The following is a 69,700-nucleotide window of genomic DNA, read 5'->3' on the forward strand; positions in this document are numbered from 1 at the left end:
GAGATTTGAACTAGTCCCACACGAAAATGTTAACGTATACACGAGATGCTTAAATGATAAAACCTCATGCGTAGGTACAGGTCCATTTAGTTATTTAGCCCAGGAACCTGACAACTGTAGTATGGCAGAATATGTAGGAACTTTTAATCTTACTAAAATTAGAGATTATGGTGTAGATGTCACAATATGTGCTGATAAAAAGGATACGAACTCAGGATCTCACGGCCTCAATTCTCTCATGCAAATTTGCAAGCTACAAAAAGGATTATATTGGCTATGTGGAGATGGGCGTGCTAGGAAAAGCTTACCCTTAAATTGGAAGGGTCATTGTATCGGGGGCTATCTTAGCCCTCGAGGGGGTATACTCACTAAACCACCTCCGGGAATAGTCCGGACCTTATGGAGACAAATACGTACTGTTCCGAATAACCCCCTCGTGATGAGACCCATGGGATTCCATAGTTTTGTAAGGTGGTTGATTCCATCCCTGGGAATAAGTGAAACAGAAAAAGCTATAATATCTCAGCCACATTAGAAATTATTGAAAATACCACAGCTGATGTTCTTTTGGCATTACAGGAAGAAATTTCCTCCCTACACAAAGTAGTACTTCAGAATAGGATGGGATTAGATATGCTTTTAGCCAAGGAGGGAGGACTGTGTACAGTCATAAACCAAACTTGCTGTGTATATGTTAACAAAAAAAAACAGATTGAGACTGACCTGGAGAAGATTTGGGAAAGGAATAAAATTTTGCATGCAGTAGTTCAGGATGACACGTCCTGGGGATTTACAGACTTGGTAGAAAAATTGACTTCCTGGCTGTCAAACCTAACCTGTCTGAAACAGTTGTTTATCACAATAATCGTGGTCGTGGTTTTGTTCATGGTTCTTTGTGTAGTGATCTGATGTACCTTATGGTGTTTTAAGAGTACAGGAAACTCCTACAGCGAGTGGAAAAAGAACCAACTCAGACGGAAACTGGAGTCTAACAGATACTTTGAAGGAGTGTTAGATAAACACTATATTGAACCTAGAAATAGTAAAAGAATTTACTAACTTTTTAGAAAAGGCGGGACTGAGAGAGGGAGTTAGGGGAATCTTATCAAGTAGAGATAGAGTGCTGACGGCATGAAACTAGGATCCTACTTAGTGTCTTTACTAACTAAGGTGCTTGTGCAAATTAATTCAAGCAAGAAGCCTTGGGCCCCTTTACCAAGGTCAGTCTCTTAATAGGAGTGTGAGCCTATCTTAAGAAACTGGTAGAAACTGGTCCTGTGGATGGACAAGATCCAAGAAGCAACTGAGTCTGCGCAGAGACAAGAGGTCAACTAGTGGTGATGAGGAAGAGTCATCAATCTTCATTCCCACGACCCCCGACGACCACCACCAGAATGCACTGCACAAGCGCAGATGGGAGGAGTTTATGGAAATGACTCTTTGGAACTAATTTTAATACGAAGCGGGGACAGGTTATGAATATGTATAGGCATATTGTGAAACTTCATGCATATGTAACTCTTTACTGCATATAACCAAGACAAGTTGCCGTGTCAGGCGCGCACGACTTTGGTGGGACTACCCCCCGTGCTGCCCAGCGCTGAATAAACATACCTACTTTACAATCTTACTGATTGTGGAGTCCGTTTTCCACAAGTCACTGGGACAAAGGCAGATCCTGATACAGAGCCAAAAGAAAAGGAGGTCATTAGTGAATAAGCTGAACAAGACTGGACCCAGTACTGACCCCTGGGGGTCACCGGTAGCTACAGGCTTCCAACTAGACTTCACACCATTGAGCACAACCCTCCGAGCTCTGCCATCCACGCAACTATCAGTCCACCTCACTGTCCACTCATGTAGGCCATGCTTCCTGAGCTTGTCTATGAGGATGTTATGGGAAACAGTGTCAAAAGCCTTTCTGAAGTCAAGGTAGACCACATTCACTGCTCTCCCCTCATCTACCCAGCTAGTCATCTCATCACAGAAGGCTATCAGGTTGGTTAAGCATGATTTTCCCTTCCCATTCCTAGTATGGTCTGGGGACCAGCTTGCTCCTGACAAATAGAGCCTGAGGCACAGACCCCCACCTGGAGCAGCTTCCAAAGAGCCCGTTTTTCGCTGCCCGTGGAGAATCCCACACAGGACCAGCCCAGGAAGGTCGGCACCCCACGAGAGGGACCCCACACCAGAGCAGGGGGGAGAGCGACAGTGAAGGAACAGTGGAAACAAAGCACCATGGACTGATGGCAGCCCCTGCTCCCAGCCCCCCTGCGCCACTCAGGGCAGGGAAGAGGTGGAAGAGAGTGGATGGGGGAAGGTGCCCCCAGCTTGTTTTTCTGTTCCTCTCTGTTCCCATCAGCAATAGGTAATCAATTTTATTCATCTTCCTATGCCAAGTCTGTTTTGCCCGTAACGATAATTGTAGAGTGATCCCCATTGAGGTACACTTGAGGAACCCTTGAGGTACACATCTTCATTTATCAGGGAACTGGCTTTCTGAGAAGCCCCGACTCCCCTAGTCTGAATTTATATCAGCAATCTCTCCTCCTTCTTCCACTCTGCATACTCCTATTTGAAGTGACTGGGCTGGCCACACTTAAAACATCTTCTCAAAGCCTGTCCCTGCCAGGATTTAGGCTGCAACACAGGCAGCTTTCCTTTCTGCCATTCCTTCGTCTCTCTTCCTCTCCTTGCCATCCTAGGCCCTCTGTCTCCAACCCTCTGCCTCACTACCCAGTATGCTGTTGTCCTGGTTCCAGTTAGGACAGAGTTAATTTTTCCTCATAGTAGCTGGTAGGGTGCTATGTTTTGGATTAGGATGAGAAGAGCGCTGATAACATGCTGATGTTTTAATTGTTGCAGAGCAGTGTTTACACCAGGCCAAGGACTTTTCGGCTTCTCGCTCTGTCCTGCCAGCGAGCAGGCTGGGGGTGCAGCAGGAGCTGGGAGGGGACAGACCCAGGACAGCTGACCCAAACTGGCCAAAGGGGTATTCCATACCATCTGACGTCATGCTAAACAATATATAGGGGTGGCTGGCCGGGGTGGGGGGCCGGCTGCTCGGGGATAGGCTGGGCATCGGTCAGCGGGTGGTGAGCAATTGCATTGTGCATCACTTGTTTCTTACACATTATTATTATTAATACTATTATCATTATCACTATTATCATTATTGTTATTATTATATTCCTGTCTTAATAAACTGTCTTTATCTCAACTCACAGGCTTCACTTTCCCGTTTCTCTCCCCCATCCCAGAGAGGGAGGGGGGAGGGTGAGTGAACGGCTGTGTGGTGTTTAGCTGCCAGCCGGGTTAAACCACAACAAACTGGCAGGCAGTTATTTGGAAGTTCTCTTTAATGACTTCAATTTGATTCTGCCTGAGACTTTCTCTGGGAGCAGAGGACTCCCCTACGGGCAATGGAAGAATCAGTCCTGCATCATAGTCAGAGGTAGTAACATGGTAGGAACATGGGGTAATCTCAAATTCATTTCAGTCCTGGTATCCAAGAGATTTCCAATTTTAGATCAGAGGTGTGGGGATTTATTTATTTATTTATTTAGTATTGCTTTTTCTAGCTGCCGCACCACACCTGAGCAGTGTTTCTAAGGCATAAATCCTGGGCATTCTGCTGCACTCCAAGTGAAAACCTTGTGGATCCTCAGAGGAAATGAGACTGTCCCTTTTAGTGCAGAGGGTCCTTCAGAGATGACGGCCAGTCTGTACATCAAGGCTGGTCTCAGCTGCCCTGTGCTGGCATCTCCTTGAGTTGCAGGACAATTGCACTCAGAGGTTCTCCTGAGAAGAACCTGGAAACTGCTGAGTGCGGAAGAATCCAGGCTCAAAGTGCACATCTCCAGACCCCCTCACCCTGTCCCTGTACTCCCCTTCCCCCAAGCACCCCGAGGGCTCACTCCCTGTGCATGTGAAACCCCCATCCCCAGCCAGCCTGGAAACAAGAACAGCAGCAGCACGGTGAGGTGGAGAAGCCAGCAGGAATGCCAGTGTGCTGCTGCCAGGGGAGGCAAGGCCAGGGAGGGACAGACGGACATTCAGCAGACCCTCCTCTGCTGCAGCTCTGCCTGCAGAGGAGGCAGCTCCTGCTGGGGACACCGGGGGCTTGAGGGCAGAGGCTGTGCTGGTGGGAGAAGAGAGCAGGGGGTGTCCCAGGGAAGGCGCCTGCCCTGCAGGGGATGGCAGGGAGGTGCCTGAGCCCTCCCTCGCACAGCATTTCTGGCAGCAGCTCCCTCCCACTGCTTGCCCGTGTCCCTGCTGCCTGCCCATGTCCCTGCTGGGAGTGCGTTCTCTGTCCCAACATCTCCTCCCTGTCCACACTCACAAACCCCCAACCCCAAAAGCTGTGTGCTCAGCTCTGCCCTGCACAGGACTCCTGAGTCCATGGGCATCACAGGGGCTCCAGCTACTAAAAAGAAGATCTGGTAAGTATTGAGGAGACCACAGACTTCATATTGGTGCAGTCTCCAAGCTAAGGTGGCTGAAGGGACTTTGTCAAGTTCGTTGCTGACACACTGGTCTGTCAGTGCAGTCAGTACTCTAGGAGTCTCAGTCTCCTGTACAATCTTGAAAATCCATTGTCATGAAACCTGCCTCCCCTCCACTGCAGGAATCTGAAAAGCACAGAAATGAAAAAGCCTTCCCCTTCAGATAAACCAAGCCTCGGCCTTCCTCTTGAAATGCCCCCTCATAAATGCCATTCTCTAAAGCATCTTCTACTCCACATTAACTGTAGAATAAGACCAATCCTGACAGATGCTACCAGCCGTTGGATGTGCCAGCTGTAGAATACCCCTTTGGCAACCCCATCTGCATTGCCGTGCTGCCAGAGACTCACAGTGTCAAGAGTCTGCAGATCTATCCTGCCACACGCTGCCCTCTGATCTTGTGCTCCTCATTGCCTCCAAGCACTCTCTCCTTCTCTCCTCTCCCTGTGCCACCTGCAGTCAGAGCCCCCAGCCCTGATACGCTGTGCAGAGGAGCTGCTCCTGGGCAGAGCTGTCTCTCTGCAGTGCTGCCCGCTTGCCAGGAGCTCCCCTTGAGCCCAGGAGCCCGGCCCAGCTCAGCAGTACAGCACCCGACCATGGCATCGCTTGCTCTGTGCCATTGGGCTCCCTCGAGGTGTCCCCAAGGCCTCAGGGCTGACAGCTCCTGAAGGCAGCAGGGTCTCTCCTGGGGTGTGGTGTCTGAAGCAGACTGAAGTCATCACCGACTGATCCTCTCTGAACAAAGGGAAGATGCATTTTAGAAGTGTAATTTTTGCTATTAGAGTGAGGATGTCTACCATGAGTACAAATGATACCCTCCCTTAAAACCCCATTCCTTTTCCTCGGCTATGCTTGAGTCATGCTTGAGGTATGGCTTGGGAGACCACAGAGTCATAGAATGGCTCATGTTGGAAGGGACCTTAAAGGTCATCTAGTTCCAACCCCCCGGCCATAAGCAGAGATGCCCCCCATGAGATCAGGTTGCCCAGGGCCTCATCTAACCTGCTCTTGATGAGCTCCAGGGATGGGGCACATATAAGGTCTCTTGGCAACGTGTTCCAGTGCCTCACCTCCCTCTAAGTGAAGAATTTTCTCCTAACCTCTAATCTAAATCTCATCTTTTTTAGCTTAAAACCATTCTCCCTTGTCCTGTCATTATCTGATTTAGCAAAGAGTCACTCTCCATCTTTTTTAGAAGCCCCCTTTAAGTACTGAAAGGCCACGAAGAGGTTACCCAGGGGCTTTCTCTTCTCCAGGCTGAACAGCCCCATCTCTCTCAGCCTTTCTTCATAGGGGACGCGCTCCAGCCCCTTGATCATCTTCTTGGCCTTCCTCTGGACCCGTTCTAACAGATCCACATCCTTCTTGTGCTGGGGGCTCCAGACCTGGACACAGGACTCCAAGTGGGGCCTCACAAAGGCAGAGCAGAGGAGGACAATTACCTGCCTCCACCTGCTGGCCACTCCTCTTTTGATGCAGCCCAGGATGCAGTTGGCCTTCTAGCCTACAAGTGCATACTGCTGGCTCATGTTGAGATTTTTGTCCAGCAGAACCCCCAAGTCCTTCTCTGCAGGGCTGCTCTCAATGAGTTCTTCTCCCAGCCTATCCTCCTGTCTGGGATTTCCCCAGCACAGGTGCAGCACCTTACACTTGGACTTGTTGAACCTCCTTAGGTTCACAGGGGCCCAAATTTCAAGCTTGTCCAGAACCCTTTGGATGGCATCCCTTCCTCTGTTGCATCAACTAAACAGCTTGGTGTCATCTGCAGTCTTCCTGAGGGTGCATTCCATCCCACTGTCCATGTCATTGATAAAGATACTAAACAGCACTGGTCCCAGGACAGAGCCCTGAGGTACACCACTCATCACCGGCCTCCTCTTGGACATAGAGCCATTGACCACTGCTCTCTGGGTGTGACCTTCAAGCCAACTCCTTATCCACTGAATGGTGCACCCATCAAATGCATCTCTCTCCAATTTGGAGACCAGGATGTCATGTGGGACTATGTCAAAGTCTTACAGAAGTTCAAGTGGATGACATCGGTCAGTCTTCCCTTGTTGTCTGATGTGGTCACTCCATTGTAGAAAGCCATCAGATTGGTCAGGCACAATTTACCCTTTGGTGAAGCCATGCTGGCTGTCTCTAATCACCTCTTTGTCTTGCATGTGCCTTGACATTGATTCCAGGAGGATCTTTTCCATGATCTTGACAGGCACAGAGGTGAGGCTCACCATTCTGTAGTTCCCTGGGTCCTCCTTTCTACCCTTTATAAAAATGCGAATGATATTTTCCTTTTTCCATTCACTAGGGACTTCACCCAACTGCCACCACTTTTCAAATATGATGGAGAGAGGTTTGGCAACTGCATCAGCCAGTTCCCTCAGGACCCTGGGATGCAAGTCATCAGGCCCCATAGATTTGTACGTGTTTAGTTTCATCAGGTGGTCTCAAACCTGCTTTTTACTTACAGCGGGTGGGACTTTGCCCCCCAGCCTCCATCTATGGGTTCAGGGAAATGAAAGACTTGGGAAACCTGACTGGCAGTGAAGACTGAGGAAAAGATGTTGTTGAGTCCCTCAGACTTCTTCATGTCTTTCAGTACCAGTTCACCCTTCTCATCCATCAGAGGGGGTACACTCTCCTTGGCCTTTCTTTTCTGAGCAATGTATCTATAGAATCCCTTCCTGTTATTTTTTGCACCCCTTGCCAAGCTAAGTTCCATCCGTGCCATGGCTTTCCTTCTCCCATCCCTGCACATGCATGGCCGGCAGAAATTAATGATTTCAGAGAGGTAAGAGGGTTCATGTAATGTTGAAGCTGCAGTAATATTGATTTAAAAGAGTCATTTATGGCCCTTACCTTATTTTAACCAGTAATTTAAATCCCTAAAACATAAATGCTACTCCAACACTCTGACAAGAATCCACTACTCTAATGCTTGAATTTAAAGTATGCTTTGAACCAAAACTCAGGCCATAGCCACTTTCCCTTACCTTTACTCTCTTGCTCACCCTAATCCCTTCTCTTAAGACTAGCATTAAAATGCTCTATGTAACCCTAGACTTCTTGGCAGACCTGATACCCACAGAAGAACACCAAACCTTCCCATTAAAACTTTGTTTACTGTCTAACCCAGAAAGTTGAGCTCTAGTCCCGTGGGTATCTGAAAGTGGTCAGCTCCGCCAAGGAATGTGACTGTGGCAGTGACTGTGAGGTCACTTCTGTCTCTGCCGTTGATAGGGCAGCAGCGGGAAAGTGTCACAGAAAGGGACTGTGAGGTCACTTCTGTCTCAGGTAGATGACAGGTCACCCTGGACTTAGACCTGGGATCTGTACTTTCTGGCTGACATCTGCCAGTGGCCCTGCTAGGCCAGCAGAAGGCACCTGGTTGGCATGCCGACTGTGGGATCCCCTCTGCCGACATACCCAGGAGGACCCAGACAGAAAGAAGGCCTGGATATGGGTTGTCCTGTCCCTTCTGCTTGAGTCCATGACTGGACGGCAGGAGGCACAAGGTTTGGTTGTGTCTAGCCAAGAACCTGCAAGGCCAGCAGCAGGCCCATGGCTTGGAAGACGATGGTGAGGTGATTTGTGTCTAGTTGGCTGACAGGCCTCAAGAAGGCTGATGGGTTGGATGACTAATTTAGAGTGGATTCCACCCTGATGAAGCTTTCTTTGGTAGTAGGAAAGAGCAGGAGAGACAAAACTGCCACAGAGTGCACTTTGGAAGGTGGCACTGGCCATGAGGAGGAAGAAATGTCCAGGGGAACAACTGGTCTTTCTCTTAGAGACTGAGACAAAGAAGGTACTAAGTGCCCCTACCTCATCTCTTGTCAACAGGTTTCCCCCCAAAAGCAATAAAAGATGATGATTCTCCTTAATCCTCCTTTATTAAAGTATTTGTACAAACAGTTTTTATTGTCTTTCAAGTAATGGATGGATAGAGCTCCAGTTGGGCTTTGGCCCTTCTAACTTTGACCTGCACAGCCCCATAACATTTAGGACACAGCTCCAGACAAACTGACAGCATGCATGACAAGGAAGCACAGAAGAGGTGGAACCTGGCAGCCTTCCATCCCCTACCCTTCTGGGACTCTGAGCTGCAATTCCATACAACTGGTTACTCCTGTATTATCCAAACTTTCCTGCAAGTCCTGATGCTGCTATCTTGTCATAGATAGCACAGTCACACAAAGGTTGAATTGTCTGCCTGCAGACATTAACAGCTGACAGAATGGAACATCAATGTGGGGGAACCTTGAAATACTCCAGGATTTTGCCTACAGAAACCTCTTGACATTTACAAGGAGAAGAGCCTAGTCCTGCACTAGTGGAAGAGTAACCCCACACATCAGGACAGACTGGGACCCTGCTGAGTGAGCAGTGCCAAGGAGGAAGAGGGCCTGGACACCTCGAGGGATGCCATGTGAGCAGTGGTGCCTGCTCACCAGGAACCAGGCCAGCTTCCTACAGAGCTGCATTACAAGGAGCATGGCCACCAAGAAGATCTGAGTTATCATACTCAGCTCAGATCCAGTGTGCAAACTCACCCACAAGGCTCTGCAGCCAGCAGGGAAAGATGTGGAAGTCTGTGCTTCCCTAATACAGCTTGGCGTGGAGAGGAGCAATGGCTGTGGCAAGGCTGAGAGTCCCAACAGGACCCAGGTCTTTGTGTCCACAGCTATGGCTGTTGTCTCTGCCACTGAGGCCTATGAAGAGACAGCTTATCATTAAAGCACCAGGGCCTCATCGCCTCCTCAGCCCCACCCATGAATCAGGCAGGGGTCGTACCATTCTCCTGCACTTGGCAATGCACATCCCCATCTCCTACTGCACCAGGAAGAGCCCTGAGCAGTGTGTGAAGGGAAAGGATCTCCCTTCCCAGGGACCAAGGGTCAGGGCCTAGCCCTTGTGCTTGGTGAAACACTTTCAGGTTTCCTACACTTCAGTGTCACCTTCACATTGCCTTGGTCTACTTTTCCTCACTGCCTCCAATGTTCTGCTCTAACGAGCTCCAAGGGAAGCTGTCAGTGCTGGCCCTCAGGGGGACACTGCAGGAAACTTGCATCACACTTGGACTTCTTGAGAGATTTCTTCAATTGTCTCTCAGTGACTGAGGTTCACGGGCTCATCACCAAAGCCACCAGAGGGGTGATTACAATGCCTTGGGCTGGGCCTCTGGTGCTGAGCTGGGCCGGGCTTCTGGGACAGAGAGAACTTCTGTCAAGAGGGCCCTGGTGCAGAGAGACAGCTCTACCCAGGAGCAGCTCCTCTGCAGAGTGCAGCAGGGCTGAGGGCTCTGACCACAGGTGGCACAGGGAGAGGAGAGAAGGAGAGAGGGGTTGGAGGCAGTTGGGAGTGGGAGGATGCTGCGACCTGACTAGAGGAGAAATCTGCACAGCCCTTGACAAGGTAAGTCTCTGGCTGTGGGGCCATGCAGCTGCAGGTCCTGGAAGGGTCTCTTCCTGGGTCTTGTTTCTGGAAGGGCAGTGGGCAGTGGAGTAGGCTTTGGGAGTCCTGCTGGATTGCACTGTGAGGTGAGGAAGTCTGTCAGAAGCCCCTTGGAGTGCCATAACCTAGCTGTCCCCGGTCTGCCAAGATCAGAGTTTCCAAGCCTCCTCCAGACACTGCAGGATTTGCAGCTGGGATACTGGGTCACCCCTTCTCTGTCTGTGGGGCATCCTCATGGGCTGCAGGCTGCTCTCCAGCAGGACTCATCCTTCCCATGACATCCTAGTGTTATGCAGGTGCCCCAAGGAGAAGACACCTCCATTCTAATTTCATGTCCGTGCTGCTGGATGGCTGTCTCTGGGCAGCTGGAATGAGGCCTCTGCACCCCTGGCTGGGAGGGAAGAACTGAGATCCTGCTCAGGTACACCAGAGATGAGGTGAGGATTCTGTCCAGCCTCAAGTGGACTGGGGCTTTTCTGATCTCAGCTGTCTCTACATTCTTCCTGGGGAAACACACAAGTGTGGTCATTGTCCTAAGAGTTAAAGGGGTAGCTACTGGAAAATAAAGCAAAGAGTATCTACCTTGCTCTACAGTGTGGTCGTATGAGTTCTTTGCAACAGCACTGCAAAGCTCATTCATCTGGTAAGTGGACTGCACTTGCATTTCCCCAGTGTTACTGCTTTCCTTCTGCTGCACAGCAGGAAGGACTCCTCTGAAGCCCTCAGCACCCCTGCTCCCATTGCCACTCTGAGCCAGCACCAGCCACAGCTCAAGCAAGAGAGCTGCAGAAAGGTTCTCCTGAAAAGACAGAGGCTCAAGCTGCGAGTACTTGAAGGTACTTGAAGAATTGTAATAGGTTTTCCTCAGAGAAGTCTGTTCTAACTTTGTTCTGCCTTCTCCTCCTTAACAGAAAACCGTGTCCAATGTCAGAAAATGCCCAACAGCAGCTCTGTGAGCGAGTTCCTCCTGCTGGCATTCACAGACACGCGCGAGCTGCAACTCCTGCACTTCGCGCTCTTCCTGGGCATCTACCTGGCTGCCCTCCTGGGCAACGGACTCATCCTCACAGCTGTAGCCTGCGACCACCACCTCCACACCCCCATGTACTTCTTCCTGCTCAACCTCGCCCTCCTCGACCTGGGATGCATCTCCACCACTCTCCCCAAAGCCATGGCCAATTCCCTCTGGGACACAAGGGCCATCTCCTATCAAGGATGTGCTGCACAAATCCTCTTTTTAGTCTTCTTCTTTGGCACAGAGTATTCTCTTATCACCATTATGGCCTACGACCGCTACGTTGCCATCTGCAAGCCCCTGCACTATGGGAGCCTCCTGGGCAGCAGAGCTTGTGTCAAGATGGCAGCAGCTGCCTGGGGCAGTGGCTTTCTCAATGCTGTTCTGCATACAGCCAATACATTTTCAGTGCCCCTCTGCCAAGGCAATGCTGTGGACCAGTTCTTCTGTGAAATCCCCCAGATCCTCAAGCTCTCCTGCTCAGATGCCTATCTCAGGGAAGTTGGAGTAGTTGTATTTAGTGTTTCTGTATTATTTGGTTGTTCTATTTTCATTGTTATTTCCTATATTCAGATCCTCAGGGTGGTTCTAAGGATCCCCTCTGAGCACCGTTTGCACAAAGCCTTTTCTACGTGCCTCCCTCACGTGGCAGTGGTCTCCCTGTTTATCAGCACTGTCATGTTTGCCTACCTGAAGCCTCTCTACATTTCTAGTCCATCCCGGGACCTGGTGGTGTCATTTCTGTACTCTGTGGTGCCTCCAGCAGTGAATCCCCTCATCTACAGCATGAGGAACCAGGAACTAAGGGATGCAGTGAGGGCACTGCTGGAATGCACAATTCTCCAACATAGTCACCTATAATAATATGCCCATTATCAGAAATCCTAGTTTTTCTCAGAAATTTTTAAGGTAATTTCTGGTTAATATTTGTCTTTATTATTAATTTTGCTATCTTTTTTTTTTTCCTGATATGTATTATATTATGCTTGTCCTGCTACTTGTTAATGGTTTACCTTCAGAACTCAGCTTGATGTATACATAAAGGCAATAAGGACATCATCATAAATGCATTGGTCTCAGCTGCTGTTTATTCCCATCTGTTCTGGAGCTGGGGAAGCAGCCCCAGCACACATGGGGGGCTCAGGGCAAAGAGCCCAAATGCCACATGGAATCACAGAATGTGGGGATTGGAAGGCACCTTGAAAGATCATCTAATTCGATCCCTCTGCCAGAGCAGGAACACATAGATCACATCACACAGGCATACGTCCAGGCGGGTTTTGAATGTCTCCAGAGAAGGAGACGCCACAATCCCCCTGGGCAGCCTGTTCCAGTGTTCTGTCATCCTCACTGTGAAAAAGTTTTGTCTCATACTTAAGCAGAACCTCCTATGTTCCAGCTTGCACCCACTGCTCCTTGTCCTATCATTAGATGTCACTGAGAAGATCCTGGCTCTGTCCTCCTGACACTCATCCTTTACATATTTATAAACATTAATAAGGTCACCCCTCAGTCTCGTCTTCTCCAAGCTAAAGAGACCCAGATCCCTCAGCCTTTCCTTGTAAGGGAGATGCTTCACTCTCTTAATCATCCTCATGGCTCTGCACTGGACTCTCTCAAGCAGTTCCCTGTCCTTCTTAAACTGAGGGGCCCAGTAATGGACACAATATTCCATATGCGGTCTCACCAGGGCAGAGCAGAGGGGGAGGAGAACCTCTCTCGACCTGCTAACCACACCCCTTCTAATACACTCCAGGATGCCATTGGCCTTCTTGGCCACAAGGGCACAGTGCTAGCTCATGGTCATGCTGCTGTCCACCAGGACCCCCAGGTCACTTTCCCCTTCAATGCTCTCAAGCAGGCCAGTCCCCAACTTACACTGGTGTCTGGGGTTGTTCTTGCCCAGATGCAGGACTCTATATTTGCCCTTGTTATATTTCATTAAATTTCTCCCCACTCAATTCTACAACCTGTCTAGGTCTTGCTGGATGGCAGCACAGTCTTCTGGCTTGTCAGCCACTCCTCCCAGTTTAGTGTCAATAGACTTGCTGACAGCGCACTCCATTCCCTCATCCAAGTCATTAATGAATATATTGAACAACACTGGTCCCAGTACTGACCCTTGAGGGACTCCACTAGATATAGGCCTCTAACTCAAGTCCATCCCATTGACCTCAACCCTCTGGCTTCTTCCCTTGAGCCAGTTCACAGTCCACCTCACTACCCAATCATCCAGACCATGCTTCCTCAGTTTAGCTGCGAGGATGCTCTGGGAGACAGTGTCAGAAGCTTTACTGAAATCAAGATAGACTGTGTCCACTGCTTTTCCATCATCTATCCACCTGGTTATGTCCTCATAAAAGGCTATCAGGTTGGTCAAGCACAACTTCCTCTTGGTGAAGCCATGTTGACTGCCCCTAAAGACCCTTTTATCCTTGATATGACTAGAGTTAACACCAAGAATAAGTTGTTCCATCACCTTACCAGGTATGGAGGTGAGGCTGACCAGTCTATAGTTACCCAGGTCCTCCTTCTTTCCCTTTTTGAAGACTGGAGTGACATTTGCTTTCCTCCAGTCCTCAGGCACCTCTCCTGATGCCCACGACTTTCCAAAGAAAATGGAGTGGCCTAGCAATGACTTCCACCAGCTCCCTCAGCACCCATGGGTACATGCCATCAGGACCCATGCATGCCATCATGGACTTACGGATGTCCAGCTTGCTTAATTGGTCCTTAAGCCAGTCCTCATCAACCAAGGCAAACTTCTCCTTTATTCTGACTTCCTCTGGTGCCTCAGGGGTCCAGGGCTCCTCAGGACAGCCTCCAGCATTATAGACAGAGACAAAGAAGGCATTCAGTAACTCCGCCTTCTCTTTATCTTCTGTCACCAGGGCACATACCTCATTCATTGGTGGGCCTACATTGCCTCTAGTGTTAGTTTTACCTGGAATGTATTTGAAGAAGCCCTTTCTGTTGTCCTTGACCCGTCTTGCAAGGTTTAATCCTAAGGAGGCCTTAGCTTTCCTAGTTGCCTCCCTACATCCTCTGACAATAGCCTTATATTCCTCCCAAGTGGCCAGCCCCTCCTTCCATGATCTGTAGATTCTCCTCTTCCACTTGAGTTTGCCCAGCAGTTCCCTGTTTAAGCATGCAGGTCTCCTGGCTCTCCTTCTGTACTTTCTACCTGTTGGGATGCTCTGATCTTGAGTTCGGAAGAAGCAGTTCTTGAATGCTAACCAATTATTTTGGGCTCCTTTTCCTTCAAGTACCTTGTCCCATGGGATTTCTCCTAGCAAACGCTTGAAAAGGCCAAAGTCGGCCCTACTGAAGTCCAGGGTTGCAATTCTGCTCAGTATTCTCTTCCTGCCACATGAGATCCTGAACTCCACCATTTCATGGTCACTGCAAGCAAGGCTGCCCTCAAGCTTCACTGCTTCAACCAGCCCCTCCTTGTTAGTAAGACAAGATCCAGCAGCGCTCCTCTCCTAGTTGGCACATCCACCATTTGCATTAGGAAGTTATCATCAATACTCTGAAGGAACCTCCTGGACCGCGGATGGCTGGCTGAGTAGGCCTTCCAGCAAATGTCAGGGTATTTGAAATACCCCATGATAACCAGGGCCTATGATCACGAGGCTGCTATCAGGTGCCTGTAGAAGACCTTGTCAACTTCCTCATCCTGATCTGGTGGCCTGTAATAGACACCCACAACGGTATACCCCATGCCAGCCTGCCCCTTAATTCTCACCCACAGACTCTCAACTAGCTCCTCATCCGCCCCTGGACACTACTCAATACAATGTAGTTTCTCTCTCACGGAAAGATCGTCTCTGCCACCTCACCTTTATGGCCTGTCTTTCCTGAGCAGGACATACCAATCCACAACCACATTCCAATCATGTGAGCTGTCCCACCATCTCTCTGTAACTGACATCAGATCATAATCTCCTGACTGAACACAGATTTCTAACTCCTGCTTATTCCCCATGCTACATACATTGGTGTACAGGCACTTCAAGGAGCAAGCTGAACACACCGATTTCACCCTAGGGGGTGGAAGGCCTCCCGGTCCTCATCACTGCTAGAGTGCTGCCCCACCAGTGCAAGCCCAGCTACAACCCCACCCCCCCTTCATATCGAGTCATTCCATCATTCCCAACTGCCCATCATTCCATCATTCCCAACTGCCTGCCGCAACGGGGCTTGCGACACAGTTCCCTGCCAGCTGCAAGTTCTCCCTGTCACTGGCGTTGTTCCCATAACAGCCGTTCCTCCAATCCCTCTGCCCTAGAGGGCTCACACCAATGATTCTGAGGTCTTTATCTCAACCCTGGAACTACTAACCTTTCTACATCCTCTTTCCTTCTCATTCAAATTCAAACATCTCTGTCCAATACTACTACATTCCGAACAACACCTTTTTAACACTTCCTATTTTATCTTTCTCCAGTCTGTCCTTTTCTAATGCCAGCACCAAAGGTTTAGTCGGGGCCAAACTGATTCCACACTTCTTTTGCCATCCTGGATGCTGTCTTAATGTAAAGAACATATCAACATACAGTACTTCATCCCATTTTTCTTCCCTCCTTAAAAACAACACTAATTCTAACAGAGTATTATAACTCAAAGCACCCTTCATAGGCCATTTTTCTCATCATCCAATTTATACAGTGGCCACCATTGATTACAGTATTTACTCATATTTTCCCTTGTCACGACCCCACCCAGGGGTCCGGCAGTCTATTTCCGATGTTTCAAGATACACCCTAAAGGTGAATTTTTCAGGATGGTTCCCTTAGACGATCCCCCACCCACATTACATATGAGTAGTAAGTCAAAGACATATAACAGCAATAAATGCATAGTAAGGCAACTATAGCAAAAGCAAATCTGTAGTTCCAATACTCAAGTTCCAATAACCAGACAAAATTCAGAGGTCAAACCAAAACAGTGAACCAAATGGCACCTCTAACTCCTGCCCAGGTGTAAAACCCAACCCTGCACAGCTTTTGCTGCATCTTACAGGCAAGATTACTGGACCGATGGGCTGAGGCCAACTGTACAAAGTTCAACAAGGCCAAGTGCTGTGTCCTGCACTTGGGGCACAACAACCCCAATCAGCGCTACAGGATGGGAGATGAGTGGTTAGAAAGCTGCCTGGCAGAGAAGGACCTGGGAGTTTTGGTTGATAGTATGAGCCAACAGTGTGCTCAGGTGTCCAAGAAGGCCAACAGCATCCTGGCTTGTATAAGAAGCAGTGTGGCCAGCAGGGCTAGGGAAGTGATTGTCCCCCTGTGCTCGGCTCTGGTGAGGCCGCACCTTGAGTACTGTGTTCAGTTTTGGGCCCCTCACTACAAGAAGGACATGGAGGTACTCAAGAGAGTCCAGAGAAGGGCAACGAAGCTGGTGAGGGGTCTGGAGAACAAGTCTTACGAGGAGTGGCTGAGGGAGCTGGGATTGTTCAGTCTGGAAAAGAGGAGGCTCAGGGGCGACCTTATCACTCTCTACAGATACCTTAAAGGAGGCTGTAGCGAGGTGGGGGTTGGTCTATTCTCCCGTGTGCCTAGTGACAAGATGAGGGGGAACGGGCTAAAGTTGCACCAGGGGAGGTTTAGGTTGGATATTAGGAAGAACTTCTTTACTGAAAGGGTTGTTAAGCATTGGAATAGGCTGCCCAGGGAAGTGGTTGAGTCACCATTCCTGGAGGTCTTTAAAAGACATTTACATGTAAAGCTTAGTGATATGGTTTAGTGGAGGACTTGTTAATGTTAGGTCAGAGGTTGGACTAGGTGATTTTGGAGGTCTCTTCCAACCTAGATGATTTTGTGACTGTGAGGTCACTTCTGTCTCTGCAGTTGATAGGGCAGCAGCAGGAATGTGTCACAGAAAAGGACTGTGAGGTCACTTCTGCCTGAAGTAGCTCACAGGTCACACTCGACTTCGACCTGGGATCTGTACTTTTTGACCGACACCTACCAGTGGCCCTGGTAGGTCAGCAGAAAGCACCTGGTTGGCATGCCGACTGTGGGATCCCCTCTGCCAACATACCCAGGAGGACCCAGACAGAAAGAAGGCCCGCATATGGGTTATCATGTCCCTTCTGCTTGAGTACATGACCGGTCAGAAGGAGGCACAAGGCTTGGGTGTGTCTAGCCAAGAACCTGCAAGGCCAGCAGCAGGCCCATGACTTGGAAGATGCTGGTGAGGTGACTTCTGTTTGTTTGGGTGACAGGCCTCAAGAAGGCTGATGGGTTGAAATGGCCTACTTTAGGGGCGGTTTCCACCCTTATGGAGCTTTGTTTTGTTGTAGGAAAGAGCAGGAGAGAAAAAAAATGCCACAAAGTGCATCTTGAAAGGTTTGCACTGGCCACGAGGATGAAGAAATGTCCCTCAAAGAGTAGATCTGTGTTGCAAGAGGTCACCCAAAGAGTATCTGTGATCAGACCATGGCTTTTTATTTCAAGGAACAGTTGGTGAGGGTTCATGAGATGTCAGTGAAATTATGGAAATGCCTGAATGAGAGCAAGGTAACAATGAGAGCAAGGAAAAGAAATGGGAGTCTGCAGACTTCAAGGAAATAGGGCAAAGTGTGGGACAGCATAGGAGAGCCTGAACAGGAGAAGGCAGAGGCTGCTGGCAAGAATGGTAGGCCCCAACAGCCCTGATGTATTTTTCACCTTGGCTAGAGCTTATGAGGAGACGAGATGTAGTTATTGCAATGGGGCCTCTTTGCTTCCTTGTAATCCTGTGCAGAGGCAGGGAGGTGTCATACCACTGTTTTTCTCATAGCATCACACTGCCCACCACATCCCACAGATCCTCAGGAAAAGGCCTGAGCCAGACATGAGGTACAAGATCTCCCCTGCAGTAACTGGTGGTAGGCCTTGGCCCTTCTGCTTCATCAAAACAAACCAAAACTTTTCTCAGCACAGTGCCTTTGCCTGTCTGTAATCATGGCTTCCAATTACCTGCTCTAACAAGTCCCTGGGGAATCTGTCTTATTAACAGCCCTCAGTGGGGCCTATTAATACTCCAAGTCACTTCAGCTTTTCCTTCTGACCTTACTTGCTTAAGCAATTGCATCATTCTCCTCTCAGGACCTCAGCTTCATAGCTTCAGCACCAAAATACACCATAGAACTCATTAAAATGAAGAAACTCCTTACATCTCCTCTATAGTTTTGTTCAAGTCTTCAAGACTTGTACAGCTAATTGGAGAGCTTTCATGGTATAGTTAAGGAGGAAGATTGCAAAAAACACCTAATAAAAATCCTTTCTCATCTTAAAGGATGCATTTAGTTGAATTTCGGTTTGAAGTACTATTCTTTAATTGATATTGATCCAAGGGACCTGCATAGGGAGGAAAAGCAGACTCTTGACGTCTGACACTGCATGGACAACCTTGCTCCTCACCACCCCAGCCCTGAAATTTCTCTCATTGACCACTTGGCACTTGCTTCTACTTTCCTTACACCAGACTTCACTCAAGTCTGCAGCTGGATGTTACAGCTCCTTTGCACCAGCTCCCCCCTGCTTTCCTTAGAGACCTGGCTGCACACAAGTGCAGAAAAGTTTTTCCTGTTTCCAAACAAACAACAGGAAAACGTGCAGGAATTTAAAATAAAAATAAAAATTAAAAAAAAAAAAAAAAGCAAGTTCCTCATCTTGTATGCCTCCTGTGAGGTTTACCTTCCCAAAAAGATAACTGTTCAAGAAGTATTTTATACTGATACATAAGAAATTAAAAATAATAATGTAAGTATTGATCCATACCATATGAATTCCATGAGAAATTATGAGGTTCTTGCTAAGGAAACAATTAGGCAGACTACTGACAGACGGGCAAGATGGCCTGCTTCTAACTCAAAGCTCAAAGCAGCAACTGGGTTGGGTGAGAGACATCTGAATGATCAAAGAATAAGGGGAGGGCAAACCAGGAGAACCATGGGAAGTGCGTAGGTCCAGACAGGCAGCTGGAAAAGGGAGATTCAGCATTTTCTGTTTAATCAAAACTCGTGGATGTACCTGGAAGATGAGGAAGCACATCACGATAGACAAAGCAATGAAAACTCAAGTACAGGTGAACACCAGTATTTCTTCTCCTGCACTGAATTTACATCCTGAAAATTCACATTTCTTCATGGTAGAAACTACACTGTCTGACATTTTATGGAAGGGATTGAATCTTTTGAAGTGATGAGTAGTTGCTCTATTAGTTAAGTACTCATGAAATTACTGGGTATTGAGGGAGAGCTTTGCTGTCTGACAATAAGCAATCAGGGACAACCACCAGAGACCCCGTTGTATTTGAGGTACTTCCCTGGATTTGCAGTTGTCAGAAAGGACCTGCAGGATTGTGGTGGTTTTACTCAGGTCGCCGACAGAGGTCCACCACAACCGCTCTCTCACTTCCCCTCCTCAAAGAGGAACGGGGAGAAAATACAATGAAAAGGGCTCAAGGGTTGAGATAAGGACAGGGAGATTGTGCAGTAATTATCGTGATGGGCAAAACAGACTCAGCATAGGGAGACAGTAAGATTTATTACCTATTACTAACAAGCTGGAGAAGCGGGAAACAAAGGAAAAACAAAAAACAAGAGCACCTTCCCCCCCATCCACCCTCTTCCACCTCCTCCCCCCGAGCAGCGCGGGGAAGGGGGGAATAGGGGTTATGGTCAGTCTATAGCGCTTCTTCTCCACCGCTCCTTCTCCGTCACTCTTGTTCCCTGTGCTGTGGGGTCCCTCCCATGGGATGCAGTCCTTGGTGAACTGATCCAGCGTGGGCTTCCCGCAGGCAGCAGCTCTTCAAGAACTGCTCCAGATATGGGTCCGTACCACGGGGCCCATCCCTCAGGAGCAAACTGCTCCAACCTGGCTCCCCCACAGGCAGCAGCTCCTGCCAGGTCACCTGCTCCTGCATGGGCTCCTCTCCACAGACAACAGGTCCGGCCCGGAATCTGCTCCAGCAGGGGTCTTCCACAGGCCGCAGCCTACGTCGGTTCAGGTCCACCTGCTCCACCATGGTCTTCTCCCTAGGGTGCAGTGTGGAACCCTGCTCCACCGTGGTACTCCATGGGCTGCAGGGGGACAGCCTGCTTCACCATGGTCCTTACCACAGGCCGCAGGGGACTTCTACTCCGGTGCCTGGAGCACCTCTCCCCTTCCTTCTTCACTGACCTTGGCGCCTGCAAAGCTGTTCCTCACTCCTCTTACTCTCCCAGCTGCTGTGTGGTGCAGCGTTTATTTTTTTTTCCCTGTCTTTATGCTCTCACAGAGGCACAAAACATCACTTATTGGCTCGGCTCTGGTCAGCAGTGGGGCCCTTACATAACATGGGGCAGCTTCTAGATTCTTCTCAAAGAAGCCACCCCTATGGCCCGCTGCTACCAAAACCTTGCCATGTAAAGCCACTACAAGGAGACCAGAGCCCCATGGGGGATTCAGGTGGAGATAGATGGAGTTCCCAGGGAAACTCCACTGCCAGCAGTGCTCTTTATCCCTGCAACTACAGTCCAGCCCAGCACACAAACCCCTTCAAAGACACACCTCTTCTTCAGTGAATTCCTGAGACTGACCCAAAGTTGAAATGGCCATTGGGAACCCAAGATACTCTCCTTTGTTCCTACTAGACAGCTGAACATCCATTTATCATCCTGGGTCATCTGTGGCAAATTCAGGCTGCAAGACTCAAGAACAGGACAGGTCAAATGGCTGAGACAGAACCCATCAGCTTGTCCCCACTTTGGGAAATCGTCCCCTTCCAACTATGGGTATGAATGTGAAAAATGTGAAGTGACCCATCAGGTCAATGCACAGAGTAAGGGAGAGTCATACATATTGTGCTGTAGTGGTAGAAGGCAAAAGGCATTGCATTGTGCCTCAGACTAATCAAGGAGACCTAATCCAGTTCATCCACAAGATACAGTGAGTGGGCAGCAGCTGTGCAGAGGTGAGGTGAGGCCAGGAAGCACATGCCAAGAGTGCTCCTGCCAGCAGAGACAAGACCAGGGCCAAGGGCAAGGGGAGAGGCACGCCCAGGGCAGGGGTCTGCAAGGGCCATGCTGAGCTCCCTGCCCCTGCAGCAGCTGCACTGGCCCTCAAGAGATGTGCTGGCCAGCACGCACTGGGAGGTCCTGGCGTGCATCAGAGAGCAGCAAGGAGGGCGCTGGAGAGGGCTGGGGTGAGGCAGGTGGCAGAGCCTCATGCAAGGGCTGGCTGGAGTGTGTCTACATGCACAAAGGGCAGGCAAGTTCTGCACTAAGTGCAGGTTGTGGGATTTCAAAAAAGGTTGTCCTGAATCACAATAGACTCTTGTGTTTCCTTTGCGTGCTCTTTCCTCACAATCCCTCTGGGCACTGAAGAGCCCTTCTTAGCCCATGGGCTCCTCACATTCACTTTGTTCTTTAGATTACATTTTCAACGGTCATTCACTAGATGAGGAACCACTCACTGAAAAGCCTGACTCTCACACTGTCCCCAGAGTTCCCCTGACACCTCCTGTCAGCTCCTGATTCCTCTCTAGGATGCCATTTGCCATCAACCCCAGGACCAGTGGAACACTCCCAGGCAGAAAAACCAAAGTAAGTTACTGTTTGCTGGGCCATGTGTGCAAAAAAGAAGACAGCTCCCAGCCCAGCCCCTTGTCCTCTGCTGATCACCCTGGGACACTAATCCATGGTGAAGTACAGAAAAGTAAAAGACCTGTTCATGCAACAGCCCCTTGGTTGTATTCCTGACACCAGTTTTGGAAGAGGTGTGCAGAGACATGGCAGAGATGCCACTGTAGAGACAACAGGACTGTCACCAAGGTACACGAGATCTGAGAGCTAACACAAATACGAGTGCACAAGGGGAGAGCGTGGATATGAGCAGAGAGCAGCACAGAAAAGACCAGGTCCTGCTGCTGGCCATGGCCATGGCTCCAGGGAAACAGCAGCCCTGACCTGAAAGGAGCAGAGAGGCAGAGCCCTGCGGGCAGTGAGGGGCAGCCCCCAGGGCCACTGGGGCTGCTCCTCCATGTGGCAGCTGGGCTCTTGGCCCTGAGCCCCTCCTGCGTGCTGGGGCTGCTCCCCCAGCTGCAGAGGAGATGGGAAGAGATGGCAGCTGAGACCAGTGAATTTCTGATGGCTTTTTTATTGTCTTTTTCAATACAGGAAGCCTAGTTCTGTAGGTAGATTAGGTGACTTTGTGAAAGTAAATAAAATGATTAACATACAGGACACCACAAATAGAATGAAATCAAAATCACAGGTTTTAGGAAAGGAAGAAGAAGAGGAAGAAGAGGAAGAAGAGGAAGAAGAGGAAGAAGAAGAAGAAGAAGAAAAGGAAGAAGAAGAAGAAGAAGAAGAAGAAGAAGAAGAAGAAGAAGAAGAAGAAGAAGAAGAAGAAGAAGAATTAAAATCTATTTTATTAAGAGTCTTTTCAGATAAACTGTGTATCACGTTAGTGTTAAAGGCACATTATGGATGCTGAAGAAGCAGGTGTCCAAAGAGTTTCCACAAGGCATCCTTAAGCTCCTTGTTTCTCATGCTGTAGATGAGGGGGTTCACTGTTGGAGGCAACACCGAGTATAAAAATGACACCATCAAGTCCAGGGAAAGGGAGGAGATGGAGGGGGGCTTCAGGTAGGCAACCATGGCAGTGCTGACAGTCAGAGAGATGACAGCCAGGTGAGGGAGGCACATGGAAAAAGCTTTGTGCTGGCCCTGCTCAGAGGGCATCCTCAGCACAGCCCTGAAGATCTGCACATAAGAAAATGCAATGAAAACAAAACACGCAAATGCTAAACAGAGACTAACTATAAGAAGAAAAACCACCCTTAGGTAGGCATGTGAGCAAGAGAGCTTGAGGATGTGGGGGATTTCACAGAAGAACTGGTCCACAGCATTGCCTTGGCAGAGGGGCACTGAAAATGTATTGGCCGTGTGCAGGACAGCATTGAGAAAGCCACTGCCCCAGGCAGCTGCTGCCATCTTGACACAAGCTCTGCTGCTCAGGAGGCTCCCGTAGTGCAGGGGTTTGCAGATGGCAACGTAGCGGTCGTAGGCCATGACGGTGAGAAGGCAATACTCTGCTCCAACCAAGAAGACTAAAAAGAGGACTTGGGCAGCACACCCTTGATAGGAAATGGCCCTTGTGTCCCAGAGGGAATTGGCCATGGCTTTGGGCAGAGTGGTGGAGATGGAGCCCAGGTCGAGGAGAGCGAGGTTGAGGAGGAAGAAGTACATGGGGGTGTGGAGGCGGTGGTCACAGGCTACGGCGGTGAGGATGATGCCATTGCCCAGGAGGGCAGCCAGGTAGATGCCCAGGAAGAGCGCGAAGTGCAAGAGCTGCAGCTCCCGCGTGTCTGCAAATGCCAGCAGGAGGAACTCGCTCACAGAGCTGCTGTTGGGCATTTGCTGACTTTGGACACAGTTGTCTGTTGAAGAGGAGAAGGCAGAACAAAGTAAGAACAAACTTCTCCAAGGAAAACCTATTGCAAGACTTAGAGCACCTACCAGCCTGAGAATCTCTCTTTGCAGGAGGACCTTTCTGCAGCTCTCTTGCTTAAGCTGTGGCTGCTGCTGGCTGAGAGTGGCACTGGGAGCAGTGGCTGCTGTGGGCTCCAGAGGAGTCTTTCCTGCTGTGCAGCAGTCAGGAAGCAGGAACTTGGGGGAAACTCAAGTTCAGTCCACTTGTCAGGTCAATGAGCTTTGCAGTGTTGTTTCAAAACACTCATCTGAATGCAGAGTTGCACAGGCCACTGCCCACCAGTCCTTTTCTAAGCTGCCCTGTATCTCCCGTCTTTGAGCTGCAGGACCATCCCATTCAGGTGTTTTCCTGAGGAGAAACTGGAGACAGCTGAGAGCAGAGAAGCCCCAGTCCAAGTGCAGCTGGACAGAAACCTCACCTTGTCTTCAGGTGCCTGATCAGGATCTCAGCTCTTCCTTCCTAGACAGGGCTGCAGAAGCCTCACTCCAGCTGCCCACAGACAGCCATCCAGCAGCACGAACATGGCATTAGCATGGAGCCGTCTTCTCCTTGGGGCACCTGGACAACACAAGGATTCCATGACACAGCTGCATTCTGCTGGAGAGCAGCCTGCAGTCCAGGAGGATGCCCCAAAAACTGAGCTGGATATCTGCAAGCTGGGGTGTCCCAGCATTCATCTGCACTCCCTGCAGTGTCTGGAGGAGGCTTGGAAACTCTGTTCTTGGCTAACCAGGGGTACCTGGGTTATGGCACTTCAAGGGGCTTCTGTCAGACTTCCTCACCTCACAGTGCAATCCAGCAGGAGCCTCAAAGCCTACTCCATTGCCCACTGCCCTCTCAGAAACAAGACCCAGGAGGAGACCCTTCCAGGACCTGCAGCTTCATGGCCCTGCAGCCAGAGACTTACCTTGTCAAGGGCTGTGCAGATTTCTCTTGCAGTTAGCCCTCAGCATCCTCCCACTCTCAACTGCCTCCAATCCCTCTCTCCTCTCCTCTCTGTGTGTCTGCTGTGGTCAGAGCCCCCAGCCCTGCTGTGCTTTGTAGAAGAGCTGCTCCTGGGCAGAGCTGTCTCTCTGCACCAGGGCCCTCTTGCCAGGAGCTCTCTCTGTCCCACGAGCCCGGCCCAGCTCAGCACCAGAGGCCCAGCCCAAGGCATTGTAATCACCCCTCTGGTGGCTTTGGTGATGAGCTCACGAACCTCAGGCAATGAGGGGCAATTGAAGAAATCTCTCAAGAAGTCCAAGTGTGATGCAAGTTTCCTGCAGTGTCCTCCTGAGGGCCAGCACTGAAATAGCCTCCCTTGGAGCTCGCTAGAGCAGAACATTGGAGGCAGTGAGGAAAAGTAGACCAAGGCAGTGTGAAGGTGGCACTGGTGTGTAGAATATCTGGATGTGTTCCACCAAGCCCAAGAACCAAGCCTTGACCCTTGGTCCCTGGGAAGGGAGATCCTTTCCTTTCACACCTTGCTCAGGGCTCTTCCTGGTGCAGTAGGAGATGGCGATGTGCATTGCCAAGTGCAGGAGAACAGTACGACCCCTGCCTAGTTCATGGGTGGGGGTGAGGAGGTCTTGGTACTTTAGCAATAAGCTGTCTCCTCGTAGGCCTCAGTGACAGAGACAACTGTCATAGGCATGGACCCAAAGATCTCAGTTTGCTGACTCAGATCTCAGTTTGTTGGGACTTGCAGCCTTGCCTATGTTCTTGCTCCTCTGAAGACCAGAGTATCCTAGCGTCTCCCAGACCTGCACCTCTTTCCCTGCTGGCTGTAGGCCCTTGTCCGTGTGGTGTCACACTGGGTCTTAGCTGAGTAGCTAATATGAGATCCCTCATGGTGCCCAGGCCCTCCTCCTCCTGGGCACTGCTCACTCAGCAGGGTCCCAGTCTGTCCTGATGTGTGGGGTTACTCTTCCTCTGGTGTAGGACTAGGCTCTTTTCCTTGTAAATGTCAAGAGGTTTCTGTAGGCAAAATCCTGCAGTTTCTCAAGGTTCCCCCACACTGACACTGTCAGCTGTTAATGTCTGCAGGCAGACAATTCAACTTTTGTGTGATTGTGTTATCTCTGACAAGATAGCAGCATCAGGAGTTGCAGGAAAGTTTGGATAATACAGGAGTAACCAGTTGTATGGAATTGCAGCTCAGAGTCCCAGAAGGGTAGGGGATGGAAGGCTGCCAGGTTCCACCTCTTCTGTGCTTCCTTGTCATGCATGCTGTCAGTTTGTCTGGAGCTGTGTCCTAAATGTTATGGGGCTGTGCAGGTCAAAGTTAGAAGGGCCAAAGCCCAACTGGAGCTCTATCCATCCATTACTTGAAAGACAATAAAAACTGTTTATATAAATACTTTAATAAAGGAGGATTAAGGAGAATCATCATCTTTTATTGCTTTTGGGGGGAAACCTGTTGACAAGAGATGAGGTAGGGGCACTTAGTACCTTCTTTGTCTCAGTCTCTAAGAGAAAGACCAGTTGTTCCCCTGGACATTTCTTCCTCCTCATGGCCAGTGCCACCCTTCCAAAGTGCACTCTGTGGCAGTTTTGTCTCTCCTGCTCTTTCCTACTACCAAAGAAAGCTTCATCAGGGTGGAATCCACTCTAAATTAGTCATCCAACCCATCAGCCTTCTTGAGGCCTGTCAGCCAACCAGACACAAATCACCTCACCATCGTCTTCCAAGCCATGGGCCTGCTGCTGGCCTTGCAGGTTCTTGGCTAGACACAACCAAACCTTGTGCCTCCTGCCGTCCAGTCATGGACTCAAGCAGAAGGGACAGGACAACCCATATCCAGGCCTTCTTTCTGTCTGGGTCCTCCTGGGTATGTCGGCAGAGGGGATCCCACAGTCGGCATGCCAACCAGGTGCCTTCTGCTGGCCTAGCAGGGCCACTGGCAGATGTCAGCCAGAAAGTACAGATCCCAGGTCTAAGTCAAGGATAACCTGCCAGCTACAGACAGAAGTGACCTCACAGTTCTTTTCTGTGACACATTCCTGCTGCTGCCCTATCAACTGCAGAGACAGAAGTGACCTCACAGTCACTTCCACAGTCACTGGTGTCCTGCTGGGTCAGGACATCCTGAGGTAAGGCTGACCTCTCTCTAGTCCTTTAGGGACTAGGACTCACCATTCTAGGTTAGAGGATAAACATAGGTTTAATGGGAAGCTTTGGTGTTCTTCTGTGGGTATCAGGTCTGTCATAAGGATATGGGCAAGCTCTGTGGTTTAGGGTATTTTTAGGTCTGCCAAGAACTTCTCTAGAGCTAAATAGTTCATTTTAATGTTAGTGTTTAGGGAAGGGATTAGGGTAAGCAGGAGAGTAAAGGTAAGGGAAAGGGGCTATGGCCTGAGTTATGCTTCAAGGGATACTTTGTGTTCAAGCATTAGAGTAGTGGAGTCCTCTCAGAGTGGTGGAGTAGCATTTAGGTGTAAGGATTAAAATTACTGGTTCAAATAAGGTAAGGGCAATACATGACTGTTTTAAATCAGTGTTACTGTAGCATCTACCTTAAACGACCCCTCTTACCTCTACAGAATCATAAATTTCTGCTAGCCATGCTTCTCTTCCCACCCCAAAACCTCACATCTCTCTTGTCCAGGCTACTTCTGACCTCCCCGTATCTTATTGGGATCAGCCTTCTGATGACATTTAACATCTCAGTGTATCTGTCTCACCTCTGTTGGCTACTCCATTCCTGAGAAGGAAGTGGCATTTAGTCAGGAATGAAAAGGACCCAAAGGTCTTTAGGAACATCCTGCACAATGTGCCCATCAGCTCTGCACCTCCACAAAATCGCGCTTCCTACCTACAAGTTTTGTTTCCCAAATGGCTTCTGTAGATCCAGGGTTACATTTCCCAGGCCCTCACACGTGTTTCAGTTTTGGAAGTGCAGGGATGGGAGAAGGAAAGCAATGTAGGGATGGAACTGAGCTTGGCAAGGGATGCAAAGAATAACAGGAAGGGATTCTATAGATACATTGCTCAGAAAAGAAAGGCCAAGGACAGCGTACCCCTCTGATGGATGAGAAGGGTGAACTGGTAATGACAGATATGGAGAAGGATGAAGTACTCAGCAAGTTTTTTGCCTTCCCAAGTCTTTCATTTCCCTGAACCCATAGATGGAGGCTGGGGGGCAAAGTCCCACCAGCTGTAAGTAAAAAGCAGGTTTGAGACCTCCTGATGAAACTAAACGTGTACAAGTCTATGGGGCATAAAGACATGCATCCCAGGGTCCTGAGGGAACTGGCTGATGTAGTTGCCAAGCCTCTCTCCATCATATTTGAAGAGCCCTGGCTATGATGTGTAGTCCCTAGTGACTGGAAAAAGGAAAACATCACTCCCATTTTTATAAAGGGTAGAAAGGAGGACCTGGGGAGCTACAGACCTGTGAGCCTCACCTCCGTGCCTGTCAAGATCATGGAAAAGATCCTCCTGGGATCAATGTCAAGGCACATGCAAGACAAAGAGGTGATTAGAGAGAGCGAGCATGGCTTCACCAAAGGGTAAATTGTGCCGGCCCAAACTGATGGCTTTCTACAATGAAGTGACCACATCAGACAACAAGGGAAGACTGAACGATGTCATCCACTTGAACTTCTGTTTTACTTTGACATGGCCCCACAAGACATCCTGGTCTCCAAATTGGAGAGATATCCTTTTGATAGGTGGACCATTGAGAGGATAAGGAGTTCGCTTGAAGATCACACCCAGAGAGCAGTGGTCAATGGCTCTATGTCCAAGTGGAGGCCAGTGATGAGTGGTGTACCTCAGGGCTCTGTCCTGGGACCAGTGCTGTTTAATATCTTTATCAATGACATAGACAGTGGGATCAAATGCACCCTCAGGAAGACTGCAGATGACACCAAGCTGAGTGGTGTAGTTGATACAACAGAGGAAGGGATGCCATCCAAAGGGTCCTGGACAAGCTTGAAATTTGGGCCCCTGTGAACCTAAGGAGGTTCAACAAGTCCAAGTGCAAGGTGCTGCTCCTGTGCTGGGGAAATCCCAGACAGGAGGATCGGCTGGGAGAAGAACTCACTGAGAGCAGCCCTGCAGAGAAGGACTTGGGGGTTCTGCTGGACGAAAAGCTCGACATGAGCCAGCAGTGTGCACTTGTAGGCCAGAAGGCCAACTGCATCCTGGGCTGCATCAAAAGAGGAGTGGCCAGCAGGTGGAGGCAGGTAATTGTCCTCCTCTGCTCTGCCTTTGTGAGGCCCCACTTGGAGTCCTGCATCCAGGTCTGGAGCCCCCAGCACAAGAAGGATGTGGATCTGTTAAAACGGGTCCAGAGGAAGGCCAAGAAGATGATCAAGGGGCTGGAGCGCGTCCACTATGAAGAAAGGCTGAGAGAGATGGGACTGTTCAGCCTGGAGAAGAGAAAGCCCCTGGGTGATCTCTTTATGGCCTTTCAGTACTTAAAGGGGGCTTCTAAAAAAGATAGAGAGTGACTCTTTGTTCAGTCAGATAATGACAGGACAAGGGAGAATGGTTTTAAGCTAAAAGAGGTGAGATTTAGATTAGAGGTTAGGAGAAAATTCTTCACTTAGAGGGAGGTGAGGCACCGGAACATGTTGCCAAGAGACCTTAGAGATTCCCCATCCCTGGAGTTGATCAAGAGCAGGTTAGATGAGGCCCTGGGCAACCTGATCTCATGGGGGGCATCCCTGTCTATGGCCGGGCGGTTGGAACTAGATGACCTTTAAGGTCCTTTCCTACATGAGCCATTCTATGATTCTATGGTCTCACAAACTATGCCTCAAGAGTGACTCCCTTCCCATCAGCCTTCCTGTGGTCTGTCACCTGACCAGAACAGAAGTTGCCTCGCCATCATCTTCAATGTCATGTGCATGCTTCTGCCCTTTACGGTCCCTCTCTGTGCCACATTCCTCCTGCTGCTCCATCAGCTCCAGAGACAGAAGTGGCCTCCCAGCCTCCTTCACAGCCATGTGCCTCCTGCAGGCCCAGCAGATCCTGAGGCACACCTGACCTCATCACAGCATTCCCAGCCAGCTCCTCCATGTGGCCTTTGATCAGATCACATACCTGTCACCTCACGTGCCTCTTCCAATGCCATGTGACTGCTCCAGGACCTCACAATCCCTGGCCTGCTCCAAGGGGACAAACAGCTGAAGTTAGGGGTAGGAGTGGGGTTGAAGATCAGATGTGCTGTGTGCATGATGGAGGTCTTTGGGGAGTGGATAATGAGGTTAATGTTTAGGAATTAGAGGTCACCCTCTGGGGTTAAGGGAATGGCAAGGGCTTCAAGGGAGGGATTGGTGTTCTGCTCAAGGTGCCTGCTCAAGGTTTAGGATAGGTTTTGAGGCTTGTAGTTTTGGTTTGGTTAGAGGGCTAGGTTTAAGGCTGGCATTTTAATCCTTGGTTAGGCTTAATCATCCTTCTGTTTACCCTTCTTGTAGAAGATGCCTTTCACATCTGTCTTTTCGAAATCCTGAGGAACGTCTCTCAGTTATCTGGCCTTTCCAAGATCTTTGAGAGAGGTCTTATGGTGACATCTGCAGCTCCACCAGCACCTCTCTCACCATTTCCACACCACCTCTAAGCAACCTGAGGACTGACTGGGAAGATGATGATGGTGTGGGAAAGGGCTTGGTTAAAATATCTGAGGAGGAAGACCAAAAGTTCTTCTCTCTACAAGAGAAACTTTGAAGCATGCTTATGAGTATGTCCTGTTCCTGACTGGAAAGACTAATGTTATGATTGCTGCAAACACAATGCTGTATCAAAAGCCTAAAGGGAATAAGATACTGATTTCTTTTTTTGACTCGATGATTGTATTAGTAGCTTCTGTTATGTGCTGTTATGCACTTCACAGGGAGAGTGATGATGGTGTCACAGAAAAGTGACGCTCATGAGGACAGAAGAGCAGGTGGGTAAGGCCTTGGGCAACAACACAGGACACATACACATGAATACTGCATGAGAAGGAAGAGGAAGATTGGATCCAAAATGTAGATTATGAAAGCAAAGACCATGAGTATCACTGTGCCACTGCAGGAGAGCTCCAGCAACGGGGCAAAACCACAGAAGAGGTTCATGACACTGGGGCCACAGCACTGTAACTGGGAGGAGAAGAAATAATTACTATACGTGAGAGAAATTCCTCTGATTCAGGTACAGCCGCCTTCTGAAGTCAGACCTTCCACTTCTCGAGCCTTGCAGAGAACAGGGATGGCATACAGCCCAGGACTGACCGTAGGATATGGCCCCCAGCAAGAAGCACTCCGGTCATGCAGAAGGTGCAGCTGATAGTGCTCCCACCTCTGTGAGCAAAGGGGGTGTTTTCCCCAGTCAGGAAGCTGGCCAGCATCTGGCGCAGTGTGGTGGAGCTGTACAAGGTGTGCAAGCGGGACAAATCCCCAAGGAAGAAGCCCACAGGCATCTGCAGGTGTTTGCTTGCAGCCACCATCACAATGATGAGGGTGTTCCACATCCCAGTCACCGTGCTGGTCATGTGAAAGGGAAGGAAGGGATTTGTCTATGGGTAGAGGACCTTCCAGATGGACAGCTGGGGAAACTCAGAGAATGGTGTCTTAGTGTCCCATTCCCTTCATGGAAACCATTTTAGAGCATCCTTGGTCCCCCCCCCCCCCCCCCCGCCCCCCCTTCCCATTTTGTTAGGACACCAATGAGCAAGATGTTTCTTTCTCAGTTCCTAAAAGAAATGGAGAAGGGTATTCAGTGGGGTGAAATGATCCCAAGCAGTCATGGCTGAGGTGTCCTGCCAGACAGTGGGAACACAATAGGGGTTAAGGGTGGGCATCATTTCTTCTCATGTTTGATAACCAAACTTTAATAGCACAAATCACACTTCTAAAATCAGTCTCTCCCACATTAAGCGAGGATTAGTTGGTGACGAATTCAGTCTGCTTCAAACACCACACCCAGGAGAAACCCTGGTGCCTTCAGGAGCTGTCAGCCCTGAGGCCTTGGGGACACCTCAAGGGAGCCCAGTGGCACAGAGCAAGTGATGCCATGGTCGGGTGCTGTGCTGCTGAGCTGGGCCAGGCTTCAGGGCCCAAGGGGAGCTCCTGGCAAGTGGGCAGCACTGCAGAGAGACAGCTCTGCCCAGGAGCAGCTCCTCTGCACAGCACATCAGGGCTGGGGGCTCTGACCGCAGGTGGCATGGGGAGAGGAGAGAAGGAGAGAGGACTTGGAGGCAGTGAGGAGTGCAACAAGAGAGGGCAGTGTGTGGCAGGACAGATCTGCAGACTGTTGACACCGTGAGTCTCTGGCAGCAGGGCAGTGCAGATGGGATTGCCAATGGGGTCTTTTACAGATGTCTCATCCGATGGCTGATAGCATCTGTCAGGATGTGTCTCTCTGTTTCTCCAGCAAAGTGTATAAGATATGTTAGAGAATGGCATTTATACAAGGGCATTTCCAGAGGAAGACTGAGGCTTGGTTTACCTGAAGAGGAAGGCTTTTTTTGGATTCTGTGCTTTCAGACTCTTGCAGTGGAGGGGAATCTCAGTGAGTCTGAGTACACAGCTTGTGGGATGGGGTCTGTGAGTATGGACAGGGAGGAGAGGTGGGGACAGAGAACCAGCTCCCAGCAGAGACATGGGCAGGCAGCAGGGACACGGACGAGCGGTGGGAGGGAGCTGCTGCCACAAATGCTGTGCGAGGGAGGGCTCAGCACCTCCCTGCCATCCCCTGCAGGGCAGGTGCCTTCCCTCTTCTCCCACCAGCAGAGCCTCTGCCCTCAAGCCCCCGGTGTCCCCAGCAGGAGCTGCCTCCTCTGCAGGCAGAGCAGCAGCAGAGGAGGGTCTGCTGAGTGTCCGTCTGTCCCTCCCTGGCCTTGCCTCCCCTGGCAGCAGCACGCTGCCATTCCTGCTGGCTTCTCCAGCTGGCCGTGCTGCTGCTGTTCTTGTTTCCAGGCTGGCTGGGGATGGGGGTTTCACATACACATGGAGTGAGCCCTCAGTGTGCTTGGATGGAAGTGGGGTACGGGGACAGGGCGAGCGGTCTGGAGATGTGCACTTTGAGACCAGATTCTTCTGCTCCCAGCGGTGTCCTGATTCTTTTCGGGTAAACCTCTTAGTGCAATTGACCTGCAGCTCAAATTGACACCAGCACAGGGCAGCTGAGACCCATATTGATGGACAGATTGGCTGTGCACTCTAAAGGGCATTCAGCGTTAAAAGGACCATCCCTTTGCCTCTGAGAATCATCAAGGTTTCACTTGGAATGCACCTGAAATGCCCAGGATTTATGCCTTTAAAAAGTCCTCAGGAAAGTGATAGGCAGAAGACAAATATTACAGAAATTAATCCCCACAGTCCTGCTCTGCTGTTGGGTGAAGTGTGAGCAACACTATGGAAAAGCTCTTTATTATCAGGTGATTGAATCGGAGATTACCCCATGTTCTTCTTTACCTCTAGCTGTAGTGCAGGACTGACTCTTCCGTTGCTCATAGCAAAGTCCACTCGTCCCAGGGACACCCTCAGGCACTGTCAAGCAGAAGCATTAAAGGGACCTGCCAAGTCTCTGCTTGAAACGGGAGAATCATTTTGGGGGGTTAAGAGAGAAATGGAAGAGAGAAGTCTATTTTTAATTCTTTAGCAGATCGGTTTTTCTCAGATAAGTCGTCTGTAACTTATGAATGTTTTTTCATCCTTTGGCAGAACCCGTGCCCAAAAATTGCAAATGCCCAACAGCAGCTCTGTGAGCGTGTTCTTCCTGCTGGGATTTGCAGACACGCGGGAGCTGCAGCTCTTGCACTTCGGGCTCTTCCTAGGCATCTACCTGGCTGCCCTCCTGGGCAACGGCCTCATCCTCACCGCCGTAGCCTGCGACCACCGCCTCCACACCCCCATGTACTTCTTCCTCCTCAACCTCGCCCTCCTGGACCTTGGATCCATCTCCACCACTCTCCCCAAAGCCATGGCCAATTCCCTGTGGGACACAAGGGCCATCACTTATGAAGGGTGTGCTGCCCAGGTCTTTCTGTTTGTTTCCTTGTCTGGAGCAGAGTTTTCTCTTCTCACAGTCATGGCCTACGACCGCTACGTTGCCATCTGCAAGCCTCTGCACTACGGGAGCCTCCTGGGCAGAAGAGCTTGTGCCAAGATGGCAGCAGCTGCCTGGGCCAGTGGGGTTCTTGATGCTGTCCTGCACACTGCCAATACATTTTCCCTGCCCTTCTGCCAAGGCAATGCTCTGGATCAGTTCTTCTGTGAAATCCCCCAGATCCTCAAACTCTCCTGCTCAGATTCCTACCTCAGGGAAGTTGGGGCTCTTGTGTTTAGTATTTCTTTAGTGTTTTCTTGTTTTGTTTTCATTGTGGTGTCCTACATGCAGATCTTCAGGGTGGTCCTGAGGATGCCCTCTGAGCAGGGCCGGCACAAAGCCTTTGCAACTTGTCTCCCTCACCTGACCGTGGTCTCCCTTTTTGTCAGCACCGGTATGTTTGCCTACCTGAAGCCACCCTCCATCTCCTCCCTGTCCCTGGACCTGGTGGTGGCAGTTCTCTACTCGGTGGTGCCTCCAGCAGTTAACCCCCTCATCTACAGCATGAGGAACCAGGAGCTCAAGGATGCAGTGAAGAAGCTGTTTTTATTTTTGCCTCTTAAGCATGAATATTGATAACATTATTGTGATTCATATCATATTGTTTTTATCGTCATTATTATCATAATGAATTTATTAATAATAACCCTAGCAAGACTACCAGGCTATTTCAGAAACTGACGTGACAATTTTTCCTATTATTTTTCTTTATTATTTTCATAAACTTTGATACTGATTTAAATAGTATTATTCTTTACAGGTATACTTCCTGTTCATTAATATACTTACTTTGACTAAATCTTCTAATCTACTTGTAGAATTAGGCTTCCAGTGTAGATATCGACCTTAAAGAAGCCATCAGAAATTCACTGGTCTCAGCTGACATCTCTTCCCATCTCCTCTGGTGCTGGGGGAGCAGCGCCAGTACGCAGGAGGGTCTTAAAGCTAGGAGCCCAGCTGCCACATGAAGGAGCAACCCTGGTGGCCTTTGGGGTTACCCCTCACTGCTGGCTGGTCTCTACCTCTCTTCTGTGTGGGACAGTGGGCTGGACTTGGAGCTGCCTTCTTGATTGCCTATGGCCCAGTAAACAATAACTGGCCTTTGACTTATCTGTCTGGCAGTGTCCCACTGGTGCTGGGGCTGATGGCAAATGGCATCCTGGAGCGGAATCTGGAGCTGCTCTGTGCCAGGCCTCTTGTGCTGGCCTGGGAAGCAAGGCTGGCCATGCAGGCACACACACTCTGTGTTGGGGATCTCCCAGACAAGAGACCAGGGCTCCTGCAGCTTCACGGAACTCCATTTCCTGAGCCGTGGCTGGCCCCAGCCCAGGGTCAGCTGGGGAGGCCCAGAGCCACCTTTGTCCCAGCAGCTGCGGTGCCTTGCGAGGGGCTGGGGCGGCAGTGGCTGTGCCCACAGGCCTGCAGTAGCCTGCGGTGGGCACTGCCCTGGGGCCAGCCCAGCCTGGAGAGGGCAGGGAGACGGGGAGAGGTGGGCAGGGGCTGGGCTGGGCTGGGCAGTGCCCGGCAGAGGGCAACAGCAGCATCAGGGAGCGGTGGGAGCATGCAGGGGAGGGCTCCCAGCAGGGCTTGGTGCTGCAGGGCCAGGGCTGCGTGAAGGGAGCCCAGAGCTGCAGGGGCAGGGGAGAGGAGGCCTGGTCTCCTGCAGGTCCTTTCTGATAGCTGCAAATCCAGGGAAGTACCTCAGATACAACGGGGTCTCTGGTGGTTTTCCCTGATTGCTTATGGTCAGAGAGCAAAACTCTGCCACAATACCCAGTCATTTCATTAGTACTTAACTAATAAAGCAACTACTCATCATTTCAAATGATTCAATCCCTTCCATAAAATGTCACACAATGTAGTTTCTACCATGAAGAAGTATGAACTTTCAGGATGTATGTTCATTGCAGGAGAAGAAATACTGATCTTCACCTGTACTTGCATTGTCATCACTATTCTATCATGGTGTGCTCCCTCATCTTCCAGGCACAAAACCCATCTTGATTACACAGAACATGCTGAATCTCCCCTTTCCAGCTGCCTGTCTGGACCCATGCACTTCCCATGGTTCTCCTGGTTTGCCCTCCCCTTACTCCTTGATCATTCAGACCACTCTCACCGACCCAGTTGCTGCTTTGAGCTTCAGGTAGAAGCAGCCCAGCTTGACCATCTATCAGCAGTCTGTCTAATTGTTTCCTTAGCAAGAACCTCATTATTTATTATTGAATTCATATGATGTGTATTAATACTTACACTATAATTTTGTAAGTGGAAACCTGTTGGTTTCCCTTCTGCTTAGGGTTTCAGGTCTCTAGTTAGGGTATGGGAAAGCTTCGTGGTTTAGGGTTGCATTTAGGTCTGCCAATAAGTCTAGGATTAAATATAGCATTTAAATGCTAGTGTTAAGGGCAGGGATTAGGGTGAGCAAGAGAGTAAAGGTAAGGGAAAGGGGCTATGGGCTGAGTTTTCCTTCAAGGGATACTTTGAGTTCTGCATTACCGTAGTGGATTCCTATCAGGGTGTTGGACTGTTTATGTTGAGGGATTAATGTTACTGTTGAAAATAGTGTAAAGGCCATACATAACTTTTTAAAGTCAGTGTTACAGCAGCATCAATATCACATGAACCCTCTTACCTCTACAAATGTAAGCTTCCAAGCTCCTCTTCCCTTCCTCTTCCCTACCCCAAATCTCACATCTCTCCTGGCCAGGCTACTCCTGACCTCCCCATAGCAGTCATCTAACTGGCATCAGCTTTCTGATGGCTTTCGTTATATCAGAGTACCTGTCTCACCTCTGTTGGCTACTCTATTCCATAGTATTAGAGTATATACTCTGTTGGCTATTCTATTCTTTTACTATGAAAGCCTCCCACAGGAATTGTTAGGGCAGATAATTGGAGGCCATGATTACAGACAGGCAAAGGTACTGTGCTGAGAAAATCTCGTTTTGTTTTGGCGAAGCAGAAGGTCCAAGGCCTGATCCCAGCCACTGGAGGAGAGATCCTGCAGCCCCATGTCTCACTCAGAGATCTTCCTGGGGTCTGTGGAGTAGGGGGCGATGCCCACAATACCATGTGAAGGACAATGGTATGACACCTCCCAGCATTTGCACAGGTTGAAAGGAGAATACATGGTCCCAGTGCCATGAGTATAACATATCTCCTCATAAGCCATGGCTGTGGGGACATAGATGTTGGTGCTGCTGAAGCCTTCCATTCTTGTCAGAGCCCTCTGCCTTCTCCTCTGCAGGCTTTCCTATACTGTCCCACACTTCTCTGAAGGCTGCAGACAGCCACTTCTCTTCCCCACCTTGCTCTCACTCTGGTATTCCCATGATTTCACTGAAGCCTCTCCACTCTCACCAGCTGTTCCTTCAAACACAAGGGCATGGGCTGATCCAAACTCCCTCTGGGTGACCTCTGGACCCACAGCACCAGTTCCAGTGCCTCCCCTCGAAATCTAGAATTTCATCTGAATATCTAATCTAAATGTACCCTCTCTAAGTTTAAAACTATTCCCTTTGTCCTATCACTGCACACCCTGAGAAAAAGTCTCTCCCCAGCTTTCCTGTTGGCCCCCTTTAAGTAGCGGATGGACGCTATAAGGTCTCTTCAGAGCCTTCTCTTCTCCAGGCTGAACAACCCCAACTCCCTCAGCCTGTTTTAATAGGAGAGGTGCTCCAGCCCCTTGATCATCCTTGTAGTCCTTGTCTGGACTCGCTCTTACAGCTTCATGTCATTCTTATATTGGGAGCCCCAGAGCTAAATGCAGTACTCCAGGTGGGGACTCAGGAGAGCAGAGAAGAGGGGGAGAATCACCTCATCCATTCTCCACCCAGCCTGTATCTGTGCTTGGGATTGCCCTGACCCAGGTGCAGGACCAGATGGTGGTTGGACCAGATCTTGAAGGTCTTTCCCAGCCTTAATGATTCTCTGATTCTGTGACCTTGCGCTTGCCCATGTTGAACTTCATGAGATTCCCACAAGCAACCTCTCAAGTCTGTCTGGGTCCTTACCTCCAAGAAGGAACATAACAAACTGTATACAGGCCTTCTTCGTGTAAGGGTCTTACTGGGAATGTAGGCAGAGGGGAATCTCACAATCAGCATGCCAACCAGGTGTCTGCTTGTACTGGGTCTGTTTGGGATGGAGTTAACTTTCCCTGCAGTGGCCCACATTGTGTTGTGCTCTGCGCAAGGTGAAGTTGGTCAAGGACTCAACCTAGTTGGCATCAGCCACAAATGAGCTGAAAATGTGCTCCACGCCGTCATAAAGGGAGATAGTAAACAGGATCAAGAGTGTTGGCCCAAGTGCCCATCACTAAGGGATGCTGCTGGTAACTGGCTGCCAAGAGGACTTTCTACCATTAATGTCCAGCCACCTTCCCCTCCCCATCATCATCCCCTTCTTTGGTCCAAATATCACCAGTCTGGCTAAAGGGAGACTCCAGGAGACCATTTAAAGACTTTGATAATGTCCAGGTTCACCACATTCCTTTCTTTCCCCTCCCCAACTGCTTCAGCAATCCCTTGGTTTTCCTCCATGTACCTGAAGATGGCTGTGGCAAGACTTTCCCCATTATGTCCGCTAGGGCAGAGGTGACAATTGCAATTATCCTCACCTTTTTTTTTATTTTTTTATTTTTTGTCATTCCTTAAGATGCGTTTGATGCCTGCCTTTTCTAAGTCCCCAAAAATCTTGCTGATCCAAACGCCTGATGGACCAGTCCAGAAAGGCAGGGTAGTGTGACATAGCAGAGAGGGGCATCTGCAATGAACCTGTGCAAGGGGGGTGACAGGAATCTCACCAGGACAGTGTTTTTTTTGGTTTTTTTTTTGTTTGTTTGTTTTTGTTTTTTTCTGGAGCCACAGAGGGCAATGCCAGGCTCTGTGAGGTGTCCACATCTCAGCTGGCCTCCTGTGCTCCTCAGACACACGGGACTGTTGAGAGACATGAGTCCCTGCCTTGCACACACAGAGGCAGTGCACTGAAGTGCCTGCAGTGTCCCTCTGGCTCCTTCAGCCACTGCCAGAGGCTGGGAGACACCTCAGACCTGCAGTGCCTCACCCTGCTCTGCCCTCCTCTGAGACACCCCAGGGCATGAGAAAGGGGCACAGGGATCTTGGTTCAAGGAAGCACATCCCAGAGCTGCCTTCAGGTGGCTTCCCAGGGGATGTTACTTGGCCTCGTGACACTGTCTGCTGTCTGGACTTCATGAGACTTGTAGGAATAGATGATGGCCTTTGTGCTCGTGTTCATCTCTCCATGTGCACATGATGTTGCTGCTGGCACCAGCAGCAAAGGGTTTCTCTTCCCATGTCTCCCCTGCACACACAGGGGGCTCTGCTCTTCTCCTGTAACATCCCATCTCCCATGGAGCATTTCCCAGGTAAGCACGTCTGCGCTGGCCTGGACAGCCACTGTGGAACCCCTTCTCCATGCAACCCACTTTCTACACAGCCTCAAGCTGCTGGCACTACCCTGCAGAGTATTTAAAATGACCACAAAACCAAAAGAATAACTCTTGTGTCTGTAATGTGTTCCATTATCAGTCATATGCAGAAGATGAAGGGCAATTTCTTGATTTTGAAAAACATCAAGGCATCAGTTCCCTTAAAGCATCCTTCAGCTCCTGATTCCTCATGCTGTAGATGAGGGGGTTCACTGCTGGAGGCACCACTGAGTAGAGAACTGCCACCACCAAGTCCAGGGATGGTGAAGAGACGGAGGGGGGCTTCAAGTGGGCAAACACGACAGTGCTGAGAAACAGGGAGACCACGACCAGGTGAGGGAGGCATGTGGAAAAGGCTTTGTGCCGGCCCTGCACTGAAGGCATCCTCAGAACCACCCTGAAAATCTGCACATAGGATATCACAATGAAAACAAAACATCCAAAGCCTAAATAAACACTAAACACAAGTGCCCCAACTTCCCTGAGGTAGGAATCTGAGCAGGAGAGCTTGAGGATGTGGGGGATTTCACAGAAGAACTGGTCCACAGCATTGCCTTGGCAGAGGGGCAGGGAAAATGTAGTGGCCGTGTGCAGGACAGCAGTGAGAAAGCCACTGCCCCAGGCAGCTGCTGCCATCTTGGCACAAGCTCTGCTGCCCAGGAGGCTCCCGTAGTGCAGGGGCTTGCAGATGGCAACGTAGCGGTCGTAGGCCATGACGGTGAGAAAAGAGTATTCTGCTCCAAACAAGAAGACAAAAAAGAAGACCTGGGCAGCACACCCTTGATAGGAGATGTCCCTTGTGTCCCACAGGGAATTGGCCATGGCTTTGGGGAGAGTGGTGGAGATGCATCCCAGGTCAATGAGGGCAAGGTTGAGGAGGAAGAAGTACATGGGGGTGTGGAGGCGGTGGTCGCAGGCTACGGCGGTGAGGATGAGGCCGTTGCCCAGGAGGGCAGCCAGGTAGATGCCCAGGAAGAGTCCAAAGTGCAGGAGCTGCAGTTCCCGCGTGTCTGCAAATCCCAGGAGGAGGAACTCGCTCACAGAGCTGCTGTTGGACATTTCATAAAATTCATCAGGGAGACTGACCAATGAGAAAAAATATAGAATGTTAGGAGAAAATTCTCTGAGCAAAACTCAGTTAAGTCCCTATTACAGCCTTTACATTTCCTTTTTTCCAAGAGGATATTTTTGCACATCCCTGGCTGGAGCCACTGGAGCTTTGCACTGGCTAATTTCCTTCACACAGCAGCTGCCCCTGCCCAGCAGCTCCTGATGGGTCACCTCTGTTCCACAGCAGTGGTACACGGAGGGTCCACCAGGGCCATGGGCTCCCTTTGTGGAGTGAGGGGTGTTTGGTTGTGTGATTCCATGTGTGTCTTCCATGTTCACCACCCTGAGAGATGAAATGAGTACGTGGACCACTTGTGTCTGGCAGGAGAGAACAGGGAGTTTTATTTAAACATTCTGCTTTAACCTCCTTGCACAGCACTCCCTGTCAGAATCAGACACCACCAGCTGCCATGCTGGGCAAGGGAGAGAAGCAGGCATGTGCAGGCAGGGCGGACCCAAGCCAGTGCAGAGGCTGAGCTGTCGGTGAGGTAGAGCATGTCCTTACACCCCTGTGCCACCTGCCCTGCAGAGACAGCAGAGGGTAAAGAGCTCTGGAGGATGCCTTCTGCCACAGAGGAAGGTGGCAGGAGCGGGTGCAGCAAATGTGTCTCCTTACACAGAGTTTAAGGATTCAGACACCCCATCCCATTTGGAAGATGTTGGCAATGTTAATTGGCAATTATCCTCTGCAGGAGCTCTGGCTGCACAAGATGTAGCTCCTGCCCTGGACAATACGGTCCTAAAGGAAGAGGAGAGGGAGATTCTCCATGCCATGACAGAAGTTGTGCTGGGTAGGAGAGGAGACCAGCAGCTGCTGCAAGGAAGGCGCCTGCAGTGCAGGAATGGAAGGGAGGGATCAACTCCCTCTCACTGCCTGCCCATGTCCCTGCTGCCTGCAGCTGTCCCTGCCAACAGCTGCTTCTCTGTCCCCACCTCTCCTCCTGTCCATGCTCACAGACCCCATCCCAGCCGCTGTGTGCCCAGCTCTGCCCTGCAGATAAATCCCGGGGACAGGGACAGGTATAGAGACCTCTCCCTGTCTACCGGTCCTGAAGAACAGCTCAGAAGAAGCCTGGTGCGGTCTATAAGAAGAGAGAAGGGAAGGGATATTCTCAGGTTCATAACTAATTTGTTTACTTCTCAGTTCAGTGCAATAGGAAGCTCAGTCACCTGTGCAAATTCCGCCACTCTGTTAACATAGAACCTGCCCAAAAATCAGAGCAGGAAAATGCAGGCAGAGACTGCAGAAAGTGCCTTCTCTTTGCAGGCAGCCCCTGCCATGCCCTTTCTCTGTCAAAACTTTCTGGGCAATGCCCCAGGAGTGCTGTGGGGCTGTGAGCAGCCTGCCCCAGGCAGCAGGCTCTGGGCAGCAGCAGGACCCTGCCCTGCCTTGCCGTGCCGTGCCAGGGGGGCTCCTTCCAGCCGCAGCTTCTCCCCGCAGCCCCTGGGCAGCTCCCCGGGCAGGCTGAGTGCTGAGCCTGGCAGGCGGCAGAGGCCCTGCCCCGCCACACAGACCCTGGGGCACAGCAGGGACCCTGCTCTGCACCACAGCCCTGGGCACCCCTGCAGGTGCCCTGCAGCACCTTCTCCTCCACACTGCACAAGCCATGAGAGACATCCTGGCAGGTCCTGGCCAGGCAGAGACATCCTGGATCCAGGAGCCCTTTCCAGGAACCTCCCCTGCACTGTCCTTCAGCCGGAGACTTACCATGTGCAGAGCTGTGAAGATTTCTCCTGCACTGAGCTCTCCTCTGCCCGCACCCTCCACGCTGCCCGAAATCCCTTTCTGCCTGGGTCTGCTGTGGTCAGAGCCCCCAGCCCTACTGTGCTTTGCAGAGGAGCTGCTCCTGGGCAGAGCTGTCTCTCTGCACCAGGGCCCTCTTGCCAGGAGCTCTCTCTGTCCCACGAGCCCAGCCTAGCTCAGCAGCAGAGGCCCAGCCCAAGGCATTGTAATCACCCCTCTGGTGGCTTTGGTGATGAGCCCAAAAAATCTCAGGCACTGAGAGACAATTGAAGACATCTCTCAAGAAGTCCAAGTGTGATGCAAGTTTCCTGCAGTGTCCCCCCCAGGGCCAGCACTGGCACAGCCTCCCTTGGAGCTTGTTAGAGCAGAACACTGGAGGAAGTGAGGACAAGTAGACCAAGGCAGTGCAAACGTGACACTGATGTGTAGGAAAACTGGATGTTTTTCACCAAGCACAAGGGCCAGGCCTTGACCCCCCTGACCCTGGGAAGGGAGATCCTTTCCCTTCACACCTTGCTCAGGGCTCTTCCTGGTGCAGTAGGAGATGGGGATGTGCATTGCCAAATGCAAGAGAATGGTACGACCCCTGCCTGGTTCATGGGTGGTGGCAAGGAGGTAATGAAGCCCTGGTGCTTTAACGATAAGCTGTCTCTTCATAGGCCTCAGTGGCAGAGACAACAGCCAGAGCCATGGACACAAAGCCCTCGGTCCTGTTATGACTTTGAGCCTTGCTATAGCCCTTGCTCCTCTCCAAACCAGGATATCCTAGGGATCGAGTGCACCCTCAGTAAGTTTGCAGACGACACCAAGTTAGGACTGAATGTTGATCTACTCAAGGGTAGGAGGACTCTGCAGAGGGACCCAGATAGGCTGCACCCATGGGCTCAGGCCAACTGTATGAAGTTCAGCAAAGCTAAGTGCAAGGTCCTGCACTTGGGGCACAACAGCCCCATGCAATGCTGGGGGAAGGATGTCTGGACAGCTGCCCATGGGAAAAGGAACTTGGGATATTGGTGGATAGTCTGCTGAATATGAGCCAGCAGTGTGCTCAGGTAGCCAAGAAGGCCAACAGCATCCTGGCTTGCACCAGGAATACTGTGGTCAGCAGGAGTAGGGAAGTGATTGTCTCTCTGTACTCAGCCCTGGTGAGGGCACACCTTGAGTACTGCATTCAAGCTCATGGGCCCCCAGCACAAGAAGGACATGGATCTATTAGAACGAGTCCAGAGGAGGGCCATGAGGATGATCAATGGGCTGGAGCATCTGTCCTATGAAGACAGGCTGAGGGAGTTGGGGTTGTTCAGCCTGGAGATGAGCAGGCTCTGGGGAGAGCTTACAGTGGCCTTCTACTACGCTTTCCTGGGCACTCCCCAGGAAAGCTGGGGAGGGACTCTTCATCAAAGAGTGTAGTGATAGGACTAGGGGTAATGGTTTTAAACTGAAAGAAGGTAGATTGAAATTAGACCTTAGGAAGAAGTTCTCTACTCAGAGGGTGATTAGGCACTGGAACAGGCTGCCCAGAGAAGTTGTGGATGCCCCAGCCCTTAATGCATTCAAGGCCAGGTTGCATGGGGCTTTCAGCGACCTGGTCTAGTTGAAGGTGTCTCTGCGCATGTCAGGGGACTTGGAATTATGTGATCTTTAAGGTCCTTTCATACCCAAACTATTATGTGATTCTGTAAATATGAAGCACAGCACCATACCAGCTACTAGGAAGAAAAAATTACTCTATTGCAGCCAAAACTAGGACAATATCCACCCCTCATTCCATACCATGTTTGTCATGCTCAGGTCTGACACTTTCCAATTAATCACCATCACCTTTTCTGTCTTTTGATAAGCACACAAAAATATCCTAAGTCTATTGGTGTATATAGTAATAATAATAATAATAGTAATAATAATAATAATAATAATAACAACAACAATAAAATCTTATTCCGTTTCTCTTTCACCTCCCCCTTCTCCTCCAGGCTAATTACAATAGCTCTTCAAAGCTTTGAATATCCTTGGGTTGGTCAAACCGGCATGCTCCTATTGTTACATCTCCTGAATGTGTTTCAGGTTTTGTATAAGTTTAAAACAACTACTTAAACATGCCCTCCAGGGATCTGCCCCAAGGCAGGAGAGTTAGGAGTGGCAGGGAGTGTGGGAGGATATGGGCAGGCACCTAGAGCAGTGGGCACCTCTAATGCTTTGGAACTTCACCCCAGAGCAAGTGCAGAATCCTGAAAATCTGGTTAAATGCTTGACAAAGGTGTGTCATCACCCTGGCAATTCCAAAGAGACACAAATCACTGCAATGTGCTGGGCCTTGACCTATGCTTAACAAGCCACAATCAACTCCTCCCCAGTCCCTATGACTTTTCCTGCAGGCACACACCAGTCCCTCTGACAGGCCCAGGAGCCACTACCACCCTTGTGAAGGGCCCAGCAGCCACTCCAAACCCTGCAACAGGCCCTGCAGCTGCTCCAGCTCCTGAGATGGGCCTAAATTTAAACCGACCCCTGTGACAGAACCTATAGCCACTCCAAAAGCTGAGATAGGCCCTGCAGCCACTCCAACTCCTCTGAAAGGCCCTGCAACCAGAGCAACTCCTGTGTTGGGCCCTGCAGCCACTCCAGTCCCTATCATGGGCCCCATGGCTGGGCCAGAGAACCAACCTGTGTCAGTATCGGTTGCCTCTACATGCAAGAGAAAACAATGGGTCTGAAAGTCAGTTTTTCTTTAGAAATGAAAGAAACTTCTACCCGGACAAGAAAGGAGGAAGAAGATGAGGCAGGTTTCTCCAAAGCTGGGCCATCATGGAAGCAGGAGGACAAAGAAGAAGAGATCTTATAAACATCAGAAACCAAGTGATCCCTTTCCCAGTGTAAGCTATGAGATATGGGAAATTATTTCAGCCACCATCTTGGTGAGTATGTTGTCAGCTGGCTGCTCCATTGCTGGGAGAACAGTGCCAATAGCCTGGAATTAGAGGACAGGGGAGCCAAGCAGCCGGAATCACCCTCTACCGAAGGAGTAATTGGCAAAGCCATTGGAAAAGGACACAAGGAACTTAATCCTGTCATGCTTGAAGGAAAGGTATCCCTTCAAGAAAGATCTTGTATGTCAACCAGGGAAGTGGACCAACATGCAGAGGGGTGTCCGGTACCTGAGGGAATTAGCCATGCTGAAGGCGATTAGTAGAAACTTAGACAACAAACAGCTATCCAAAGATCTAGATGAAGTCAAATACACATGACCCATGTGGCAGAAGTTTGTACAGAGCACACCATCATCATATGCCAATTCATTGGCAGAAATGAGCTAGAAAGACCAAGAGGAACCCACAGTGGATGAATTGGCTAGGCTACTATGGCATCACAAAGAAAGTCTCTCTTCTTCCCTATGGGCCTGCATCTCATTCAGAGAGAAACTTTCTCACGAGATGCAAGAACTACAAGAGAATACATCTTCCTCCACACCTGCACGAACCAATACCTCAACTATCAGGTGTAAGCATCTCTCTGCTCAAGCAAGTTGATATAGTGGGGGCATACTATGTGCCACCCTGTGGTTTGAACTGTGTGACCATGGAAAGGCCATGAGAAAATGGGATGCAAAAATATACCTCGACCCTAGAGGCATGGATACATGAAACGCAAGGAAAAACATTGGCAAAAAGGAGTTCTGAGAAAATTGCTGCTCCAGTTTCTAGTGGGCAGTCCTCCAAACAGAGTAATGAATACTATGAGCAGGACTAGAGGGGCCCAGCCTCCATCCAGGGGGAGGAAGGGGACAATCGGGTGTCTTGGACTTTGAGGATTATTGGCCTGGCACATCAAACCCAAGAGTTAACTGTATTGGAGTCTGAAGTGAGTCTCACTGGGAAGGAGTGGCAAAAGCAACCCATTGAGACTGACCTGGAGGATCTGTGCAACCTTGACTTAGACTGCTTCAGGAGAGGGTACTTCAGAGATCCACAAGGATATTGGTGGGCTTTTGGCATAGCTGCCTTGGAGGTGGAGGACAGGGAACAGTTGTCTACCTGGCCCACTCTTTCACAGGACCCTTCTGCTGTGGAGGTGCTGATGGCCAATGAACAGCAGGTGCCAATCGCTACCGCAACAGTGCACCTGAGGCAATATTGCATTAACAGAGACTCCCTGATTCCCATGCATGAGCTGGTTCATTGACTGGAGAGCCAAGGAATGATCAGCAACACTTGCTCAACCTTTAATAGTCCCATATGGATAGTGCAAAATTCTGATGGTGAGTGAAAAATATCGGTGGACTTCTGTGGCCTGAATGAAGTCACAACACCGCTGAGCGCTGCTGTGCCGGGCATGCTAGAACTTCATTCAGTACGAACTGGAGTCAAAGGCAGCCAAGTGTTATGCCACAATTAATATTGCTAATGCATTTTTCTACATCCCTTTGGCAGCAATGTGAAGGCCACACTTTGCTTTCACATGGAGGGCCGTCCTGTCCACCTGGAATTGACTGCCACAGGGCTGGATGCACAGCCCTACCATTTGCCGTGGGTTGATCCAGACTGTTCTAGAATAGGGGGAAGCTCCTGAACACCTGCAATACCTTGATGACATCACTACTTGGGGTAGCACAGCAGAAGAAGTATTTGAGAAAGGGAAGCAAATGTTCCAGATCCTTCTGAAAGCTTGTATTGTCCTAAACCAAAGTAAGCTCAAGGGACCTGCACAGGAGATCCTAATGCAGGCTGTCCAGATTCAGGGGGACCCCTGCTTGGGAAAAGGTTGGGCATGGGTCAGTGTGTGATGAGCAATTGCATTGTGCATCACTTGCTTTATACATATAATAATAATAAAAATAAAATTTATTATTTATTATTAGTATTGTTACTGTTATTACTATCTCTTCATTTTCTGTCCTTTTAAACTATCGTTATTTCAACCCATTGTCTTCTGGGACGTGGGTGTGAGCTAAAATCTATGTGGTGCTGAGGTGCCTGACAGGTTAAAGCACAACATGTTTGACAACCACAGTCCAACAGCACAAATCAAATTTTAGAATATAAGTCTCTGACATCTACAGAGAGAAGCAGTCGGTGATGACTTGAGTCTGCTTGAAACACCACACCCCAGGAGAGACTTAAGGAGCTGTCAGCTCTGAGGTCTTGGGGACACCCCGAGGGAGCCTAATGGCACAGAGCAAGCGAGCAGGAGTTGGACTCGACGATCCTTATGGGTCCCATCCAACTGAGGATATTCTATGATTCTATGATGCCAGTGTCGGGTGCTGTGCTGCTGAGATGGCCGGGATCCTGGGCCCAAGGGGAGCTCCTGGCAAGAGGGCCCTGGTGCAGAGAGACAGCTCTGCCCAGGAGCAGCTCCTCTGCACAGCGCAGCAGGGCTGGGGGCTCTGACCGCAGGTGGCACGGGGAGAGGAGAGAAGGAGAGAGAGCTTGGAGGCAGTGAGGAGTGCAAAAAGAGAGGGCAGTGTGTGGCAGGACAGATCTGCAGACTCTAGACACTGTGAGTCTCTGGCAGCAGGGCAACGCAGGTGCAGTTGCCAAAGGGCTCTTCTACAGCTGGCACATCTGATGGCTGACAGCATCTGTCAGGATAGGTCTCTCTGTTTATGCTGTGCTTTAGAGAATGGCATTTATGAGGGGGCATTTGAAGAGGAAGATCGAGGCTTGATTTATCTGAAGGGTAAGGATTTTTCTGCAGTCTGTGCTTTCAGATTCCTGCAGTGGAGGGGAGGCAGGTTTCATGGTAATGTGTTGTCAGGATTGTACAGGAAACTGAGATTCCTGGAGCATTGCACTGAGAAATCAATATGTCAGTGATGAAATTTGTAAAGTACCTTCCCAAACCTCATCTCACAGACTGCACCAACATCATATTGTGGTCCTCTCAGGTTTGATCCAAGCTGATCTTTAGGAGCTACAAACCCCCTGTCTTTGGGAGGTGTCTGCAGGCCAAAGAAGAGCAAAAAGCATTTGCAGTGAGCATAAGCTGTGTTCTCTGCAGGCAGAGCTGCAGCAGAGGAGGGTCTGCTGAGTGTCCGTCTGTCCCTCCCTGGCCTTGCCTCCCCTGACAGCAGCACACTGGCATTCTTCTTGTCTTCTCCAGCTGGCCGTGCTGCTGCTATTCTTGTTTCCAGGCTGGCTGGGGATGGGGGTTTCACATGCAAATGGAGTGAGCCCTCGGTGTGCTTGGATGGAAGTGGGGTACGGGGACAGGGTGAGGGGTCTGGAGATGGGCACTTTGAGCCCTGATTCAGCAGTGTCCTGGTTCTTTTCAGGTGAACATGTAGTTATCCTGCAGCTCATACACATGCTAGCAGAAGAGACCAGCCTTTTTTAACAGACTGGCTGTCCCCTCTGAAGGGCACTCTGCACTAAAGGGACAGTCCCTTTGTATCTGAGGATCCACAAGGTTTCACGTGGAGTGCAGAAGGAATGAAAATATACAAAGATGAATTTCTCACAGCCCTGCTCTGCAGTTGGGTGAATTCGGAACAGCAATGCGGATAATCACAACATATCAGGAGTGAATTTAATCAAGGATTCCCACATGTTCCCCTTTCCTTATTGTTCTAGATGAGGACTGACTACTACATTGACCACTGCAAAGTCCCCTTCTTCCAGGGACACCCTCAGTCAGTGTGTTATAACTCATGAAAGGGACCTGACCAATGTCTGCTTGTGAGGCCGAAAATGAGTTAGTTATAATCAGATAAATCTGTACTACCTTTTACGCCTTGAGCAGGACCCCATGCCCAGAACCAGGAAATGCCCAACAGCAGCTCTGTGAGTGAGTTCCTCTTGCTGGCATTTGCAGACGCGCGCGAGCTGCAGCTCCTGCACTTCGGGCTCTTCCTGGGCATCTACCTGGCTGCCCTCCTGGGCAACGGCCTCATCCTCACCGCCATAGCCTGCGACCACCGTCTCCACACCCCCATGTACTTCTTCCTGCTCAACCTTGCCCTCCTCGACCTTGGATCCATCTCCACCACTCTCCCCAAAGCCATGGCCAATTCCCTGTGGGACACAAGGGCCATCTCCTATCAAGGATGTGCTGCACAAGTCTTATTTTCTGTCTTCTTGGTTGGAGCAGAATACTCTTTTCTCACAGTCATGGCCTACGACCGCTACGTTGCCATCTGCAAGCCCCTGCACTACGGGAGCCTCCTGAGCAGCAGAGCTTGTGCCAAGATGGCAGCAGCTGCCTGGGGCAGTGGCTTTCTCACTGCTGTCATGCACACGGCCAATACATTTTCAGTGCCCCTCTGCCAAGGCAATGCTGTGGACCAATTCTTCTGTGAAATCCCCCAGATCCTCAAGCTCTCCTGCTCAGATGCCTACCTCAGGGAAGTTGGGGCACTCGTGTGTAGCATTTCTTTAGTCCTTGGTTGTTTTGTTTTCATTGTGCTGTCCTATGTGCAGATCTTCAGGGCAGTGCTGACGATGCCCTCTGAGAAAGGCCGGCACAAAGCCTTTTCCACGTGCCTCCCTCACCTGGCCGTCGTCTCCATCTTTGTCAGCACTATCACGTTTGCCTCCCTGAAGCACCCTTCAAACTCACTCCCACCCCTGGACCTGGTGGTGTCATTTCTGTACTCGGTGGTGCCTCCAGCAGTGAACCCCCTCATCTACAGCATGAGGAACCAGGAACTGAAGGATGTTATAAACAAACAATTAACATGTTTCTTAAAGCATCAGTAAAGTTCTCGTCAATTTATCCATTCTGCTAGCATATCCAAAAAGAGTTCAGGGAATCTTTCATTATTAATATTCTTTACTATTATTTTAGCAAATATGTGATATTTTGAGTTAAATGTTAATCTTAGCAACCTGCCTGTTCATTTTTTTATTTACTATCGGGTCATCTAATCTACCTGTAGAACTAGGCTTCCTCTGTAGGTATAGACAATAAAAAAATCCATGAGAACCTCAATGGTATCAGCTGCCATCTCTTCCCATCTCCTCTGGAGCTTGGAGAGCAGCCCCATGCACGACAGGCTCGGGGCCAAGAGCCCAGCTGCAACATGGGCGGGCAGCCCCGGTGGCCCTCGGGGCTGCCCCTCACTGCCTGCTGGGCTCTGCCTCTCTGCTGCCTTCGGGTCAGGGCTGCTGCATCCCTGAAGCCATGGCCATGGCCAGCAGCAGGACAAGACCTTTTCACTGCTGCTCTCTTTTGGCTTCTACATTGTTCTCTTGTGCTTCTTGTATTTGGGTTATCCCTGAGGTCTCGTGTACCTTGCTGACAGTCCTGTTGTCTCTGCAGTGGCATCCCTGTGGCTGCAGGCAGCAGCAGGCACTGTGCAGCCCTGTGTCACAGCTGGCCTCCCTGATACCACGGCAGTAACAAAAGGGGCTGCTCAGGGCAAACCTAGAACCCTGGATGCCTTTTCCAAAGCTGCTGCCAAGTATAGAGCCAAGGGGTTGCTCCCTGCTCTTCTGTTTTCTGGGATTCTTCATGAAGTGTAGGACACAGAATGAAAGTCCCAGGGTGGTGTGTGAGTAGCCAAGGACTGGACCAAGAGCTCTCTTTATGGCCTCACCTGTCTAATCTGACAACTGGTGTTGGACTCCTCTTCATGGGACTACGCACCCTGCAGTGGGGCGGATTGATGATGCCAGCCTGGAGGGGAATCTGGAGCTGCCAGGAGACATCAGGGAAACCCTAGGACAACGTGCTCATTAGGTAGTGATTAAAACCTCATAAAATTAGTGATCATCCAAAGAAGATTAGCAAAGGAAAAGGCGAATCAGAGGACTCTGTGGGCTAAGGAGGGCTCTGCAATGCCAGGGGAGGTGGTGAAGAGCCAGCAAGTGAAGGCACATAAGACTGCACTGTAATTGAGGAGACCCTCTTCGAAGCCTCGTGGGCCAGGTCTGGTGCAGCACTTGTCCAGCACCCTGAGCAGCACGGGCAGTGGGGAGTCCCCACAGTGTCCCAGGGCACCACAGCCCCCTGGCTCTGCACAGCAGCACTGCCAGCTCAGGGCCCTGCAGGGAGCACGGGGAGGGAAGCAGCAATGGCCAGCCAGGCCAGCACAGGCACACTGCCCTGGGCAAGGCTCTCTGGGAGCAGGGGTGGCCCTGGGAAAGAGCAGGGCAGCATTTCTGGGCCTGCACAGATGGGTAAAGGAGAAGAGAAAGCTCTTTGTGCAGGCACCTGCTCCAGGCAGGCTGCTCTGTGCCTGGGCCAGGCCTCTTGTGCTGGCCTGGGGAGTGGGGCTGGCCCTGCGGGGCACAGGCACTCTGTTCTGGGGATCTCCCAGGCAAGAGACCAGGGCTCCTGCGGCTTCACAGACCTCCATTTCTTTGCACCATAGCCAGCCTCCTCCTTGCTCACCCCAGACAGCAACATGCATTGGCTGCCTCCTTCCTCCTCCTCTAGAGGGCAGAGGGGACAGAACAGCATAAATAAGTAAAACCCACAAATTGAGAGAAAGACACATAAGGAAGGGAAAGGAAAAGAAAAAAGAAAGAAATCAAAATCAAACGCTAAACATGATGAACATTTTGTAACTCATCAGTTCCCACCAGCAGACCGTTGGGCAGGCAGTCTCTGAGAAACTGCCACCTTGTCTTGGAAAGATGACCCCAATATGTATTGCTGAGCACTATGTTATGTGCCATGGAATGTCCATTTGGTCAGGCTGGGTCAGCTGTCACAGCGGGTTCCCCTCCCAGCCTTTTGCCCACCCACAGCCGTGGGTGACCAACACTGCTCTGGTCATATATCAAAAACACAGCACCACAGGGGCTGATCTGCAGAGAGTAACTCTGTCCCATCCAGAGACAATAGAGGGCCCCACGCTGGACAAGAAGGATCCTTCTGAGATCTGGAAGGAGCCAGGAAGTCTTCATAAGGACCAGGACAATTGAGGAAGCCCAAAGGCCCTTCTGAAGGGTCACTGAGTGCCACCTGAGAGGCAGTGCTCTGCACTGGGGAGGGGAAGGAGAAAGACTTGAGTGGAGGCTGTGAGAAACGAGGAAATTCAGGGCTTTAGCAGATCCTTAAAGTACTGCCTGAGTCCCCAGATGGAAACCAGTGTATGTCTGTGGGTGGAGGAGGAGGAATTGGTGAGTCATGGGACTGGGGAAGAGCTGAAGGACCCTGCGTGAAGCTGGGCTGATGGAGAAGTGTCCACGTTGCATGTGTGCCTCAGCCTGGGACAAGGGGCCTGCCCGTGGTGCGGGATAGTTGGGCTGTGCTCGGCCATGCCCCAGGAGCTGACCTTGCTCTCTTCCTCCCCACCACTCCCCACACGGGGCAGGCCCTCAGGAAACACCCTTGAGCCTGGAGATGCACCAACATGCTGCGGTGAGGGGCCACTACTGCAGGGGAAGACGGGAGGGTTGGAGAGACATGTGGGACCTGCTGGCAAGAGTGGTGTGTGCAGAGCATGCGGGGACATCGTCAGGGGCAGCGTGAGCCTGAGAGAGTGCAGTGAATGGAGCCCGCAGAGTGTGAGCCTGTCCAAGGTGGACTGACCAGAGCTCAAGTGCTCAGTCTGGTGTGAGCAGGCAGAGGAGAGCTCTGCAGCCCCAGGCCACGCAGCAGCCCCACCAAAGGAGTCTGGCAAGTGATTTGTTGCAGCCCTGGGGCAATGGCAGTGACCCCATGAGCTGGGTCTGCCTCCCAGCCTGCCCAGTACAGCCCTGACGAGTGCCACCGTGCCCCAGGCACCACAGCCCCCTCACTCTGCAGAGCAGCACCGCCAGCTGGGGCTGGGGATGGCGATGGGGATGGCGATGGGGATGGGGATGGGAGGGTGCTTCCCCTGTGTGTCTTCTAGGCCAGCTTCAGGCACATGGCTTCTGGACCTGAGCATGATCTTTGCTGTGCACAAGGAGTTTAGAGGCTACCAACAGGCACGGGGTTGGAACATTGCATGCAAGGTCCCTCCTGCCCTAGCACCTCACAAGACTGGTGCATAACTGGCTCCTGTGTGTCAGAGAGGCTGGGAGCCTAGCAGCAGTGCCAGGGGCTGGAAGGATCACAACCAGCTCGCTTCTAGCTGGGCAGGTCCTGGGCCAAAAAGGGGGTATTTTGTAGGTGTGGTACTATAAGCTTAGTGATGCCTCAGAAATGCCTAATCCAGTCCTAAGTCAATGTCTATAAAGTGGATTGTGAGTTGAGCTCTTTCTGTAGTGGCTGACAGGTCATCCCTTGACTCCTGGCTGGGAACGGTGCATTTAGGCTCGCATCTGCCAGTGTCCGTGATAGGTCAGCGTATGAGCCTGCTTTGCACATAGTTTGTGAGATCCACTCTTCCTAAGTACGAGGTAGGCCCCATAGGGGAAGAGGTCTTGGACACAGGTTGTCATGTCAGAGGTATCAGCTTTTGCCTAAAGTCATCCTTCAGGACTGCTTTCTGTTTTCTACACAGAGACAGCTACTGCCTGCAAGATGCCTGGCGGAAACTGAAGCATGCATGAGGACCTGGGAAAAGTTACTCTGGACTCATAGGAGCCATTGTGGAACCAAGACTTGTAGGCAGGACACACACGTTTGTGGTGGTGCAGAGCTGTTGGGCACATTATGCAGGGTGCTCCATGCTGGCTTAGGAGCTGCTTCTTTCTCAGGAACGCAGTGGCCAACAGCAGTGAGACACATACTCTGAGATCATGAGTGTCATGAGAATCCTGCTTCCAAAAAGATGACTGATATTGGAAGGTCAGGTGAAGGCTGGACAGGAGAGATGTGAGATTTGAGGTAGGGAAGAGGAGCTTGGCCAACAGAAATTAACGATTCTGAAAAGGTAAGAGGGTTCAGGTAATGTAGATCCTTCTATAAAACAGTCTTAAAACAGTCATGTGAAGCCTTTCCCCTATTTTAACATGTAATCTTTATCCCTAAACCTAAATGCTACTCCAAACCCTGACAGGAATCCACTACTGTAAAGCCTGACCTCAAAGTATCCCTTGAAGCAAAACTCAGCCCAAACCCCTCTCCCTTACCTTTACTCTCTTGCTCACCCTGATCCCTGCCCTTAACACTACCATTAAAATGCTCTATTTAACCCTAGACTTCATGGCAGAAATACCCTAAACAAAACCCTAAAGCAAAGAGCTTTCACATAACCACAAAACCACAGACCTGACACCCCAAGCAGAACACCAAACCCTCCCATTACACACATGCTTAATCTCTAACCCAGAAAGGTGAGCCCTAATCCCATACATGAATAATTAACATCCTAAACCCCTGTTCCTGTGCATTAACCTCCTCACCTTCAGCCCCTCTCCTAACCCTCACCTTTATGCCCTTGACCCCTTGGGGCAGGGCAGGAACCGTGAGGTTGCTGTGCAGTCACATGGCATTCAAAGATGAATGTGGGGGGGCATGGATCTGATCAGCTTGTGGGCCACAAGGAGGAGATGGGTGGGAATGATCTGATGAGCTCAGCTCTGCCTCAAGATATCCTACACCAGCAGGAGGAATGTGACTGTGGCAGTGACTGTGAGGTCACTTCTGTCTCTGCAGTTGATAGGGCAGCAGCAGGAACATGCCACAGAAAGGGACTGTGAGGTCACTTCTCTCTGGACTAGCTGACAGGTCACCCTTGACTTAGACCTGGGATCTGTACTTTTTGGCCAGTGTGCCAGTAGCCCTGGTAGGTAAGCAGAAGGCACCTGCTTGGCATGCTGACTGTGGGATCCCCTCTGCGTAGATACCCAGGAACCCATACAGAAAGAAGGCCTGGATATGGATTGTCCTGTCCCTTCTGCTTGAGTACATGACCGGACAGCAGGAGGCACAAGGCTTGGGTGTGTCTACCTAAGAACCTGCAAGGCCAGCAGCAGGCCCATGACTTGGAAGATGCTGGTTAGGTAACTTGTCTAGTCAGCTGACAGGCTGCAAGAAGGCTGATGGGTTGAAATGGCCTACTTTAGGAGTGGTTTCCACCCTGATGAGGCTTTCTTTGGTAGTAGGAAAGAGCAGGAAAGAAAGAACTGCCACAAAGTGCACCTTGGAAGGTTGGCACTGTCTACGAGGATGAAGAAATGTCCCTCAAGGTGTCATGCTGTGTTGCAAGAGGTCACCCACAGAGTATCTGTGATCAGATCATGGCTTTGTATTTTAAGGAACAGCTGGTGAGGGTTCATGAGACATTGGTGAAATGATGGAAATGCTGGGATGAGAGCAAGGTGGTGAACAGAGATGGGTGTCTGCAGACTTCAAGGAAATAGGGCAAAGTGTGGGACAGCATAGGAGAGCCTGCAGAGGAGAAGGCAGAGGGTGCTGGCAAGAATGGAAGGCCCCAACAGCCCTGAGGTTTTTGTCCCTTTGTCTAGAGCTTATGAGGAGATGAGATGTAGTTATTGCAATGGGGCCTCTTTGTTTCCTTGCAACCCTGTGCAGAGGCTGGGACGTGTCATACCAGTGTTCTTCTCTGGCATCACACTGCCCACCACATCCCACAGACCCTCAGGAAAAGGCCTGAGCCAGACATGGGGGTGCAGGATCTCCCCTCCAGTAGCTGGTGATAGACTTTGGACCTCCTGCTTCATCAAAACAAACCAAGACCTTACTCAGCACACTGCCTTTGCCTGTCTGTAATCATGGCCTCCAATTAGCTGCTCTAACGAGTCCCTGGGGAGGCTGTCTTAGTAATAGCCATCAGTGGGGCCCATTAATACTCCAAGTCACTTCAGCTTTTCCTTCTGACTTTACCGGCTTACACAGTTGCATCACTCTCCTCTCAGTACCTGAGCTTCATAGACTCAGCACCAAAATACACCATGGAACTCATTAAAATGAAGAAACTCCTTACATCTCTTGCTTAGTTTTGTTCAAGACTTCAAGACTTGTAAAGCTAATTGGAGAGCTTTCATGGTATAGTTAAGGAGGAAGATTGCAAAAAACACCTAATAAAAATCCTTTCTCATCTTAAAGGATGCATTTAGTTGAATTTCGGTTTGAAGTACTATTCTTTAATTGATATTGATCCAAGGGACCTGCATAGGGAGGAAAAGCAGACTCTTGACGTCTGACACTGCATGGAGAACCTTGCTCCTCACCATCCTAGCAGTGCCATTTGTCCCATTGCCCACTTGACACTTCCTTCTCCTTTCCTTACACCAGACTTCACTCAAGTCTGCAGCTGGATGTTACAGCTCCTTTGCACCAGCTCCCCCCTGATTTCCTTAGAGACCTGGCTGCACACAAGTGCAGAAGGGTTTTTCCTGTTTCCAAACAAACAACAGGAAAACATGCTGCAATTTAAAAAAAAAAAAAAAAAGCAATCTCCTCAATCTTCTCATCTTGTATGCCTCCTGTGAGGTTTACCTTCCCAAAAGGATGACCATACAAGAAGTATTTTATACTGATAGATAGGAAATTAAAAATAATAGTGTAAGTATTGATCCATGTCTTATGAATTCATTGAGAAATTATGAGGTTCTTGCTAAGGAAACAATTAGGCAGACTACTGACAGATGGGCAAGATGGGCTGCTTCTAACTCGAAGCTCAAAGCAGCAACTGGGTTGGGTGAGAGACATCTGAATGATCAAAGAGTAAGGGGAGGGCAAACCAGGAGAACCATGGGAAGTGCATAGGTCCAGACAGGCAGCTGGAAAAGGGAGATTCAGCATTTTCTGTTTAATCAAAACTCGTGGATGTACCTGGAAAATGAGGAAGCACATCACGATAGACAAAGCGATGACACTGCAAGTACAGGTGAACACCAGTATTTCTTCTCCTGCACTGAATTTACATCCTGAAAATCCACATTTCTTCATGGTAGAAACTACACTGTCTGACATTTTATGGAAAAGATTGGATATTTTGAAGTGATGAGTAGTTGCTCTATTAGTTAAGTACTCGTGAAATTACTGGGTATTGAGGGAGAGCTTTGCTGTCTGACCATAAGCAATCAGGAAAAACCACCAGAGACCACACTGTATTTGAGGTACTTCCCTGGATTTGCAGTTGTCAGAAAGGACCTGCAGGAGACCAGAGCCCCTTGGGGGATTCAGGTGGAGGTAGATGGAGTTCCCAGGGCACTTCCACTGCCAGCAGTGCTCTTTATCCCTGCAACTACAGTCCAGCCCAGCACACAAACCCCTTCAAGGACACACCCCTTTTTCAGTGAATTCCTGAGACTGACCCAAAGTTGAAAAGGCCATTGGGAACCCAAGATACTCTCCTTTGTTCCTACTAGACAGCTGAACATCCATTTACCATCCTGGGTCATCTGTGGCAAATTCAGGCTGCAAGACTCAAGAACAGGACAGGTCAAATGGTTGAGACAGAACCCATCAGCTTGTCCCCACTTTGGGAAATCGTCCCCTTCCAGCTAGGGATATGAATGTGAAAAAGAGGTGGGGCTCATGGCCACCTGGCTGGGGAAGAGCCCCGAGCTGGGGGACAAAGCTTTTCCTGCTCTGCAGGCCCAGCACCTCTTGCTTCACACCACACCCCGTGGCTTTGCCCTCTCCTTGCGCACCACAGGGCAGAGCCTGGCCCTGGACTCTCCATGACCGCCTTGCAGGTCCTGGCAGGCTGCGGTGAGGAGACGAATGCCCTGGGTCCCCTTCCTGCTCTGCCCAGGCCAGCAAGGGCCCAGAGCAGCCTCCTCTCCCCTGCCCCTGCAGATCTCGGCTCCCTTTGCACAGCCCTGGCCCTGCAGCACCAAGCCCTGCTGGGAGCCCTCCCCTGCATGCTCCCACCGTTCCCTGATGCTGCTGTTGCCCTCTGCCGGGCACTGCCCAGCCCAGCCCAGCCCTTGCTCACCGCTCCCCACCTCCCTGCCCTCTCCCAAGCCCAGCCTAGCTACACAAGAGATGGGAGGAGATGGGATATGAGACCAGTAAATTTCTGCTCTACTCTTTATTTTCTTTATCTGCATGAGAAGCCCCATTCTATAAGTACATTAGATGACTAGGTCAAAACTAAAAAAAAAAACATTAAATATTGGATGGTAAGAATAACAATAAATCTAATTCACAAGCTTTAGGCAACACTAAGAAAGAAAGAAAATTAAAGAAAATTGTCCTAACAGTTTATTTCAAAAAAAAAACCTCAGTGTCCTGATAGGATCATAGGCACATGACTAATGTTGAAGATGTATGTGTGCACATACTTGCTTGAAGCATGTATCCAAAGAGTTTCCTCACTGCGTCCTTGAGCTCCTGGTTCCTCATGCTGTAAATGAGGTGGTTCACTGCCGGAGGCAACACCGAGTACAGAACTGCCACCACCATGTCCAGGGAGGGGGAAGAGATGGAGGGGGGCTTCAGGTAGGCAAACATGCCAGTGCTCAGAAACAGGGAGACCACGACCAGGTGAGGGAGGCAAGTGGAAAAGCCTTTGTACTAGCCCTGCTCAGAGGGCATCCTCAGCATGGCCCTGAAGATCTGCACATAGGACAGCACAATGAAAACAAAAAAAACCAAAGGCTAAAGAAACACTACACACAAGTGCCCCAACTTCCCTGAGGTACGCATCTGAGCAGGAGAGCTTGAGGATCTGGGGGATTTCACAGAAGAACTGGTCCACAGCATTGCCTTGGCAGAGGGGCAGGGAAAATGTATTGGCTGTGTGCAGGACAGCATAGAGAAAGCCACTGCCCCAGGCAGCTGCTGCCATCTTGGCACAAGCTCTGCTGCCCAGGAGGCTCCCATAGTGCAGGGGCTTGCAGATGGCAACATAGCGGTCATAGGCCATGACGGTAAGAAAAGAGTATTCTGCTCCAACCAAGAAGACAAAAAAAGAAGACCTGGGCAGAACATCCTTGATAGGAGATGGCCCTGGTGTCCCACAAGGAATTGGCCATGGCTTTGGGGAGAGTGGTGAAGATGCATCCCAGGTCTAGGAGGGCGAGGTTGAGGAGGAAGAAGTACATGGGGGTGTGGAGGCGGTGGTCGCAAGCTACGGCAGTGAGGATGAGGCTGTTGCCCAGGAGGGCAGCCAGGTAGATGCCTAGGAAGAGTCCATCCCCTGTCGTCAGCTCTGGTGAGGCCACACCTGGAATACTGTGTTCAGTTTGAGGCCCCTCACTGCAAGAAGGACATCGAGGTGCTGCAGTGTGTACAAAGAAGGGCAACGGAGCTGGTGAAGGCTCAGCAGAAGTGCTGAGACACAAAGCTGGCCAAGCAAACCCAGACACAAGGACAAGACACAAACCAGGAGGATTCCTCTTAACAGAAGAGTAGGGAAAGTAGCTGGAAATAGAAGATCTCTTTATAAGAGAACATTCCAAGCTACAGAACCAGAAAAGCATATGTGTGGAACTTTATCAAGAAAAGGAAAACTTGCTAAACATGGACAAGAAAAAAAGAAAGAAATAAAAACACCAACACTTTTGATTAAAACTTCAAGAATTATTTGGTATTCATTACCTGTGAGGTTTATGGAAGATGCCAGAAATATTTTTCTTGGAGGTGAATCTGACCCATTTTGTGTCACTGACAAAGCTGTGAGTCCAAAGAAATAAATAGTGAGTGGTGTCCCAGTGGGCAGGGGGCAGTGGTGGCTGTGTCACCCAGTTGTAACAGTGGGCAGGGGGTCAGTGGTGGCTGTGTCACCCAGGTGTCCCAGTGGGGCCGTGACACGGCAGCCCAGCTGGGATAAAGCGCCAGGGGTGCGGGCAGGCCCCAGTCAGGATGGAAGCCCCTGGCAGCAGGCAGCAGAGGGTGGAGCAGGGCAGGACAGGGAGGTGAGTGCGCGATGGAGCAGGGGCTGAAGCACAGTGTGAGCCTGAATGGCCCAGAAAACTCAAGGGATGTGCTGGTGTGTGCAGAGGACATGCTTGTGTGCTCCCCTGAGATGCCTGGGTGCCTCAGGAGATGCTTTCTTTCTCCACGGAGGTTCTTCGCTGTCCCAAGAACATTCTGGGTGCTCCCCAGGCTTCTTAGCTGCTCTATCCAGATGTTCCCTGGGTGCACAGGGAGATGCTTGGTTTCTGCAAGAAGACACCTGGGTGATGCAGGGAGTTTCCTGGATGTCCCAGGAGGATGGACTGGTGATCCTGAAAGTTTCTTGGTGGCTGCAGACAAATGCTTGAGTGCTATCTGAGTATGCTTGTGTACCCTAGGAGATGTGTTTGTGTGCCCAAGGGAGAGGCTTGTTTGATCCAGGGCAAAGCTTTATTTCTCCAGGGAGGATTTTGGGTGCTCCAGGGAGACGGTTGTGTGACTTTGTGAGTAGTTTGCTTCCAAGGAAGATGCTGGAGGGCTGTGGGGAGATGCTTGGTTCCTGCACGGTGGTGTCTGTATCCCTTTGGGGATGCCTCCATGCCCACGGGGACATACTTGAATGACTGTGGCATGTGCTTGTGCACCCCACGGAAGCAGTTGGGTGCCTAGGAAGGTGCTTCCCATGTCCAGTGAGATGTTTGTGTGCCCCAGGTGGTGTTTTGGAGCCCTGGGGAGATGGTTGAATTCTCCACTCAGATGTAGGATTGCAGAGGGGAGACCCTTGGGTACTCCAGTGAGGTGCTTGGGTGTTCCAGGGAGGTGTTTGGGTGCCCTGAGGAAATGCTTGGGTGCAAATAGCTAGGTGCTTGACTTCTCCAGGGAAATGCCCTAGGAGGTTTTAATATGCCTAAGGAAGATGCTTGGGTACTGCACAGAGATGCTTCCGTGCTCCAAGAGACACCAGGGTGGCTTGTTGGGACACGTGGGTGCTCCAGGGTGTTCTTGAGTGCCCCAGGAAGATGCTTGGGTGTCCTGGGGACATGCCTGACTGTCCCAGCAAATGGAACCAGCGAGATGCCTGGGTATCCTGGGAAGATGCTTGCTTGCCCCACAGAGAGACTTGGGTGAGCTCGGACATGCTATGGGACTTGGGGTGCGGTTGGGTGGTTCCCAGGAGGCGCTGGTTTCCTTGGGGAGAATTTTGGATATTCTTCTGAGATGCTTGGATGACCTTGGGAAATGTTTGAGTGTTTCAGTGCCCTGGGGAGATGCTCGGAGAACTTCCTTGGTAGCTCTGGGGATATATTAGAGTATTTCAGGAGGTTCTTGGGTGCCCTGAGGAGATGCTTTGGTGCTCCAGTGAGATGCCTGAGTGCTGTGAGGAGATCCATGCATCCTGCAGGAAGACATCGAGGTTTTCTCAGCATCAGGGCCACCTTTCCTGGGCCTTGGTCTCCCCATCATCACTGCCTGCACTTTTCTGCTCTAACAAGTCCATGGGGAGGCTTTGTCAGTAATGTCCCTCAGTGGCACCGTTAACACTGGGAGAGGCTTTGCAGTTTGCATCAGACTTGGACTACTTGAGAAGCTGCTTCAGCCACCCACGAGCAGCTCCTGTGCCAGGCACAGCAGGGCTGGGGACACTGCGTGCAGCTGGCAAGGGGAGAGGAGAGGAGGGGGAGAGAGGTTCAGGGCAGCCTGGCATAGAAAGGCAGGGGAGAGCTGGCAGAGGGAGAAATCCTCACAGCCACCTCCCCACGGTAAGTGTCTGGGTGCAGGGCAATGCCGCTGCGCACCCTGCCAGGCTCTCCTGGAGCTGGCACAGCCCTCAGGCTATGGCAGCTGTCAGGAGGACGCTCGATGTTGGAGTTGAAGGGCACACAGGGCTTGTGTGCTGCAGGGCCAGCGTGCAGGGCCCGAGGGCTCCCTTCTCTTGGGGCCGGCTGCAGGCTGTGCAGCCGGGGGTGCAGGCAGGGGTGCCCAGGGCTGTGGTGCAGAGCAGGGTCCCTGCTGTGCCCCAGGGGCTGTGTGGCGGGGCAGGGCCTCTGCCGCCTGCCAGGCTCAGCACTCAGCCTGCCCGGGGAGCTGCCCAGGGGCTGCGGGGAGAAGCTGCGGCTGGAAGGAGCCCCCCCGGACAGCACAGCACGGCAGGGCAGGGTCCTGCTGCTGCCCAGAGCCTGCTGCCTGGGGCAGGCTGCTCACAGCCCCACACCTCCCCAGGGCACTGCACAGCAGAACTGTTCAGCAACAGGTACCTGAAGGCAGTGCACTTTTTAGAATCTGCTTCATTTTCCTGCCCATGTGCTGAGGCAGAAGGGTGGTAATGGAGTAGGAACATCTGTACTAGAGACTAAGGCTCCTTGAGCATTGCTGCTGCTCTGAGGCACCTCACACACCTCAGCATACAGACGGTACCGACATCACCTTTGTTGTTTCTTAGGGAAGTATTTGACCTTCTCCTCATGTCCTGCAGCAGGGACATGTCCCTGGCCTGTGGACTTCTCAGATCACTCCGGGTTCCCTTTTACCCGTTGCTGCAGACCAGGACTGACTGCTGCACAGCCCACAGCACAGCCCCCTGCTTCTTGTGGCACCCTCAGAGCACCAACCAGAGAAAAGACAAGCAGCTGCAGAAAGCTCTTCCTGTGAAAGGAATGCGAAAGAATGTGTTGTGTGTGGCTGCTCTTTGAGATATGCAAAGTATTTTGGTAAGAGAAGTCTTTGAATTTTACAATGTCATTTCTTCTTTTGGACATACTACCTTGTCCAGGGGCAAGAAATGAGTAACAGCAGCTCCATCACCGAGTTCCTCCTGCTGGCATTTGCAGACACACGCGAGCTGCAGCTCCTGCACTTCGCGCTCTTCCTGGGCATCTACCTGGCTGCACTCCTGGGCAACGGCCTCATCCTCACTGCCATAGCCTGCGACCACCGCCTCCACACCCCCATGTACTTCTTCCTCCTCAACCTTGCCATACTCGACCTGGGCTCCGTCTCCACCACTCTCCCCAAAGCCATGGCCAATTTCCTCTGGGACACCAGGGCCATTTCCTATGTGGGATGTGTTGCACAGATCTTTCTGATAATCTTTTTCAATTTAGCAGAACTTTCTCTTCTCACTGTCATGTCTTATGACCGCTACGTTGCCATCTGCCAGCCCCTGCACTATGAGACCCTCCTGGGCACCAGAGCCTGTGCCACCATGGCAGCAGCTGCCTGGGGCAGTGGCTTTCTCCACGCTGTGCTGCACACTGCCAATACATTTTCACTGCCTCTCTGCTGTGGCAATTCCCTCAACCAGTTCTTCTGTGAAATCCCCGAGACCCTCAAGCTCTCCTGCTCAGACTCCTACCTAAGGGACGTTCAAGTTCTTGCGGTTACTGCTTCTCTGTTTGGGGGGTGCTTTGTCTTCGTTTTACTGTCCTATGTACAGATCTTCAGGGCTGGTGCTGAGGATTCCCTCGCAGCAGGGACGGCACAAAGCCTTTTCCACGTGCCTCCCTCACCTGGCTGTGGTCTCCCTCTTTATGAGCACAGTCATTTTTGCCCACCTGAAGCCCCCCTCCATTTCCTCCCCTTCCCTGGATCTTGTTCTGGCATTTCTGTACTTGGTGGTGCCTCCAGTAGTGAACCCCTTCATCTACAGCATGAGGAACCAGGAGATCAAGGTTGCCATGTGGAAAGTGATGTCTGGGTGTTTTTCTTGAGCAATAGATTGCCCGCCTTCTTCTGTAAATCACTCGTAATGTTACTCATGATAGGCGAAGCCCCTGGGTCTTATGTTCTTGTGTTGTTGTTTTTTTTTTTACAATTTTATTTTCTCAAATGTTATCCACAAACAAATATAATTCTTCGTTTTGCTTATGTATTTAAACCAATTCAAGTGCCTTTTTTTCTTATGCCCTTCCTCTGGGTCCTTTCCAGTGCCTGCAGGGACAGTGCCTGTGTGCAGAGTTGGAGGGGAAAAGAGTCGTGGCCCAGCAGTCCAGCCCGGGAGTACCAGCGCTGGGTCCATGCAGAGCTGCTCTCCTGCCACTGCCACCCTCTCCTGCTGAGCCCTGCTGGCGGTGTAAGGCCTGGCTGCTCCTGCAGCTTGGTGCCAGTGCTGCTGTGTGGCCGTGCTGGGACCGCAGGCAGGGACAGGCAGTGGGCACTTGAGTGACACAGCCAGCTTCCAGAACAGCATTTCCCTCCTAAAAGGGCCGTGCCTGAAGGCTCACGTCATCTTTTGGAGTTGCCATCACATCAGAACTTGCTCAAAGAGAGTCCCAAATGCTCCCTGGGACATAGAATCATAGAATCATAGAATCATAGAGTATCCCGAGTTGGAAGGGACCCATAAGGATCACCAAGTCCAACTCCTGGCACTGCACAGCTCTACCCAAAATTTTAGACCATGTGACTAAGTGTACAGTCCAAACGCTTCTTAAATTCAGACAGGCTTGGCGCAGTGACTACTTCCCTGGGGAGCCTGTTCCAGTGTGCGACCACCCTCTCGGTGAAGAACCTCTTCCTGATGTCCAGCCTAAACTTCCCCTGCCTCAGCTTAACACCGTTCCCGCGGGTCCTGTCTCTGATGATTACGGAGAATAGGTCCCCTGCCCCTCCACACCGCCTTGCGAGGAAGTTGTAGACTGCCATGAGGTCCCCCCTCATCCTCCTCTTTTCCAGGCTGAACAGGCCAAGTGACCTCAGCCGCGCCTCATATGTCTTCCCCTCTAGGCCCTTCACCATCTTCGTCGCCCTCCTCTGGACACTCTCCAACAGTTTAATGTCCTTTTGGACTGCGGTGCCCAGAACTGCACACAGTACTCGAGGTGAGGCCGCACCAGCGCAGAGCAGAGCGGGACAATCACTTCCCCCGACCGACTCGCAATGCCATGCTTGATGCATCCCAGGTACGGTTGGCCCTCCTGGCTGCCAGGGCACACTGCTGGCTCATATGCATGCTCCAGGAGAAACCAGGGTGGCTTGGTGGGACAGTTGGATGCTCCAGGAAGGTTCCTCAATGCCCCAGTCAGGTGTTTGGGTGTCCTGGGGACATGCATAGCTGTCCCAGCAAATGGAACCAGCGAGATGCCTGGGTGCCCTGGGAAGATGCTTGCTTGCCCCACAGAAAGACTTGGGTGAGCTAGGACGTGCTATGGGACTTGGGGTGCTCTGGGTGGCTCTCAGCAGGGGCTTGTTTCCTTGGGGAGAATTTTGGATATTCTTCTGAGATGCTTGGATGACCTTGGGAAATGTTTGAATGTTTCAGTGCCCTGGGGAGTTGCTCAGATGCTCAAAGAACTTCCTTGGGAGCTCTGGGGATACGTTAGCGTATTTTGGGAGGTGCTTGGGTGCTCCTGGGAGATGCTTTGGTGCTGTGGAGGGTGCTCCAGGAAGATGCTTGTGCTCCCAGCGAAGATTTTGGCTTTCAATAGGGAGGTGCTTGTCTTCTCCAGGGAGGTGCCTGAATGCTCCTTGAGAAAGATCATGTGCTTTGGGGAGGTGCTTGGGTCCTGCAAGGAAGACAGGTTGGTGGTGTGGGGAGACTGTTGGGTGCTCCAGGGAGATGCCTGTGTGCTGCATGGAGCAACCTGGGTACCCTCGGGACGTGCTTGTGTGCCTAAGGGAGATGTTGGTGTGAACCAGGGCAATGCTTTGCTTCTCCAGGGAGGAGCTTGTTGCACCTCCCTGGGACACCCTCACATGTCTCCTGGGAACCTCAACATCTCTTGGACAATTCAGGGATGTACCCAAGACATCCAAGGCTCCCTAGAGTTCCCAAGCATCTCCCTGCAGTTCCAAGGCATTTCCACGGGAACACAGTTTGATCCCGGAGGTACCAGTCTTCTCCCCAGGGAACACAAGCATCTTCCAGAAGGACCCATGCACCTCCCCACAGCACTCAAGCATCTCACTGGGGCGCTGAAAACTTTCCACTGTGAACCCCTCACCTCCTGACTCACTAAGACATCAACCAGAAGCAAACAAACATTACTTTGAAGGGTAATGAAACCATCCATCTCTGGGGGACAGCCAAACATCTCTCTGGGGAACCCAGGAACCTCCCTTGAAGACCAAGGATCTCCCTGGGGTACCCAAGCATTTTCCCAGGGCATGCTGGCATCTCCGCAGGGCATCCAAGCACCTTCCAGGAGCACACAGTCTTCTCCTGGAGGCACAAAAGAACATTCCCAGAGCACCCAACCATCAATTTCGAGCAAGAAAGCACAACACGGGGGCACCCAGGCATGTCTCTGGAGACCCTCCCTGGAGGAGACAAACTGCTTTCTGCAGTACTCGAGCACCTCCTGGGGCACCCAAGTATCTCCTAGGGGAATAGGAGCATCTTCCTAGAGAGCCCAAGGACATGCCCAGGGCACACAAGCACCTCCCTCCCCAGAGCACAGAAGCATAACCCTGCTGCATCCAAGGTTCTGCCCTGGTCACTCAGGCATCTCCCTGCAGGTCCTAAAGCATCTTGGCATAACACGCAAGCACCTCCCTGGGCACACCACCCATCTTGGTGGAACTGCCAAGCATCTCCCCAAGGAATCCAACACCTTCCTGAGGCACCCAACTGTCTCGCTCAGGGCAAGCAAGCACCTCCCTTCACACCAAGACATAACCCTGCAGCACCCATGCCTCTTCCCGGAGCACCCGAGGATCTCCCCAACAAAGCCAGTCTGCTGAGCTCCAGCCCCTGCTCAGGCTGCAGCAGGACTCTGGCCCTGCTCAGCCTCGCACACCGCTTCAGCCCCTGCTCCATCATGCACTCACCTCCCTGTCCTGCCCTGCTCTGCGCTCTGCTGCCTGCTGCCAGAGGCTTCCGTCCCGACTGGGGCCTGCCCGCACCCCTGGCCCTTTATCCCAGCTGGGCTGCCATGTCACGGCCCCACTGTGACACCTGGGTGACACAGCCACCGCTGCCTCCTGCCCACTGGGACACCTCGATCACACAACCACCGCTGCCCTCCTGCTCACCAAGGTTTCTCCTTTCAATACCCAACCACCTCTGTGGGACACCAAAGAATCTACAGGGCTACTCCCTCATCCCCTGGGGACATCCAAAAACATCCTGGGAGCACCCAACTCTCTCCACAGCACACACTACCATATTCCCAGGGAAGCCAAGTACCTCCAAGAATGCCCCACGACATCCAAGTACCATTCTGGAGAACCCAAGCAACTTCCTGGGGCACTCAGGCATCTCCCCAGAGAAAGCAAGCAGCTTTACGGAGCACACAGCACTTGCTGGAGCTCTCCAGTATCTGTCCAGGGCACCCCAGCACCTCCAGAGAAAAGAAGGCACCAACCGGGAGCACCCAAGCAGCTCCCTGCAGCACCTGACTGTCTCCCTGGACACACAAGGATCTCTCTGGAGCACTCAATCTTTGTTTCTGCATCTTAATGGTTCAAAAAGCACCTCTCTGAAGCATGCCAAGACCTCTCTGGAGTACCCTATCTTCTCCCTGGGGCACCACGTAGATCCTCAGGACACCCAAGCATCACCCTGTGTCACCCATCACATCCTTGGTACAAACAAGCACCTTCCTTGACACCAAAACATAGCCCTGGAGCACCCGCGCCTCATCGCGGAGCACCCAAGGATCTCCCCAAGACATCCAAGCATCTTCCCAGGACACCCAAAATCCTTCCTGTCACCGCTGGGGCTGAACGTCTGCAACACCGTTTGTGCAGCAGACTCTTGGTTCCTGTTGTGCTGTGGGACTGCTCAAAGCCAGCCCCTGCTCGAGCAGCTGCTGAGCTCCAGCCCCTGCTCAGGCTGCAGCGGGACTCTGGCCCTGCTCAGCCTCGCACACCGCTTCAGCCCCTGCTCCATCGCGCACTCACCTCCCTGTCCTGCCCTGCTCTGCCCTCTGCTGCCTGCTGCCAGGGGCTTCCATCCCGACTGGGGCCTGCCCACACCCCTGGCCCTTTATCCCAGCTGGGCTGCCGTGTCACGGCCCCACTGTGACACCTGGGTGACACAGCCACCACTGCCCCCCTGCCCACTGGGACACCATTCTTTGGACTCACAGCTTTGTCAGTGACACAAAATGTGTCAGATTCACCTCCAAGAAAAATATTTCTGGCATCTTCCATAAACCTCACAGGTAATGAATACCAAATAATTCTTGAAGTTTTAATCAAAAGTATTGGTGTTTTTATTTCTTTCTTTGCTTCCTGTCCACGTTTAGCAAGTTTTCCTTTTTTGTTAAAGGTCCACACATACGCTTTTCTCCTTCTCTAGTTTGGAAAGTTCTCATAGAAAGAGATCTTCCATTTCCAGCTGCTTGCTCTACTCTTCTGTTAAGAGGAATCCTCCTGGTTTGTGTCTTGTCCTTGCCTCTGGATTTGCTTGGCCAGCTTTGTGTCTCAGCACTTCTGCTGAGCATTCACCAGCTCCATTGCCCTTCTTTAGCACAAGGCAAAGCAGAGGACTTGAGGTGAGCAGCCTTGGGCCTGCTGAGGGACCTGCTTGGAGGATTCCTTTGGGATATGGTCCCCCTCCCTGCAGAGAGGAGGGGTGCAGGGAGATGGTTGATGTTTGAGCATCGACTGATAGAATGGACTGGCTTGGAAGGGACCTTCAAGGTCATCTAATTCCACCCCTCCTGCCACGGGCACGGACACCTTCCATCAGACCAGCTTCCTCAAAGCCCCATCCAACCTGCCCTTGAACACTTTCTGGGATGGGGCATCCACAGTTTCTCTGGGCAACCTGTTCCTAGGAGTCACCACCCTGATCAGAAAAGAATTTCTTCCTCATACCTCATCTAAATCTACCCTTCTTTGGGATTCAAACCATTGCTCCTCGTGCTGAAGGGATCCATATTCCACGTGTGTCTGTGTAGGTGTAGGTTTTCCCAGAAAATATCCTAGCATACAAAGAGCCCAACACACATTCCCTCTGGTCCTGGCTTTGCTTGCTTTGTAGTGTCATTGGGTGTTTCAGAGATGGTTCTCATGGTAATTCTTGCGTGGGTCGGAAATTCCACTACACAAGTACCTCCCTTAGTGCCTGTAGAGTCCTGACACTCCTCACGCTGTTATCGTGTGAGAGTCACCACCATCAGGGTGAGCCATCGGCACCCAACCATGAACAGGAGACAAAAGGGAGCTTCAGGGCAGGGGGACCTTGGGAATGTCCAGCCTTCAGCCAACAGAAACCCCCTGCAGGTGGCAAGGAGACGTGGCCAGTGCTGCACGTGGGGCAGAATACCTGCATCCATCAGGGCAGGGCTGGACGTGAGCAGCTGCGGGGGGACCCTGAGGAGAAGGTGTGGGTGCTACGAGGACACCATAGGAGCCAGTGGGACATGCTGAGAGGGAGCAAGGCCAGCTCCTTACGGGGCTGCACTAGCAGCAGTGGGGGCCACCCAGACCACTTGGGTTATTGTCCCCCTCGACTCAGTGCTGCTGTGGCTACCTCTGGAGCAGGGTGGCCCAGGCTGAGGGACCTGGGCTTCTTTGGCCCTGTGTCTTGCAGGCTCTGGGCAGTAGAGAAGTAGGCTGAGACTGCTCGAGGGGTGGTTGCAGTGATGGTGGAGTTTTTCCTCTTTGTCCGAAAGAACATGGGAAAGAAAGGACATCACAAAATTCAGACTGGGTGTGGGTGGTGAGATGGGGGCTGAGGTGAAATGCTTCTTGAAGAGCAGAGCTATGGTGCAAGACGTCACGCAGAGGGTGTCAGGATTAGCCCCTGGCTTTGTGTTTCATGGATTACTGAGGGCAGATGGAGAGACATCAGTCAAGGCAGGGAGGTGCTCAGGTGAGAGCAAGGTGGGGAAGCAAGGTGGGTATCTAAGTCCTGCAGGGTAACAGGTGCAGACATGAGACAGCATAGGACGGCCTGTGATGGTTATTGTTAAGGATCCTTTGGAAGATGAAAGCCCCCGACAGAGCCAACAGCTTTGTCTGCTGGGCTCTGGCTCTTGTCAGTGAGGCCTATGAGGAGACACCTCATCCTTACAGCATTAGGGTCTCAATGCCTCCTCCTCCCCCTCCAGGAGCCTAGGAGATGTCCTCCTGTAGCCTTGTACTTGGCACTGCCCTTACCCACTGCGCACTGACCCAGAAAGAGCCCTAAACCCTGCTGGAGGGTCAGGATCTCCCTTCCCAGAGGCTGGGGTCAGGGCCCGACTGTTGGACTTCATGGGACACATCAAGGTTTCCTCAGCACCAGGGCCACCTTTCCTGGGCCTTGGTCTCCCCATCATCACTGCCTGCACTTTTCTGCTCTAACAAGTCCATGGGGAGGCTTTGTCAGTAATGTCCCTCAGTGGCACCGTTAACACTGGGAGAGGCTTTGGAGTTTG

The 69,700-nt window shown here is 51.0% G+C and overlaps 5 protein-coding genes and 1 pseudogene across 5 annotated transcripts; 4 read left to right on the top strand and 2 right to left on the bottom strand.

The window, feature by feature from the left end:
- Positions 1–10,890: 10,890 nt before the first annotated feature.
- On the top strand, positions 10,891–12,085 carry LOC125181462 (olfactory receptor 14C36-like). Its single transcript, XM_048056207.2, has one exon. It carries the CDS (start codon positions 10,891–10,893, stop codon positions 11,830–11,832), a length of 942 nt encoding a protein of 313 aa, XP_047912164.2. The 3' UTR covers positions 11,833–12,085.
- Positions 12,086–22,429: 10,344 nt separating this feature from the next.
- LOC136787372 (olfactory receptor 14A16-like) lies at positions 22,430–23,365 on the bottom strand. The gene has a single exon (XM_066984552.1). It carries the CDS (start codon positions 23,363–23,365, stop codon positions 22,430–22,432), a length of 936 nt encoding a protein of 311 aa, XP_066840653.1.
- A 9,731-nt stretch (positions 23,366–33,096) lies between these two features.
- Positions 33,097–34,035, top strand: LOC106045959 (olfactory receptor 14A16-like). Its single transcript, XM_048056269.2, has one exon. The coding sequence runs from the start codon at positions 33,097–33,099 to the stop codon at positions 34,033–34,035; it is 939 nt and encodes a 312-aa protein (XP_047912226.2).
- Positions 34,036–39,004: 4,969 nt separating this feature from the next.
- LOC136787486 (olfactory receptor 14C36-like) lies at positions 39,005–40,080 on the bottom strand. The gene has a single exon (XM_066984745.1). The coding sequence runs from the start codon at positions 39,968–39,970 to the stop codon at positions 39,056–39,058; it is 915 nt and encodes a 304-aa protein (XP_066840846.1). The 5' UTR covers positions 39,971–40,080; the 3' UTR covers positions 39,005–39,055.
- Positions 40,081–48,694: 8,614 nt separating this feature from the next.
- On the top strand, positions 48,695–49,459 carry LOC106029521 (olfactory receptor 14C36-like). The gene has a single exon (XM_013170813.3). It carries the CDS (start codon positions 48,695–48,697, stop codon positions 49,457–49,459), a length of 765 nt encoding a protein of 254 aa, XP_013026267.3.
- Positions 49,460–62,340: 12,881 nt separating this feature from the next.
- Positions 62,341–63,121, top strand: LOC136787373 (olfactory receptor 14C36-like; annotated as a pseudogene).
- The last annotated feature ends 6,579 nt before the right edge of the window (positions 63,122–69,700 follow it).

Source organism: Anser cygnoides, chromosome 29, assembly GCF_040182565.1.
Source record: "Anser cygnoides isolate HZ-2024a breed goose chromosome 29, Taihu_goose_T2T_genome, whole genome shotgun sequence".
NCBI lineage: Eukaryota > Metazoa > Chordata > Aves > Anseriformes > Anatidae > Anser > Anser cygnoides.

Coding starts and splice junctions, on each gene's coding strand:
- LOC125181462 (XM_048056207.2), top strand. CDS start 10,891: ATGCCCAACAGCAGCTCTGTGAGCGAGTTCCTCCTGCTGGCATTCACA.
- LOC136787372 (XM_066984552.1), bottom strand. CDS start 23,365: ATGCCCAACAGCAGCTCTGTGAGCGAGTTCCTCCTGCTGGCATTTGCA.
- LOC136787486 (XM_066984745.1), bottom strand. CDS start 39,970: ATGTCCAACAGCAGCTCTGTGAGCGAGTTCCTCCTCCTGGGATTTGCA.
- LOC106045959 (XM_048056269.2), top strand. CDS start 33,097: ATGCCCAACAGCAGCTCTGTGAGCGTGTTCTTCCTGCTGGGATTTGCA.
- LOC106029521 (XM_013170813.3), top strand. CDS start 48,695: ATGTACTTCTTCCTGCTCAACCTTGCCCTCCTCGACCTTGGATCCATC.